Source organism: Lithobates pipiens, unplaced genomic scaffold (assembly GCF_037356315.1).
Source record: "Lithobates pipiens isolate NorthernLeopardFrog02 unplaced genomic scaffold, aLitPip1_a1.2 Scaffold_27, whole genome shotgun sequence".
In the NCBI taxonomy this organism is placed as follows: Eukaryota; Metazoa; Chordata; class Amphibia; order Anura; family Ranidae; genus Lithobates; species Lithobates pipiens.
Genome location: NW_027507788.1, coordinates 57556435 through 57628523, shown reverse-complemented (window position 1 = coordinate 57628523; position 72089 = coordinate 57556435).

Below are 72089 nucleotides of genomic sequence, written 5' to 3'. Positions count from 1 at the left end.
CAAAAATGTTATACTAGTGAGGAGGCATTCCAGATCCTCTCCATGACTGATAAGAGCAGCGGGGAGTTCGCATCAGATTCCAATTCTGATTCCGAATCAAATTTGGCATTTGAACCGATTGAGAATAGTAAATCGGCAAATTCAGAGGAAGAATGGGTCCCTCCTAAAAGGGCATGGCACTCTGGAAACCAGGCAGCTGTCAGCATCCAGGATTATATTCTCAGGCCCAGCACCAGCACTGCCGCCAGCAATAAGCCCCAAGAACAAATTCCCAGGCCCAGTACCAGCCTTGCCACCAGCGATAGGCCCCAGGAACAAATGCCCAGTACCAGCGCTGCCGCCGGTGATAGGCCCCAGGAACAAATGCCCCGGCCCAGTACCAATGCTGCCACATCACGCCTGAGTACCAGCACAGGAAATTCAAATCCCCCAACTACTGGAGTGTCGCGTCCCCCAAGAGCCGGGGCCTCTACATACATGCCAGATGGTCTTGCCAACCCAACATGGCTGCTTTCCGACTCGGGATCACCAATCATTCCCCCTTTCACAGCACAGCCAGGTGTGTAGGCCAACACCTAATTTTAACACATAATTTCACGCCGATTGATTGTTTTTATCTGTTTTTGCCCAACATTTTGCTTCAATTCATTGTGGACCAGACAAATTTATATGCCCAGCAGTATATTGCCAACAACCCCCAATCATGATATGCCCATCCATTTGAGTAGAGAGATCTGAATTTGGAGGAGTTCAAATTGTTTATGGGCCTCACCATAAACATGAGGATTACCAAAAAAAATGAAGGACATGCCTATTGGTCCTCCAACTCCATCCACCACATGCCCATTTATGCTGGTGTAATGTCCAGGTCCCGATACGAGATGATAATGCGCTTTCTTCATTTTAGTGACAACACCCAGTGCCCTCCCCGCAATCATCCAAATTACGACAAGTTATATAAAATTCGCCCATTGATACATTTCTTTTTGCAACAATTTACAGAACTCTAAGTCCCCGATTAGAATATGTGTCGATGAGTCCCTGGTACCCTTTTCAGGCCAGCTAGGAATACAGCATATATTCCTAGAAAAAGGACTGTCAGGGCTGGCTTAGCCCTTCCTCCTCTGGGCTGGCCACTCAGCTGTCGGCTAATTGCCAGCTCTCTTCTCTTTCCACAGTTACCAGCTGTTCCAGATGATGCTCGTCTGACCTGCCTATTTAAAGTCTTCCTGCTCACTCTTTCATTTGCCTTTGCGTTGGTCACATCACTAGGAACCATCTCCTGCTGTTTATTTCAAGACTGGCTTGCTGACATCCCTCCTGGCTTCTATCCTGCTTGCAGTTGCTCTCCTTGGATCCCTGACGTCTGGACTGGCTGATTACCCGATCTGGTTTATGAACTTTGGACTGGCTGACTACCCGATCTGGCTACTGGACTCTGGCTATGCTTGACTACGCTTTTTTCTATTTACCTTTTTATTTTTATTAATAAACAAGTGTGATTTTATTGTACTTCTGTCTCTGTCTGTTTCATGGTTCCTGACAAGGACCAGATATGGAGTAAAATTTTACAAGCTCTGCGAGAGAGCCACGGGATATCTGTATGCGTTCCGCATATATGAAGGAAGAGATTCCCAGCTCCAGCCCCCTGAGTGCATGGGCACAACTGGAAAGATTGTATGGGACCTGGCATACCCACTTCTGAACAAAGGATATCACATATACCTTGACAACTTCTACACCAGCCTGCCCCTTTTCAAACACTTCTACATCTCAAAAACCCTGGCCTGCGGAACCTCCAGAAAGAATAGGAAGGGCTTCCCACAATCTCTAGCAAGCAAAAAGCTGCCAAGGGGGGAAAGAGTAACACTGAGATGCAACAAAGTGCTGGCCTTGAGGTGGAAGGATAAAAGGGATGTGCACATTATGTCCACCATCCATGGCGACACTACAATTGAGGTTCAAAGAAGACAAGGTCCCATTGAAAAGCCAACATGTGTCCAAGATTATAATCTCTTAATGGGGGGGGGGGGTGTAGATTTGTAGATTTATTTCAGTGATCAATTGATTCAGCCCTATTGGTCAATAAGGAGATCCCAATTCTGGTAAAAGAAGGTATCAATTTATCGTATCCATTTGGCCCCGCCCCCTTCCTAAAATTCATAAAAGAAGTTGTCACGTCCTTCATCTATCAACTATTCCTCCTCCACGAGACCTTCGTTCTGATGCTGTTAGCCGACTTCATGAGCGGCACTTCCCCTTCAACATTTCACCATCTGAAGCAGGCTGAAGACGATAAAAAAATGTGTGCAGCAAAAGAGGATTTTCAAAAAGATACCAGCTACCATTGTCCCCAGTGTCCCTTCCAACCTGGCCTTTGCATTGGTGAATGCTTCCAACTTTATTATACATCCCTAAAATATTAGCCCATATTTTTAACCATTTCCCCATTTTCATCATCTGCGCTGACCATTTTCCATGCTTCCCCAAATAACCATGCCACTGCCTTCCATGTGAACTGACCCTGGCCTGTTTTTTGACTATGCCTCTGCCTACCGTTTGTACTGCTTCCACATGAACTGACCCTGGCCTGTTTTATCAACTAAGCTACTGCCTACCGCTAGGACTGCTTGCACGTGAACTGACCCTGGCCTGTTTTATGGACTATGCTTTTGCCTACTGCTTGGACTGATCTGTTGCCCTGCTACGGTAGTACACAGGGGTCTCACATATGTGAGGGGCTCTGTAATGAAAATGTAAGCGTAGGATAGTTTTGCCTTAGCGAGATGTGATGTGATCTGTAGAAGTAGTGTAATTGTAGATGTAGTTTAATTCTGAATTATTAAAAATATATTATTCTATGTCAGCTACAGTCATGCACATAAGTTCTTTCATTAGCATTTGAAAAGGACAGAGACAGTTTTCTAGGATCACCTAGATGCCAATAAAAGTTCCCATTAGAGTAAACATAGATTGCCACCTTCCGGAGGTGTCAAAGAAAACTGCTAGTCATTTTGGCTACATGGATTCACAGGGGGCATTCGCAAGGTCACGGCCGGTCTGCAAACTTTGAGTAATATCAACAGATCTAAGGAACCTATTTTATCTCTCATAAAAGCCAAAATATTAGCAGCAGAGAGATGAAAATAATTCCTTTTGATCGTACACGTGATGGGATATGTGTACATGTAACTCTGTATTTTTAGCATGTGTGGAATCCTAGAGAACCACACAAAACCGTTATATGGCGCCTGACTGCGGCAGGCAGGTAGTGATTGGTACTGTTGCAATCGGACTGATGCACTTGTATCGGGAATCCTATCCATGACCCAGCAATCAGCGCCAATTCAACTCTTTCAGAACACAAAACATCCTGTAGGCTGAGACAGGAACACCCCCCAGGGTTGATTGTCCAAGGGCTAAAGTCCAGCCCACATCCATATTTCAATAAATTGGGTAGCCTGAGATATGGACATCATTCTTCCATGAAGCCAGTTTGAAACTGGGGAGTTCCCACATATTCCAGTATGCTTCTACTAATGGATAGACTTCGGTAAAGTTTATTTCTGTTTTATCCCCTTTTATTTTCATAGCAAATTGCCAACTTTCAGGGTATTAAATGATAAAATTAACAAGTGACTTCTGTGTACTTAGCTAGGACTCATCTCTGGAGGTTGTTGTATTTTAGTGCCTAAGTACTCAGTCTAAGTTATGTGCCAATCGATATGCAATTGCATTGCGTGTTGGCAGATTGTATGCAGATTGTATGCTAACAGATCTGCCAGATGGAGTTCTGTGTGTGTGGTGGCTCAGCAGACCAGTCTGCGGACAAACTGTTGGGTGGTGGCAGGCTATCGTTTATTGTGTGTCTGGTGTGTGGGTGTGGGGACAGTGGGAAGAGCGATTAACACTGGGGTTCAAGCTTGCAGGATAGCTGGAGGAACCCTAGACATGTTTAGTAATTGCTAGACTGCTACCCAACCCTTAACCCTTGTACACACGGTCGGACATTCTGACAACAAAATCCGTTGGATTTTGTCTGACACTGGTGTTGCATACACATGGTCGGACAAAGTTTTTGGAAAATCCGATCGTTCGCAACATGATGACGTTATTTCATTACGACGGGACTACGTTCAGGCTAGTAGCCAATAGCTTTGGTCTCGTAATTTGATCTGAGCATGCGTGGCACTTTGTCCAATCGGAATTCTCTACTTTGTCCGATCGGATCATATTGTCAGAAAATTTTATAGCCCAGCTCTAAAACTTTGTCGGTCGGATATTCCGACGGAAACAGTCTGATGGAGCCCACACACGGTCGGATTATCCGACAACCCAGTCCGATCTGACATTTTCCGTCGGAATGTCCGACCGTGTGTACAAGGGCTTAGAGTACACCAGATTGTATGTAAGATTCGTATCTGCCTGTGTGTGGTCAGCTAACTGGATTGCAGTGGAGTCTCCCTATAGTGGTGGCCAAAGGTAGTGTGGGCTGTAAAAGTACCACAGCCAGTCTTACATGCTCAGTATAAGTTCCCCCTTATTCCCTTAGTTCCTCATATACCCCGGTCACGTAACGCACATTGCAGTTAGCTAGTCGCCGCGGGCGTGCATAATCTGTGACAGGCTCCAGAATTGTTTTTCCAGATGGCGAAACAATTTTGTTTTGTTTTCTCCGGGTTTCAGAATTTCCGAATTTAGGGTCTGGAGTCCCGGAGGCTTCATAGAGATTTCGGTGTATCGAAGCCTCTACCCCTGTGCCCCTGTGAAAAGGTCTTACCTGATTGGGGCCCTCAGCCTGCTGCTGACTTACTGCCATCATGCCTCTGCCTGCCGCATGACCACACCGCTACCTGGACTATGCAAATAATTTGCTGTAGCAAGAGGCAGTATGTTTATGAAGGGCTGGAGAGCTGTACAATAATGAGTATCTGCAGGTGACAGTGTACTATTATGGCTGTGCTGGCTGTCTCTGCCTGGACAAGTTTGTATGGATTGTGCTGTGCTGACAATATCCTTGTGCTGACTATAGATAATATGCCTGCCTGCCTGCTGCCTGGATAATTACTATCGCTGTCGCTAAGCACATCCCTGCCTGCTGCCTGGACCAGTGATCTACTCTGTGGATTCTACTAAAAGCACAGGTAATGCTTTTTTTTTTTTTATAGCCTTTCCGTAATAGAATTTATTTTGGATTGTAATTCTTGGTATGTACATTCTATGTGTTAGAAATATGAAGGACCTTCAAAAATGAAAGTTTGCCAGGAAATTATATGTCATTTATGCTCCTAGAACGCCTGATGGTGCTACTTGGATGTTGGGTCTCTGTATGTGGCCAGGCTGTGTAAAAGGCTCACACATGTGGTATCTCTACACTGAGGAGGAGTAGAGAATGTATTTTAGGGTGTCATTTTTGCTATGTATTTTCTATGTGTTGGAAGTATCTTATAAATGGACAGCTTTGTGTAAAAAAAAAAAAAAATGCATTTTCATTTTTTTTCCCACATTTTCCACAAACTTATGGAAAAAAATGAACCGTTCAAAAAACTCATTATGCCTCAGATTATACGTTGGGGTGTTTGCTTTCCAAAATGGGGTAATTTTGTGGGCAATTCCATTGTCCTGGTGCTCCAGGGCCTTTAAAATTTTAATAGGTGTTTAAGAAATGAGATGTGTCATTTATGCTTGTAGAATGCCTGAAGATGATACTTCAATGTTGGGTCTCTGTATGTGGCCAGGCTGTGTAAAAGCTTCACACATGTGGTATCGCCATACTCAGGAGGAGTAGCAGAATGTGCCTGTCCAAGCCCATCTGAGTACCCGAGTACCTGAGTACCTGTCCCAGGCCATCTGAGTACCCGAGGACCTGAGTACCTGTCACAGCCCATCTGAGTACCCGAGTACCTGTCAGCCCATCTGAGTATCCGAGTACCTGAGCACCTGTCAGCCCATCTGAGTATCCGAGTACCTGAGCACCTGTCAGCCCATCTGAGTACATGAGCACCTGTCAGCCCATCTGAGTACCTGTCACAGTTCATCTGAGTACCTGAGTACCTGTCACAGTTCATCTGAGTACCCGAATACCTGTCACCAGCCCGTCGGAGTACCCGAGTACCTGTCACCAGCCCGTCGGAGTACCCAAGTACCTGTCACCAGCCCGTCGGAGTAACGGAGTACCTGTCACCAGACCATTGGAGTAACGGAGTACCTGTCACCAGCCCGTCAGAGTACCCAAGTACCTATTTGCAGACCATGCCTCATGGAATACACTTTGAGGTGTTTTCTTTCCAAAATTGAGTCATTTTGGGAGTAATTCCATTGTCATGGTGCTCCAGGACCTTCACGAGTGTGATAGGTAGGAACAAAATGAGATGTGTAATTTATGCTCCTAGAATGCCTGAAGGTACTACTTCCATGTTGGACCTCTGTATATGGCCAGGCTGTGTAAAAGTCTCCCACATGTGGTATCACAATACTCAGGAGGAGTAGCAGAATGTGTTTTGGGGAGTAATTTTTGCTATATATATGCCATGTGTTAGAAATATCTTATAAATGGACAACTTTGTGTAAAAAAAGATTTTCATTTTCTTTCCACATTTTCTGAAGACTTGTGTAAAAAATTAACCGTTCAAAAGACTCATAATGCTTTATAGAATATACTTTGGGGTGTTAGTTTTCCAAAATGGGGTCATTTGGTGGGTAATTCCATTTTCCTGGTGCTCTAGGGCCTTCACAAATGTAATAGGTCGTTAGGAAATTAGAGGTGTCATTTATGCTCCTAGAACACCTGACGGCGCTCCCGCTCCCTGCATGTTGGGTCTTTGTATGTGGCCAGGCTGTGTAAAAGTCACACACATGTGGTATTGCCATGCTCAGGATGAGTAGCAGAATGTATTTTGGGGTGTAATTTTTGCTATGTACATGCTTTGAGTTAGAAATATCTTATAAACTGACCACTTTGTGTAAAAAAAAAAAAAAAATAATGTTTTCATTTTCTTTCCACGTTTTCCGAAGACTTGTGGAAAAAAATGAACTGTTCAAAAGACTCATTATGCCTCATAGAATATACGTTGGGGTGTTTTCTTTCCAAAATTGGGTAATGTCTACTACTAGTGGGTAATCTACTGTCCTAGTGCTCCGGGGCCTTCACAAATGTAATAGGTCGTTAGGAAATTAGAGGTGTCAGTTATGCTTCTATAACCCCTGATGGTTCTCCCTGCATGTTGGACCTCTCTGTATGGCCAGCCTGTGTAAAAGTCCCACACATGTGGTATCGCCATACTCGGGAAGAGTTTCAGAATGTATTTTGGGGTGTAATTGGAAGTATGCATATTAGAGGTCGACCGATATGGGTTTTTCTCTGGCCGATGCCGATGCCGATATTTAGAAATCATGGCGGCCGATAGCCGATATATGATGCCGATTTTTTTGGGCCGATATGTTAGGCCGATTTTATTTTATTTATTCATTTTTTTTCCTTTTTTATTTATTATTATTTATTTTTTTTGATCCCCCTTGATCTAACACACCTTTCCCACTGGGGCGTTTTTCAGGCGCTTTTGGGCTAAAAATAGCGCCTGTAAAGTGCCTGCAAAATGGCTCCCCTGCAGTCTGTGTGAAAGACAGAGTGCTTTCACACTGAGGCAATGTGCTGGCAGGATCTTAAAAAAAAAGTCCTGCAAGCAGCACGTTTGGAGTGGTGTATACCGCTCCTCCACCACTCCTGCCCATTGATATGAATGGGCACCACTGCCGAAGCGCATGCAATGCGATTTGGCAGCAGTGCTTCATGGGCGCATTTAACCTCTTCCTTGGCCACTAGCTGGGTTATATGTGCCCCACTAGCAGCCAAATAGTACTGCTAAAATGATGGTAAAGAGCCGCTAAAACTTGCGTTTTACCATCAACGCCTGCCCACTCCAGTGTGAAAGCAGTCTTCATAAGTGATACAGAAAATTTCTTACATTTAAACATTTATTAATCAAAACAAACCTCCAAATCAGTTTACTTGTATGTATGATTTAGATAAAAAAAAAAATATATATATATATATTAAATAAAAACAGGAAGTCAAAACTTTTGGACGAAAAAAAAAAATGGGCTAACTTTACTGTTTTTATTTTATTTTTATTTTTTAAATAGTGTATTTTTTTCCCCAAAAAAATGCATTTGAAAGACCTCTGTGGAAATGCCGTGTGACATAAAATATTGCAACAACCGCTATTTTATTCCCTAGGATCTCTGCTAAAAATATATATATAATTTTTGGGGGGTCTAAGTGATTTTCTGGCAGAAAATACAGGATTTTTACTTGTAAGCAACAAGTGTCAGAAAAGATTTAGTCTTTAAATGGTTAAACTGAGAACTTCTACACACAGAGATGATTTCATTCATTCAAGTGTAAACATTGTATCTTTCTGTTCTTTTCTTGGCAGCCTGCCCAGAGAGGAGGAAAGAGTTTCTATGGCAACTTACACTGAACTTCTATTACAGAAGTCATTTCAAAGTCCCGCTGTAGTTCTAAATCGGCTTTTTATTATCACAATCGGCCGATGCCGATTATTTAAAAAACGGCAAATATTGGCCGATATATCGGTCGACCTCTAATGCATATGCTGTGTATGAGAAATAACGTGTTATGACAATTTAGTAAAAAAAAAACATTCTTCTTTTTCCCAAGAATTGTGGGAAAAAATTACAACTTCAAAAAACTCACCATGCCTCTTACTAAATACCTTGGACTATCTACTTTTCAAAAAGGGGGCATTTTGGGGTTATTTGTACTTTCCTAACATTTCAGAGCCTCAAGAAATGAGATAGGCTGTCAGTGCATCAGGTGTGATCAGATGTGATCAATTTTCAATGATTTGCACCATAGCTTGTAGACTCTATAACTTTCAAAGAGACTAAATAATATTCACTAATTTGGGTTATTTTTACCAAAGAGATGTAGCAGTATAAATGTTGGCCCAAATTTATGAACAAACATGACTTATTTGCAAAATGTTATCATAGAAACTAAAAAAAAAGTGTTTTATTTTCAAAATTTTCGCTCTTTTTTCACTTGTGTCGCAAAAAATAAAAAACCCAGTGGTGATTAAATACCACCAAAAGAAAGCTCTATTTGTATGAAAAAAATGATAAAAATTTTGTTTGGGTACAGTGTTGCATGACTGAGTAATTGGCATTCAAAGTGTGAGAGTGCTGAAAGCTGAAAATTGGTCTGGGCAAGAAGGGGGTGGAAATGCACTGTGTTGAGGTGGTTAACTAAACAAGCTGAAGTTAGAAGCTGATTGGTTACTATACACAGCTGCACTATTCTGTGTGCGCAGTTTTAGTAAATCCCCCCCCCCCCAGTACCTCTTGTTGCTCATTTACTTAAAGCGGGAGTCCACCGGGACTCCGCGTTTTTTTTTTTTTTTTAAAAGCCAGCAGCTACAAATACTGCAGCTGCTGACTTTTAAATAGTGACACTTACCTGTCCAGCGCGCCCGCGATGTCGGCACCCGAAGCCGATCGCTCGCTCGGCTGCTGGGTCCCGCCGCCATCTTGGGTATGGGAATCAGGAAATGGAGCCTTTCGGCTTCATTTCCCGGTTCCCTACTGCGCATGCGCGAGCCGCGCGGCGCAATCCGGACGGTCCCCACTGCCTCTGGGAGCTGTGTGTTTCCCAGCAGGCAGCGGGGCACTTGCTGAAGGGGGCGGGCGCTTGCGGAACGGGGGCGTAACCTACGCTCGTTCCGCAGAGAGCTAGCCCGGAAGTGGGTGCAGTTACCTGGATTATCCAGGTAACTGCACCCCCCTCCCCCCTGAAAGGTGCCGATTGTGGCGCCGGAGGGGGGGGGGGATTCCGATGAGCGGAGGTCCATTTTAGGGTGGACCTCCGCTTTAAAAAGAAAAAAAAGTAAATTGGAAATATTAACACCCGCACCACAGAAAAAGTTATTTATTTACACATAAAACAGCAATAAGGATCCATTGTCAGTCATGATGAGCGACCTGCTGATCTGCAGACACGCAGCACAGACACATTGCCCCGCACCACAGCGATCCTCTCTAGTTGCTACTCCCTTCACAGATGACAGTCCCTGGATGGCTGCTGAATGTTAACAAACTGGGCGTGGATGCTTACTGACATCATTGAACAAATATATTCATGACAATTTTTGGGCAATGACTTCATCTGGGATGCCCATCCGCTTGTTTACAGTTTGAAGTAATCATATTGTCATTAAGGCTCGGTTCACACAGTAGGCGGCACGACTTGCAGTGCCGCGACCTGCCGCGACCTCAGCGGCGACTTGCAAAACGACTTCTGTATAGAAGTCAATGCAAGTCGCCCAAAGTCACCGCAAAAGTAGTACAGGAACCTTTTTTCTAAGTCGGAGCGACTTGAGTCGCTCCTATTAGAACGGTTCCGTAGTACAGAACGGGGCGCGACTTGTCAGGCGGCGAATTCGCCTGGACAAGTCGCCCCTGTGTGAACCGAGCCTTAGGCTGGGTTCACACAAGCTGTTGCCGTGGCTCGCAGCAGGAGGTCCAGAGCGCCCCTCTGTTTCAGGTGTAAATCAGGTCCAAATTTCTGTCTGAATTCAGACCTGAAACTGAGCCAAAGATGCACAGGACCCTTTTCCACTGCCCCGGAGCTGTATGAACCGGCTCCATTGAGAGCAGGTCACAGTCACCTGTCATGCGAATTGAATGTGGGGAAAGCCACATCCAATTTGCATCTGTGTGAACCCAGCCTCATGCAAATTGGATGCGGGTTCCCCCTGCATCCAATTTGTATGACAGGTGACTGGCTCCCAACAGAGCCAATTCACATAGCTTCAGGGTGGCCGCGGTCTGCACTGCAAAAGGGCCCTGTGCATCTTTGGTTCCGTTTCAGCTTCAAAATCAGGAAAAAGTTGCCTGATTTGCACTTGAAACGGAGATTAGGGGGATGCACCGGACCCCTGCTGTGAGCCTTGGCCGCAGCTTGTGTAAACCCGGCCTAAATGAATGACACCTTTTTCCAATAGCTAGAGGTTTGGTTGAGCAAAGTGGCCTAATCCTTCCATTTAATCTGCATGTTCAGTGAAATGAGAACATCTTGGTTCAGGTTCAACTCATGGTCGACCCAAAACCCAAAGCTTATCACTATTCAACACTTTCAGGTGGTTACATGCCTATGTTTCCTTGCTGCTTGCTGTTGCCCTCCCCCTTCCACTCATCGCTACATTTAGTTCAGCTAATCTTTCCTCATAGCTGAGCTCCTCCATACATCAAGTTTGATTACTCTTCACTGCACTTTCTCCAATTTTCTGATATCCTTTTCTAAACTTGTGCCAAAAATGAAACTGCATATTCCAGATGAGGAAAAATATTGTTTCTCACTCTCTACAGTTCATACCTCTTTTAATAGAAGAAAGGACTTTGCTAGCTTTGAAAACTGCAGCTTGGCATTACATGCTATTAAGTCTATGATCTATTCAAACACCCAGATCCTTCTCCACCACTGACTCCCCAGCTGTTCTCCTAGAACAGTGATGGCAAGCCTTGGCACCCCAGATGTTTTGGAACTACATTTCCCATGATGCTCAACTACACTGCAGAGTAGTAGTAGCATCAAAACATCTAGGGTGCCAAGGTTCACTATCACTGTCCTAGAATATATGATGCATGCATGTTTTTAGCCCCCAAGTGCGTTTCTTTACATTTATCATTAAACCTCATTTGCCACATAGTTGCCCAATTAAACAATACATTGAGGTCGGCTTGTAAGTTGGAGACATTCTGTAAAGATCTTATTCCACTGCATAGCTTGTTGTCCTCTGAAAACAGTGAAAAGGTACATTTTCTCCAAAACTCAATATCGTTTATAAAAAAGTAGGGTTCCCAACACTGAACCTTGGGGTACACCACTAATAACCTTAGACCATTCAGAGTATGAATCAATCACTACTCTTCAAGTAGGTCAAAGGATACCTATCATGAGAAAGATATCTACTGTAGGCTGCCACTGCTCACTTTTAATTTTTGTTAGACAGGTCAATTTGGTTGGTCATTAGCTGGTTGGTAAGTTTGAGCTTTCGAAATCCCTTTATATTTGTTTGACATATGTTGCCATTCCAGTGCTCCTTGCTACAAAAAACAGTCATAGGTGGGGGCAGTAGCCACTTTACACCTGAATATTTTGGTCAGGCAAAGCACTGATGCCCTTGCTGCCATAGTGCTCTGTGCTGGCTGTTCAGTGTGAACTTGTACCTTTTTAAGAAGGGATGGCTCCTTCCCGGCTCACCTGTCCCCTACCTATCCATTATAAATGCATGTGCTTCCAAGATGGAGAGTTTCAGTAGTTGGGGACTGCAGGAAACAGGGTGCCTTGGCGGGGCCTGCAGCTTACGCATGTATTTGCAAATGTGTGCAACTCAACCCCTGTTCTTAACGTATATTGTTAGACAGGTCAATTCAGTTGGTTGCTGGCTGGTTGGTAAGTTTGAGCTTGGAAATCCCTTTATATTTGTTTGTCACTTTTCATTTTGTTAACCACTTCAGCCCCAGACCATTTTGCTGGTCAAAGACCAGACCACTTTTTGCGATTCGGCACTGCGTCGCTTTAACTGACAAATGCGCGGCCATGCGACGTGGCTCCCAAACAAAATTGACGTCATTTTTTTCCCACAGATAGAGCTTTCTTTTGCTGGTATTTGATTCCCCCTGCGATTTTTATTTTTTGCGCTATAAACAAAAATAGAGCGACAATTTTGAAAAAACGCATTTTTTTTACTTTTTGTTATAATAAATATCCCCAAAAATATATAAAAAACATTTTTTTCCCTCAGTTTAGGCCGATACGTATTCTTTTACATATTTTTGGTAAAAAAATTACAATAAGCGATTATTGATTGGTTTGCGCAAAAGTTATAGCGTTTACAAAATAGGGGATCGTTTTATGGCATTTTTATTAATATTTTTTTTTTACTAGTAATGGCGGCGATTAGCCATTTTTTATTGTGACTGCGACATTATGGCAGACACATCGGACATTTTTGACACATTTTTGGGACCATTGTCATTTATACAGCAATCACTGCTATATAAATGACACTGGCAGTGTAGGGGTTAACCAGTGGGTGGCAGTGTAGGGGTTAAGTGTTCCTAGGGGTGTGTTACTAACTGTTGGGCTTTAATTTAGTGAACACTGATCTCTGCTCCAATCCCATGGAGCAGAGATCAGCGTCACTAGTTGCTAGGCAGAATGGGGAGATGCTGTTTACAAAGGCATTTCTTCGTTCAGCCGCTCCGTGAGACAATCGCGGGTATGCCCGCGGCGATCGAGTCTGCGGGACCCGCGACCGGACTCAGGGGGGTCCCGATCAGCACGCAAGCATGCTGCCGGCGCCGCGCTCGTGATGGCAGGGCGGCAAATTTAAAGGGACGTACAGGTACGCCCATTTGCCTGCCCGTACCATTCTGCCGACGTACATCTGCGTGCGCTGTTCGGGAATCGGTTAATGATCACTGCCCTTCTGTCAGGGCAAAATATGGCTTCAGTACTTTTTGAGTTCCTGTCCTGGAATAAATAAAGATATGGCCCCATAGTATGAATTGTACACTAGGCTAGACATTCTTGCTGAATGTAAATGTATTTTCTTCTGCAATCTAAAAACATGCTTAAAAAATTATTTGACTGCTGATGTATGGAAAGGACTATAGATTGTATACTGGTTCAGTAAAAGGGAATGGTAGAGCTTTGCTTTAAAGTGGCTGTAAAGGCACAAGGTTTTTTTACCTTCATGCATGAAGGTAAAAAAAAGCTTCTGCGTACAGCAGCCCTCTCTCAATCCAGCGATGTCCACGAGAGCCTTGCCTCTCCGGGGACTTGCACTCCTGATTGGCTTTTGGCAGCAGCCATTGGCTCCCGCTATTGTCAGTCACAGCCAGTGAACCAATCAGGATATGGAGGGGCAGAGCTGAGCCACGGCTTTGTGTGTGAATGGACACACAGGGGCACTGGTTGCTGGTTGCAAGTGCACCTGCTTGCTGTGGAGGCACCTGGCAGGAGGGAGGAGCCAGGAGCGCCAGTGTACAACCCAAGAAGAGGAGGCTCTGTGCAAAATCAGTGCACAGAGCAGGTAAGTATAATGTTTGTTATTTATAAAACAAAAACAAGGCTTTAATATTGATTTAAATTATTGACCTGAGACAAGTATGCAGCAAGTAAGTGCCTATTCTGTCTTCTTGTTTTTGTTGTTGTAAGAAGAGGTCAGCATTAGCAACCCTCATATTTCTCTCTGTATGAGTTTCCTTTGAGCCTGAGGAACAGCACCAGGTACACCACTTACTAAGAATGAGGAGTGTCCTTTGTGTTGGTGGCTGCTGCGTTCAGTTGAAGTCTGAAGTCCTCTCACAGCAGTAATCTTCTGGTGTTGCAGGGGTTAATACAAGCAGCTGCAACTGCGACAGGTCCTCATCAAGTGCCTATTATGCCTGCCTTTTCTGCCCCCTTCCTCCATTCAAAGAAGGCAACTTATCAGTTCCCACATTAAAAAGTGTTCTGTGATTGGAGGAGGTCGTACTTTTGATTCCTCTCACCCCTTCCATTTATAGATTGCGCTCTAAGATACCCACATCTACTGCAGTATCTGCAGTACTATCCTAGCCATAGCCTTTATGTATATTGCATTCGCTAAAATGCATCAGAAGAACTGGGAACTCCCTTGTTATAGTAAGAGAAGTGAGACTCCAATGTGACCAAGAACAGATCTAAGACCTTTTAGGGAGATATGTGGCTGCTGGGGTCCTTAAGCCCACTAGACTCCACCTATAACTCGAATATCATTTCTGGGTGGATTGTCTTCTCTTCTAAAGTATGGTCCTTGACAATCATATACTTACAATCCTGTATGCTGATTTGTTAAGATAGCAGCCTTTATTTTCATTTCTGTTAACTCTTCCTTATACAGTCTCATATTCACCTCACCAGTCACCGACTCAGACCTGTGAATCCCATGTAACGATTAGAAAGCTGCTTGTCCCTGTTTGCTTGTTAATTGCATCCCATTATTTTCCTCTCTTCATCCGTTTCCGTTTTGTGCTTTTGACAGCGGCACGATTACTGCAATAATAGGCTTACATAGGGTAATAGGCTTATGGCAGACATTATTTATGTCAAGGACAAGCAATTAAGCCCGGCCTGGCACATAATAATTAGATTTGAGCTGATGAGCTCATCTGTAATGTGTTTAGTTCAGATTAGCAGCCTATTTCAGGACCCTCCCTTCACTAAGATCCAGTTAAGGGTGATACTCAGTCATTACTCATGTATCATGCAGCTGTCTTGGTCAAACTCCCTGGTACAATTTGGGCATTTTAACTCTTTAGAGAGACAAGAAGCAAAGATGAAGCCGGATAGTAGTGACTTTCCTGCCCATAGGGTAGAATTACAATAGTCCCTTCTCTTGGGTGAAACTTTTCTGGTTTGTTGTGGTGGTTGTGTGCTGGTAGTTGGTCATCCACATTCAATGATGATCAGTGGTGTAGTGGCAATCTGAGTGTGCAAGATCATTTCTAGAGAGGAAGAAGGGAAAGCAACTAGAAACCAGCATCCAAGACCTAATCCAAAGTAAAACATTTGCCAGGCAAAAAAAAGGCAACTAGTTTAAAGCTTAAAGTGGAGTTCCACCCAAAAATGGAACTTACGCTTTAAGGGAAGGTGACCCCCTGGCATGCCAATGCCACATTTGGCATGTCATTTTTTTTTGGGGGGTAGCGGAAACCCTCCCACTTCCTCCTGCGGGGGACCACAGCGCTGGAAGCAAGTTCACCTCTCCCCCCTCCCTCTCAGCAATTATATGGGACACGCACAGGTCCCAGATGATTGCCTGGCCAGTCGCAGTGAGGCTTGTGCATGCACAGTACATGCCTGGCTATTAAGCCACAGCCGGGCACCCACAGTGACAATGCTGGCGCCACAGAGAGGAGGGGGGCACAAGCAGGGTTTCGTACCCCCGCATCTCTGGACCCTGGGACAGGTAAGTTTATTAAAAGTCAGCAGCTGCAGTATTTGTAGCTGCTGACTTTTAATTTTTTTTTTTTTTTGTCAGAAATCCACTTTAATTCCAGTTTTATATTTTTTATATTTTTTTAAAAAGAAAGCAATTATCACTGCAATAATCAACTCTTTTTTCTTTTACTGCCCACACTTGCACTGCTCCAAGGTCTTATTGCAGGAATAACACCCAGTCAGTGATTTTAGTGACTGGGTTTAGATATATGTGTTCTGTAGGCTGTCCGGTAGGATAGAATGTTACGGGAATCCAATGGTTTATAGTGATGGCGCAACTGTCAGCCTACATACTTGCTATGCTTGCCAGCCTCTCTGAACCTGTGGTGGCTTTGTCTTTTGCTCCCACTAAAATCCATCTTCATAATTATCAATCATCATGGTCAATAATGGCAGGCTGGACAGAGGGTCAGTTGAATATCCTTCATTTATACATTGTTTGCCTTAGATCTGTATACAATGTATGTGATCTTTAGGATATTTCTGAAACAGGCTTGCAGTTAAATTTTTCTATATTCTGTACCATCGGAATGTTGATGATATCAATCACCATCTTGGTTTATCAGTAAGAAATATTATGTTCACTCAGTTTTGGGCAAGGGTTGCCATCATCATGTTTTGTAATCCAGAAAACAAACATTCCTCTTTTTCTTAGGACTTTGTTTATGGCAACAAGACTACTACATTGATTGTATGACAGTATACATTTTATTTTAGTAGACAATCTAAAAAGAAGAAAAGGAAAACCTCCACAAGGCTCCGATATGTTAAAAACAACAATTGATCATACAAAATTATGGTACAACATTATTTTTCAAGGTGGTGATACCTGATACCATATACTGTGATTTATATGGTTAATAAACAGTTTGACATGGAAAGGGACATCCAACGCATTTCAAACGTATTTTAACGCCACCCTGAAATGTACAATGAATGTCCCTAGTTGAAATTTAGTGCTGCTGGGTTGTAGCCAGGTTGAGCATAGTTTGATAGTTCTGCTTTCCTCGGCTAAGGCCGCGTACACACGCGGGGACTGTTCGCCCAACTTTGTCCGCTGAACAGTGTTTCGGCGGACAGTCCGCTCGTGTGTGGGCTTTCAGCGGACAGTTTCAGCGAACAGTCCGCTGAACAAGGTTTTTCGGAATTTCCGAAAAACTGTCCGCTGAAACTTTGTTTCAGCGAACAGTCCCCTCGTGTGTAGGCTTGTTCGTCAAACTAAGTTCCGCGCATGCTCAGAAAGGATTTACACGCCGAAAGTTATAATGCAGTGTATAGGACGTCGTATTTTTCGTCCCGTCGTACGTGCCGTTCACGTCATCGCGCACGGTTTCAGCAAACTGTTCGTTCGTCGTGTGTGGCCATGTCCGTCCATGCTAATTTTGAGCGGACTGTTTGCTGAAACTGTTTGACGGACAAAGTTGGGCGAACAGTCCCCGCGTGTGTACGCGGCCTAAGTGTTATTGTTTGCTTCTGCCTTCTGTTGGGGAGTGTCCCTGGCAATAGTGTAAGAAGATACAGTAACCTAACTTATGAATATTTATGTCTTCCCAGAGCCAGGATAAGAGGGAGGGCAGTGGGGAGCTGCACATGATCGTTAAATACAGAGAGAAACTGTTTAGAAAAATTATTGTACGTTGCCCACTCCTGACCCCTGCACTCTGTACATTACCGATCCTTATCCCCGCTCTTTGTACATTGCCCACTCTTGCCTCACCACTCTGTACCTTACCAACTCCTGACCTCTGTGTACCTTACCCACTCCTGACCTCTGAACTCGGGTATAATCCTTAGTTAACGCAATTTGGGTGTGGATAAGACAATTGGGCGTGCAAAGGGGGCACAGTTTGGCATTTTCACCCTGGGCACTGGATTACCTTGCCTAGCATGCTTTCTCCCAGGCCAACCACTAGGAGATTTATTGCCAGTGCTTCCGAAGTGGTGATGTGGTGCTTCGGAAATGCTACATCACGGGCGTTTTTAACCCCTTCTTTGGGGTAAAAAGCTCCCTGCTATCGGCTGAAAAAAGCACCGCCAAAGCGCCACTAAAATGAGCGGCGCTTTAGTGCTGCTGCGGCCATGGCCCCAGTGTGAAAGGAGTCTTAGTGTCTCAAGAAATTAGATAGTGTTCAGTGCTAAAAATATGCACTGTTACTGTACTAATGACACTGGAAGGGGTTAACATCAGGGGTGATCAAGGGGTTAAATATGTTCCCTGTTTGTGATTACTAACTGTATGGGGGACTTTGTGACTGGAGAAACACACAGATGTGTCTTCCTGCTTAGCAGAAAGACAGATCTCAGTGTCATCCTCTGACAGAACGGAGATCTGCCTTGTTTACTTCGGCAGATCCCTGTTCTGTCACTGCAGGGAACGATCATGGGCAGCCCGCGCCATATTCTGCCGGACCTGCTGATTGGCTCCCCCACTGGCCAATCATAGCATGTGCATGCCCAGGAATGCTAGTGCACGAATCGCCATACCGGTATGGTGATTTGCACAGCCGAGCCACCATGCTACAATACATCTGCGGCGGGTGGTTGGCAAGTCGTTAATATTTGAAATACCTTCTGTCTCAATTCAAGATGACCCTGTACAGTACCTTTTTATGCCACTTTAAGCTCCCTTGGGGCATATAAGAGTGTAATCCCTTACCTGTTGGACGCAGTTAAGGTGCTAATCCTATTTTTTTTTTAAAGTCACAGACGCTCACTACAGCACACTGGGAGAAGTGGGCGCGTACTTATAGCAATAGACTGGAAGAGTTCCATGTTAAGTGGGAACCCTGGATTCATTATATGAAAAAATAGTATAAAGAACTAGAGGGGAATATTTTCTTATCTCGTGAAAGGGGAGCAACTTTAAATTCTATATTTCTTAGACTTTGAACCATGCTTATTATGTAAATCAGGAATCCTTATTTTATCCTGTTAGAAAATCTGTGGACCACCCTTTGTCCCGTCCTTTGATGAAGTCATGTGTTCAGTGACGCAACACGGCAGGGAGGAGCCGGGTGCCGTCACTTCCGGTCATGGCCGAGATCGGAAGTCTCCTCGTTTGTGAAGTTGTACTGAGCTATTTTTATCTGTAAGTTACTACTTGAAATTTAAATAAATTGCTCTGGATTACTACACCATGGAGCCCCCCTCTTTTATTGCATGTAATCTGCATTTAATGAGCCTGGAAACTGATCCTTATACTGGTGTCGTCTTGTCTTGGATACCTCCTGGAAATCAATCGATTGCTGTGGAATCAGTACTCCATCCACATAGAGGCTTGTTTATTATACTTAGTATTATATATTAGCACTGAGCAAGCACCAAATTATTCTTCTTCTACATTTTATTTAGCGTGGGAACACCTTATATGTTGGCAGCTACTCATTAGTTTTACCCTTTTTTTCATTTTTTTTCATTGTTGGCTTGCACATTTTTTTTTTTGTCTGTCTTGTTTTGTGTTTTTTTTCCTTTCATTTCTTAGGTTGTATCAGTTATATGTGATGGGAATTTGTAACTGTATAAGGGATTTCTAGTTTGTATATTGTTTAAAGATAAATAAGGAAAAAATATAGACTGTGCAGCAACAAGTACTGTATAAGTATTGAAGTATAAGCCAAGTTTTTTAGCAAATTTTTTTGGCTGAAAAAAACCCACATTGGCTTATACTCGAGTGAATGAAAAAAAAGTCCAAAATGGGGCGGGGCCGTGCCGCTGGGTGACACCCGTGAATCGGCCTGGCGCCGCTGTGAATTTCCCCTCCCTCTCATGCTGTGTTAGTTTGCCGCACAGCCAGCCGCATAACGATGTCCCGCCTCCTATTGTGACAGATGGCACAGTGATCCAATGCTAGGAATCACTGTGCCGTGTGTCATATCTTTTGCACCATGCTTCCGAATGCTCCCCACCACCAACTGATGCCAGCAGATCTCTTCCCTACTGTAAAAAGGGCACAGCAAGTGGCCAATATAGGATGTCAAAGCAGATGATCCCTTTTTTACAATCCCTAAAACATGCAATGCATACAGAACTGTCCACCATTGCAGCATCCACTGGATATTTGGGGTAACTTGTCAAATGTGCCCCAAATAAGGAGGGGGGTTGATAAATTTAAAGGGATTTTTAAATTTCTTTAAAATAACAAACATGTTATACTTACCTCCCCTGTGCAGCTCGTTTTGCACAGAGTGGCCCCAAACCTGGTCTTCTGGGGTCCCTTGGCGGCTGTCTTGGCTTCCCTCTGCAAGTACTTCTCACCTTCATACGAGCTCCCTCGCATGGTGAGAAGCACTTGTGGGCACGCTTCCGTGATACAGCTGGTGGCTATAGCTGCTCGCTGTATCACTTGGGCCCGCCCCCGGCGCGCCGCATCATTGAATGTGATTGACAGCAGCGCGAGCCAATGGCTGCGCTGCTTTCAATCCATCCACTCTAGCCAATCAGCGGCCAGGCTGAGCGGCGAAGAGGACATCGAGGGTGAGCGCGGGACTTTCGAGGGGTCAGGCAAGTAAAGGGTTACCTTTACAACCCCTTTAAGTGATTCTGTGTAGATGCTGCCCCGGGGAACATTTAGAGCCACAAAACAGGCAGAGGGAGCCTAGCGAATAACATGAAAGTGTGATCTTTCTATTTATTTTCCCTTGCACATAACTGGGCATTTTAAATGAGCATGGCTTCACTATATTTACTATACCTCTTTTGACATTTACTGTGTACAATGGAAAAAAAAATAGAAAAAGCTTTTCATTTCCCATAATCTTTATGAAGCATAATATTTACCTGTAGCTACTGCATTTCCCACCCTAGGCTTATACTTGAGTCAATACATTTTTCCAGTTTTTTGGGGTAAAATTAGGAGCCTCTGCTTATATTCGGGTCGGCCTATACTCGAGTATATATACGGTCATTTTTTTTTTATTCCTTTATTATGTAAGGCAAAGTTCCATGACATACAGCAGGTCACATCATTTTCTTGTACACGTATAAATTAATCAACATATTCCATGAGGTAAGAGATATGAACAGATTTGGAGACAACGTTGTTGACAAATGAAGAATTACTTTGCCTATATGGTAACAGTTATATACATAGAAACCAGGAGGCCTACAGTGCCTCCCTGAAAATTGACCATACTGACCAAAACATAGAGGGTTAATCGATCAAATAAGTGAATCATACACCTTAATAACAGAAATTGCATAATCTTTATGCTTCTTATGATCACTATAATTATAATACAGCCATAACAGCGGCCGAGGTGTCGAAGTGTAGTTTGGAGAAAAGGTAGAAAAGGAAGAGAAAAGAACAGGAGGGTGAAGAGAAAGGGGGGAATATGCAGAATCTTACTCCCATGCAGTTTGCAAATATTTGTCACAGTATAAAGCTCAAAGTGGTGGTTACTTAATTCTCCCAATGATACTGAAGTTAAGCTTTTAATGGTGGTTGTTACCTCGTAAATACGGTAGTTTATATTGTATCTGTTTACTCATATATGTTTGTATGAGAACAATATTAGCTTACTTTCTCATAGTTACATACTGTATTTGTTTGTATATATCATGTCAATATGACACTTGGAAGAAGATATGATAGTGATAATATACAAATATCTTAACAGTGATCCTAGCTTAGGTCGGAAACTATTCAGTCTCAGGGAGTTTAGGAAAACACGGGACCACGCAATGAGATTGGAGGAGAAGCGGTTTAACCTTAGGCTGCGCAGGGGATTTTTCACTGTCAGGACAATAGGATGTGGAACTCTCTTTCACAATTGGTGTTGATAGCGCGGAGAATTGATAGTTTTAAAAGACTCTTGGACTTGCATTTTAGTGAACACAACATACAAGGATATGGGAAATGATTATCAACATTGACAGACATATGAGGTGTGTCTATTAAATAACGAGACTGATTAAGTAACTCCCCTTTATTTATATGTATTACAAATATAATGCTTGTCCCCTTCAATATATTCCCCATCTGCACTAATAGATAGCTGCAGTCTTGTTTTCCACTGGTCAAAAGACATGGAGAAAATCAATTTCTGTCGGCTGTATCAACACATCCGTTGTTTTCTTCTTTACAGCATCAACTGACTCAAAATGTGTCCCTTTAAGCACTGATTTAACTTTTGGAAATTCATTCTCAAGTCCCTCGTAGAATCTTTTGTGCCACTGAAACACGCACACGAGACAGGCCATCCTTCCCATAAGCTGTAGTACGCACTTGAAAATATTCTGTTGGTGTTTTGTGCAATTTTACAAACAATTTCAAATGTACACGTTGTTCAACTTTTAAACTAAACTTGGAATTTTTTCTGCATACTGCAGAAAACACAACCAAACTAAATGGCGACTCATAATCAACTGAACGTCATAGAGTGTTGCTGCTTGTCATGCAGGTTCAAACATGTGCAAGGTCACCACGCATGCAGTTATAACCATTTCTGACTTTGTTTACTAGACGGGATCACAGTCTCGTTATTTAATATACACACCTCGTACATCTACACAGATTGAACTAGATGGATTTTATTCTTTCTTCAACTTTACCAACTATGAAAGATATACAGTATCTTACAATAGATGTATTTTTGCAGCTTTTTCATACCCTCATGTATTTCTTTCTGTATTCAATTATTTAAAAATACATTTTGTATTCATTTTTATTCTCTGCTCATTTGTGGACCTAAGTATATTCTGATAATGATGCTGATGCCTACCCAAAAGTGCAACTTCCGCTTTAAGCACTCCTCGCCCCCTTACATGCCACATTTGGCATGTCATTTTTTTGAGGGGGGGGGGAGTGGGTGCTTAGTTTTCAAGGGGACTTCCTGTCCCACTTCCTGGTTCCCCCTACGGGCCGCCTAGGCGACTCCTCCTCTCTCCCTAGGTGGCCCCTCCCTCTCTGCAATCTTCTGGGACATGTGACAGGTCCCAAAAGATTGCCTGTCCACTGAGAGAGTGCAGTGGAACTCGCACATGTGCAGTGTGCGCCCAGCCGTGAAGCCGCAAGTTGTGCCGGGTGCCCACAATATCAATGGAGATGGCAAGAAGAGGAGGGGGAGAGGAGAAGGGCTTTGTGCGGCCGCATCGCTGGACCGCAGAACAGGTAAGTGTCTGTTTATTAAAAGTCAGCAGCTAAACTTTTTGTAGCTGCTGACTTTTAACAAACAAAAAAAGCCTGGAACTCTGCTTTAAAGCAGAACTCCAGGATTGGCAAAAAAATAAAAAATATTAGTACACCCCCCCCATGCACACACACACAAAACAATAAACTGTTATTACAATTGTGAAATTCCTTACCAATTAAGAGAAACGTCAAATTTAATTTTCAGGAAGTCAGCTCTGTAGTTCAAAAATGCAGCCTGTTTTCTGCTGGAGAGGATCTGTTAGAACAGTGATTGCATCATATCCTGTCCCTTCTCTTTACACTGTCATTAAACTACATTTCCCTTCATGCTTTGCATATTGCAGTGAATGCGTGAGGTACACTAGGCCTGTGTACACTAAATGTCAACAAGCCCACTTCAGCATAAATTACACCTCTCATTCTGCAGCCACACTGCTGAGCACAACACAGACAGTGAGGGGGAATTCTTATAACTGTAAAGCATGTCTGTTCTCACTCCTCCAGCCACAGCAACTGATAAACAGATTTCCCTTACAGGCCATAATTCTATATTATACACACTGTACTCTGCTGTAACTCAGTATTAGAAATATTCTTCCTCCTCATGCAGCTCTTGAGATCTTTCTAATAGTAATCCGTACTTGTATGGTGTATACGAGAACATCCCTAGCCGCACCACAGAGAGATCCGGGACATTCAGCTTTACATCATCACACAAGTGACACAAGTAAATGTTGGCATGAGAAAAAAACAAAAGTGCAGTGCTAACTTACTAATCAGTAACACAATAATGGTGGAACCCTCTAATGTATGACAATCTTAGTAAACTTCAATATCACCACAATACTGGTCTCTGTGATATGTAATGTCACATACAATACACATCACACTGAAAATAAGAAAAAAATAAGAAAAATTACTGCAAACTTTGCAGGGATGGTGGAAACCTCTCCTACGTTTATTTGGCAGTGGATGGTGTCAGTAAAGCAATGGATGATGTCCACTCTGCTTATCAGTGCTACCTCATCAGTGCCCATATGTGTAGCCTCATCAGTACAGTTTTTCAGTGCCCATAGGTGCAGCCTTAGTGCCGTTTATAAGTGCAGCCCCATCAGGGCAGCCTCATCAGTGCCACCTCAGTGCAGTTTATCAGTTCCCATCAGTGCAGTTTATCAGTTCCCATCAGTGCAGTTTCATCAGTGCAGCTTATCAGTGCCTACCAGTGCAGCTTATCAGTTCCATCTCAGTGCCCATCAGTGCGCTCATCAGTGCAGCTTATCAGTGCCCATCAATGTGGTATCACCAGTGCAGCTTATCAATGCCCATCAGTGCAGCTTATCAGTACGCTATAACCAGTGCAGTGTCACCAGTGCAGCTTATCAGTACCCATCAGTGTGGTGTCACCAGTGCAGCTTACCAGTGCTCATCAGTGCGTTGTGACCAGTACAGCTTATCAGTGCTCATCAGTGTGGTGTCACCAGTGCAGCTTACCAGTGCTCATCAGTGCGTTGTGACCAGTACAGCTTATCAGTGCTCATCAGTGCAGAGCAGGGATAGTTACGGATCATCCAGAGACAGAGCGGATCTCAGACTGACAGGTTTGTATGTGAAAACACGGCTCGCCGTACAGCCACGCCTCCCTGCATCGGAACTGTAATAGACAGAGCAGAGTGCACTGTTCCAATGTACAGGGAGGTTGGGCTGTATGGCGAGCTGTGTTTTATCATACAGACCTGTCAGCCGAGATCTGCTCTGTCATCCCGATGATCTGTAACTCTCCCTGCGCTGCACTAGAAAGATGGCGGGCAGCGGGGGCGGTGCTGGCAGGGAGGAGAAGGGAGCAGAGGAGGGGGACACCATTTCTATGGGTGGCACAGACCAGGGGCTGTGAGACCCCCTCCCCCCACTACAGCGAGCAGGGTGAAAGTACAAGTCCCTGCTCATTTTTAGAGAAATACAACTGGGGGTGTCAGATCGCTGGCTGGGGATACAAAGAAAATAGCAGCCAGCGATCTTGGAAACAGGAAATCACTAGGCAATAATGTTTTTTCAGCAGGTTTAGCAGGCTATTGCAGAGGAACTACAGAGCTCAGAAGAACATGGGTGACGTAGTTGGTGAAAGTAGATCAGCAATGAGAACATGGAAAAAAGTTTTTTCCCGGAGTTCTGCTTTAAACTTATCTCCTCTCTAACAGTCTGGGTACGTTGCCAGCATCTTGGGTGTTGGTTTTCGGGTATCTCCATTGACTAGCACAGAATGACGTAACTCCTCTGCATGCACTGGAGTCAGTCCTTTTGGTACACAGGGACCGTGCCAGCAATGTAAACTGAGCTGCGCATGTGCAGCTCAATTTACATGCTGCAGAAGACTGGAAGCAGACAGGTAGGTGTATTTTTCCATGGTGGTGCACAAAAAAAAATACCTAAGTGAACCAAAAATGTGCATGTGAAAAACACACACACACAAAAGTGCACTTAAGGGTGTGTTTCATGTCTACCCTCCAAAGTAGTAGGACCTTATCCTGACCCCCTGGGGTGCAAAGCAACTTAGTCCACCTAGCTAAAAGGCTTGGCACACACCTCTCCTCCTGGTTGGCTGAAGACTAGGTGAGGGGCTACTTTGAAGAGAGACTACCCCCCCCCCCAGTTCAGGGGAGGTAGGAACCTGATGGCCACACATCCTTCCCCTAGACTGCAGAGTAGGCCCAAGGACTCACACCCTCCATCCTAGTGAAAGACGGAATGCAGATAAAAGTGTAGTGAAAAACGTGAAGAAAAAAATGAATAAAGTGCCTGTGCATAGGCTAGGCCCTGAGACCTGGTAACGAAAATTGCCCGAGACTTAGTGCCAGGCCTTTTTGCTAAGAGACACAGTGCAGAATAAGCTTTAGTGCTATGACCATGTGCTTAATTCTCACAGTGGGTTTCCCATGCCTAAGTGATACTACATGCACCCCTGGGTTGACCAACTCCCAGGGGGCACAGCGCATGGTCAAGCAGAGTAGAACCATTCATATCTGCAGGCATTAGGCCCCTCCAGTCTTCCCAGGGGTAATTACGGTACTCTTGTGTCCTACATCCCCTGGGCATACCGATTTCTATTCCAGCCAGTACTAGTCTTCAGAGCCCCCATCATACCAGCAGGGATACCATACAACCAGCTATTTCTACCAACAGGGCTGAATGATGGTGGATCACCCCTACTGGACACTGATAATAACTACACTTGATATTAGCCAAAAGGCTGATGTTGTGCTATAATAGCCTGCCTGCTCCCAGTGTTTTGGTAAATGCCTTCAACTCTTCACTTTAATCCAATCTACTCAGTTGTCTAAATCTGGTTCCCTCTTTCTTTTGGAGAGACATTTGGATACCATCATCGCCATATCCAGCCTTGATGAGGTGGCAGAGTAGCCACATTATGGTTTGGGTTGTATTTCCTTATCTAGGTGCCTGGGCTCCATTCCACTCCTGGCTATACACACGGATAAATATCTTCTCACAAGTATCATTCAAATCCCCTTAGTGCCTTTTTTAGGTGTCGCTTATGACATTTTTATTTATTTACACAATTTAGTTATTTTTACTTTTTATTCTCATGTAGTGTCTGAAGCTGACTGTCATTATTTTTTTTTTTTAATCTTTTTATGTAACTGTTATTTTACAGATTTACTAGTGATAAATTATTCTTTATGCAATATAATATTTTACACCTTTTCTTTCCTATTTATACCATTAACTGAATTAAGCTGCAGTATTCTCATGGATATTTACAGTGCCTTGCAAAAGTATTCACGCCCCTTGGAATTTTTTGTGTTTTATTGCCTCACGACCTGGAATTAACATGGATTGTTTTGAGAATTTGCATCATTTAGTTTACAGAACATGCCCACAGCTTTGAAGATGTTTTTTCTTTTTCTTTTTTTATTGTGAAGCAAACAACAAATAGGACAAAATAACAGAAAAAGTCAATGTGCATAACTATTCACACCCCTAAAGTCAATACTTTGTAGAGCCACATTTTGCGGCTATCACAGCTCCAAGTTTCTTTGGATAAGTCTCTATGAGCTTGCCACATCTTACCACTGGGATTTTTGCCCATTCCTCCTGGCAAAACTGCTCCAGCTCCTTCATGTTGGATGGTTTGCGCTTGTGAACAGCAATCTTTAATTCTGACCACAGATTTTCTATTAGATTGAGGTCTGGGCTTTGACTAGGTCATTCCAACACATTTACATGTTTCCCCTTAAACCACTCAAGTGTTGCTTTAGCAGTGTGTTTGGGGTCATTGTCCTGCTGGAAGGTGAACCTCCGTCCTAGTTTCAAATCACACACAGATTGGTACAGGTTTTGCTCAAGAATATCCCTGTATTTAGCACCATCCATCGTTCCCTCAACTCTGACCAGTTTCCCAGTTCCAACTGCTGAAAAACATCCCCACAGCATGATGCTGCCACCACCATGTTTCACTGTGGGGATGGTGTTCTTTGGGTGATGTGATGTGTTGGGTTTGCGCCAGACATAGCGTTTTCTTTGATGGCCAAAAAGTTAAATTTTAGTCTCATCAGACCAGAGCACCTTCCTCCATACATTTTGGGAGTCTCCCACATGCCTTTTTGCAAACTCAAAACGTGTCATTTTGTTTTTTGCTGAAAGTAAGGGATTTCATCTGGCCACTCTGCCATAAAGCCCAACTGTATGGAGCATACAGCTTATTGTCGTCCTATGTACAGTTACTCCAGTCTCTGCTGTGAAACTCTGCAGCTCCTCCAGGGTTACCTTAAGTCTCTGTACTGCCTCTCTGATTAATGCTCTCCTTGCCCGGTCTGTGAGTTTTGGTGTGTGGCCGTCTCTTGGCAGGTTTTCTGTTGTGCCATGTTCTTTCCATTTGGTTATGATAGATTTGATGGTACTCCTAGGGATCATCAAAGATTTGGATATTTTTTTTATAACCTAACCCTGACTTGTGCTTCTCAACAACATTGTCCCTTACTTGTTTGGAGAGTTCCTTGGTCTTCATGGCAGTGTTTGGTTAGTGGTGCCTCTTGCTTAGGTGTTGCAGCCTCTGGGGCCTTTCAAAAAGGTGTATATATGTAATGACAGATTATGTGACACTTAGATTGCACACAGGTGGACATCATTTCACCAATTATGTGACTTCTGAAGGTAATTGGTTGCAGCAGAGCTTTTTATGGGCTTCATAACAAAAGGGGTGAATACATACGCACATGCCAATTATCATTTTTTTATTTCTGAAAAATAGTTTTATGTATATATTTTTCTAATTTTACTTCACCAGCTTAGACTATTGTGTTCTGATCCATCACATATAATTCAGACTAAAAAAAATGAACGGTGTAATGTAACAAAATAAGTAACAAGCCAATGGGGTGAATACTTTGGTAAGGCACTGTAATATTTCACTATATTATTTCATATCCAGGATAAAGTATGAATTGACCTTTTGGACCAGCAGATATGTGTATGTGTTTTGTTTCAGGGATTGCTACTGCTGACCCCAAGATGGTTAAAAGGCACAAGGGTAACATCACCTCAAAAATAAAATAAAAATTAAAAAAAAGATACACTATTCAGTTTTTGTTACCCTTGTTCTAAGCTTTTGTAAAAGAGCACTTTCACTTTCAAATCTCTTTAGAAAAATATGAGAACACTGTAACATCAAAAGATTATCCTTGAATGTTAGAAAACATACAGAAAAAGCATATGTAGTTGTTCCTGGAATTGGTCTGTGGGTGGGCACCCAGTGAAAAACTGCAAACTGGTCTCCTTCAGCACCCCCTGGTAACCCAGTGACACATACAGTACATTGTTGTGTCAGTGTACTCTGCTATTGACCTCAGCTGATTTTTCATATGTTGCCTCTGCAAATCATCAATAGCACTTACATGCCTTTTTTTCCAACATCTTACATTTCAGAGATACAGTTTTCAGAGGCTGTTGATTTCCATTATTATTAGAATCAAGTCTGCCAGACTGAGGAGGAGTAGAAGGAAGTGGATAGCTTGCTGTTTATTGCTGTGTTTTGCTAAAATAAATAATGTAATGTTCTTTGAAATGCTGCATGAAATTTCAAAGGTGCACTTCAGCCAAAATTAAAAACCAGCCTAAAACAACTGGGACCTAGTTTAAATTAAATGCTTAAAGTGGACATATACCCAGGCTTTGCACACTAAAATATTTACTTTTTGTTCTGCAGAATCAATAACTTTTAGACAAGCTCTCATTCAGCTCTGCAGGCATTGTGGAGAAATTAATCTTCAAAATTCTCAGCATAGGCACTGAAATCATGGCTCTTTTCTATTACTTCTTACAGCCTTTTAAAGTACATACACTTCAGGTATTTCTAAGCTGTTAGAAATGGACCGAAATCTGATGTTGAAGTCTTTGTTGTCCTTTTAGAAATAATTACTTCACATTAAAATTAGCTAGAGAGGTTAGGGATGGTTTGTTTACAGCTCCTTTACTGCTGGTATGTATATATAAATAATTTATTTACCTGGTAACAGGCACATTCTAAGCTAGGCCAAAAAAAACAAAACAGTTTGACATGCTTAAAGTGGAAGTAAACTCCCCTAATCGTTTTCAGCCAAGGAAGCTGCCATCTTTGCCTCTGTTTAATCTTCAACTGCTATGGTGCTGCACATGTGATTCGTTATGACACCAGCCATTGGATGTTTTGATAGTTTGGCTGAGAGCACATCCAATGTGCAGTTAGCATTCCCGGCATGCCTTTTTTATTAACTGTTTAAATCGATGGGGTTACTTCCACTTTAAGTTAAAGAGAACATTTACTGAAAGAAAAATGGAGGCTTTCTTTGATACTCCCCCAACCTTAAAAATGCTAGATGATTGTCTGTCTCTCAACTTCAATATTTTCTGTATCACTCTCCAGGGACAGATATTGAAGTCAGAGTTAGGCCATTATCAGATCCCTGCCTTCCTCACCAACTTGTGACACAGGACTGGTCAATCTCGCTCCGCTTTCACTTGCGTAACAATGCCACTGTCAGCTGCACCCTGCACACAGATTTTCCAGCAGTGTTAATTTCGAAAAAAATCTTATCAAAATTTTCGTTAGTGGCCTTTTTACAGTGATGATAATGAAATGAAAAGTACACCACATTTTTGTCCACTGAAGAAAACTATATAGAAATCAATTCAGTTTTCGTTAACAAACGAAAACAGAAAAAAATTGTAAGGCAGGATCGTTTACCCTCATGAACTTTCGGTTTCCATGGAGCTCTGCCTGATATAAATATTCTTGTAACAAAACTTGATTTTACTTAACCACTTGCTTACTGGGCACTTAAACCCCCCTCAGTCCCAGACCAATTTTCAGCTTTCAGCGCTGATGCACTTTGAATGACAATTGCGCGGGCATACAACACTGTACCCAAATGAAATTTTTATCATTTTTTTCCCACAAATAGAGCTTTCTTTTGGTGGTATTTAGTTACAGCTCAGAGTTTTATTTTTTGCTAAACAAACAAAAAAAGATGCAAAAAAAAATAAAAAATAAATCATGTTTTAATAGTTTGTTATAAAATTTTGCAAACGGGTCATTTTTCTCCTTCATTGAAGTGCGCTGATTAGGCGGCACTGATGGCTGCATTGGTGGGCATTGATGGGCTGCATTGGTGGGCACTGATGGGCTGCATTGGTGGGCACTGATAGGCTGCACTGGTGGGCACTGATAGGCATAGTTAAGGCGGCACTAATAGGCACAGATAAGGCGGCACCGATGGGCACAGATAAGGCGGCACTGATGGGCAAAGATGGGCACAGATAAGATGGCACGGATGGGTGGCACGGATAAGTGGCACGGATGGGTGGCACGGATGGGCACTGATAGGTACCACAGATAGATGGGACTGATGGGCACTGATAGGTGGCACTGATAGGTGGCTCTGATAGGTGGCACTGCTGGGCACTGATGGGCGGCACTGCTGGGCACTGATGGGCGGCACTGCTGGGCACTGATGGGCGGCACTGGGGTGCAGCACCTTTGAGGCAGATTTTGGGTGGCACTGTGGGTGGCACGGTGGGTGGCACTGTGGGCACTGCTGGGTGGCACTGTGGGCACTGCTGGGTGGCACTGTGGGCACTATGGGCACTGCTGGGTGGCACTGACAGGGGGGCACTTACTTTATTTCAGGATGGCACTGCGGGTGGCAGGTGGGCACTGGCAGGGGGCAGGTGTCCGCTTGAATTGTTGGCCGTGATCGGGACTGATGTCCCGAACACGGCCGCCGGCGATCGGCTTTTTTTTTTCTCCTCGCGCTGTCAGCGCGAGGAGGAATACTAGCCGATTACCGGCTCCGTTTTATCACATGATCAGCTGTCATTGGCTGACAGCTGATCACGTGATAAGGGGTCGGGATCGACCCCTTACACGGATCGGTGATCAGGCGAGTCTCACGGACTCGCCGATCACAGAGCGCGCCGCGCGCGCCCCTCAGGGGGCGTGCAGGCCGCTCGTAACCGGGACGACGTCAATAGACGTAGTCCCGGCAATCTAGGTCCGCGCTAATGCCGTCATTCGGCAATAGCGCGGTACCCAAGTGGTTAAAGACATTATATAACAACTAAATCTGTACCTGTAGTGCATGTTCAAACCTTAATACCATAAATAATAACATATTTGATTTTTAACTTCAGGAGTAGGGATGGCCTTGCGGTTTGCCCGGCGGTCGGTTCGCGGCAAATTTTGCGTGTTCGCGATTTGCCAAACCGGCGGACTTCTGGCACTGTTCGCGCGGCGGACATATGCGTTTACATTGTGAAAGAACTTTGACCCATGATGACACATCTATCATGGGGTACAGGACAGCCAATTGAGACATTTCAGCACATGGACAATTGGACATTCCCCCTACCTTATAAATGGACCTGATCTGGCGGCCATTTTACATTCCATCTTTTTTCAGCATAGGGACAGGACGCTGTGTGGAGCAGGGACACTGTAGTGACACAAATCACTAGCTATTAGGTCCTCAAAAGTCATTTTAAGGACTGGTATAGGTGTACAGTATATAGGGTTCTGGTGCACTGCTGCTGACTGCTGTGCTACTGATTGCTGAGTGACTGCTGACCGATTCTGCAGCTGTCTTTTGTCAGTGTAGGGACAGGACGCTGTGTGGAGCAGGGACAGTCAGTTTAATCACTAGCTATTACTATTAGGTCCACAAAGGTCCTTTTAAGGACTGGTATAGGTGTACAGTATATAGGCTTCTGGTGCACTGCTACTGACTGCTGTGCTGCTGATTGCTGAGTGCACTGCTAACCGATTCTGCAGCTGTCTTTTGTCAGTGTAGAGACAGGATGCTGTGTGGAGCAGGGACAATAGCTATTACTATTAGGTCCACAAAGGTCCTTTTAAGGACTGGTATAGGTGTACAGTATATAGGGCTGTACACGTATAATATACTTTCTTTCAAATATAGAAAGCCTATTATACTTGACTGCTGAGCTGAGTGCTGACCGATTCTGCAGCTGCCTTTTATCAGTGTAGGGACTGAGGAACAGTTTGCAAATCACTAGCTACTAGGTCCACAAAGGTCCTTTTAAGGACTGGCATAGGTGTACTATTTGGTGTGCAGTATATAGGGGTGTAATACATGTATAAAATACTTGCACATATAGAAAGCATAGTATAGTGCATTTCCACTGTACAGCATTGTGACTGCTAAGCGGTTCTTCAGCGATACTTCAAAAAGTGACAAACGCAATAAAAAAAAGTATTATAACTGGTGTGATAGACCAGTGGCCCCCAAAAACGACAGATTGAAGCGGGGTGTTATATACCTTCTTCCACATACATACTGTACTTCTCTAGAGACTTTTGTCACAGGGTCATTTAAAAAATGACAGGCAGAGGAATAGGTAGGCCCTTCCGCAGGGGTGGTAGGGGTAGGGCAGGAGCAACAGACTTGAGCCAAAGTGGCAAATTGCAGAAGGTGCGTGCGATTATGTCAAAGTTCGCACCAGACTTGGTTGAGTGGCTCACTCAGCCTTAGTCTTCTGCACCCTCCTCATCCTCTCGATCTGCACCCTCTTCTTCACTCTCTGCTGGGTGCACCCCCAAAGACACTACAACCACCACCATATACTTTCCGCTTGAGTCGCAGGAATTATTTTCTGATCCATCACAAGACCTTTCTGATGCGCAGCCACTCTTGGCATTGGATCAGGAAGAGGAGGTAGCAACAACCGCCACTCAGCAGTCTGACGACAGTACCCAGATCAGCCCAAGGAGGTTGGTCCCCGCTGTTTCTGCCTACTCCGAGATCTCTAATTATAGCGGTGGGGAAGGTGACGTTGATGATGACGTGTCTAGTGATGTCACGTGGGTGCCCACAAGAGAGGAAGAGGAGGGGAGTTCAGAGGGAGATATGGACCAGCAGATAGGGAGGAGAAGCAGGCGGAACTTAGATTGCACAGGAGGGACAAAGCAGACTGCTAATGTATCAGGAGAGAGGCATCAACCATGTACGGTCACATCTGGCGCTCCCAGGACCCCGGCACATGGCTCCGCAGTGTGGGCTTTTTTAACGTATCCGCTGCTGACAATAGTGTTGTCATCTGAAATCTTTGCAGTCAACGCATAAGTCACGGTAAGCCCAACACTCACCTAGGGACGACGGCCTTAAGAAGGCACATGAGCTGCCATCACCGAGCCCAGCGGGAGCAACGGAACCCACAAAGCCACACTCCAGGCTCTCACTGTCCAGCCTCGTCTTCTACTTCTCCTTCTCCTCTCTCCTCACAATTGTCCTCCACTCCACCTTCCATCATGCCGTCCTCACATTTCTCTGCATAAAGGCAGGCTTCCGTGGGCCTAATGTTCGAGCGTAAAAAAATGATGACGCCGGATAACCCTCTTGCCCAACGGTTGACGGCTGGCTTGTCAGAACTGATAGCCCCCCAACTACTGCCATATAAACTGGTGGACTCGGAGGCCTTTCGTGACCAAAATTTGTGGACATTGGAACACCACAATGGAAGGTCCCGGGAAGGAAGTATTTCTTACAGAAGGGCATCCCAGAGCTATATGGCCATGTTCAGCGGCAAATGAATGTATCTCTGGCCCACAGTGTCGGTGCCAAGATACATCTTACCACAGACACGTGGTCTAGCAAACAGGGGCAGGGAAGGTATATAACTTTTACTGCCCACTAGGTGAACCTTCTGACGGCCGTCAAGCATGTAACCCGTGGCACCCGTGTAGATTTGGTTTTACCGCCACGGATTGCATGCAGGCCTGCCTCTTCTTCTCCTCCTCCTACTCCATCCTCCCCCTCTCCTCCCCGGCTGACTCCTCCTTTTCCGCTGCTAGCGTCTCTTCCGCTGCGCCGCCCAAGCTCCCCAGAGCCGATCGGCCGCTCTCCCTGTCAGTGGGGGGTCTGCGCTGCTATCAGCACATTTATTATCAGTGCAGCCACCATCAGAGGTGCCCATCAGCTGCCAAACTGTGCCCCATAAAGAACGCCTGTCAGTGCCCATCAAAATGCCAATTAGTGCCCATAAATGTGTCAATCAGTCCCCATAAAAGTGCCAATCAGTGCCCCATCAGTAATGCCTGTCAATAACTCCTAATCAGTGCTGCCTATCCAGTGCCACCTATCAGTGCCACCTATTAAAGTGTTTGTGAATCCTTTACAACCACTTTTACCTACAGGTAAGCCTAGATTAAGGCTTACCTGTAGGTGCTCAAAATATCGTCTAAACCTCCACGGTTTAGGAAATATTTGCAAAAGATATGGGCACCGATGTCTCTGGCACATGCGCCATAGGCAACAGGGCAGGCGCACTGTAGAAACCTTTAGAAACGGCGATCATGACGTTTTGTAAATGAGATCATGCCATGACTGGTGGCTCCCACGCGCATGAGTGGGAGTGACGTCATAGAGGCCCCGGAGACTAAGAAATTGGGGACATCGCAGGCTTTGGTTTCAGGTAAGTGACACCATTATGCTTTACCTTTTGCAGGGAAACAAAGAGGAAGTCAAACCCATCAGGGTTTACTTTCTCTTTAATGCCCATCAGTATCGCCTATCGGTGACCATCAGATTTTTTTTTCAAAAATGTTGGTCTTTTTTAGTTTGTTTAGCAAAAGATAAAAACCCCAGTGGTGATTAAATATAAAGAAAGCTCTATTTGTGGGAAGAAAATTATAAAATTTGTATACAGTGTTGCATGATCACGCAATTATCCTTCAAAGTCCGACAACGCTGAAAGATGAAAATTGTCCTGGGCAGGAAGGGGGGAAAGTGCACGGTGTTGAAGTGATTAATTAAACAATTAACCCTTTAGCTGGCACCGCCTGCTTTTGACAGAGGCAGAAATTCATAATCTTAGCAATACCAATTATGATTTTAGTATAAATGTCTGTAACACACACTGGGGGTCATTTACTATAGTGCCACGGTGCAAATGTGCGTGATTTTGCGCAAATTAGCACCACAGACAGATATGTTTTGCAGTTTATTGTATATGCTCTTCAAGAGACAGGGATTAGTTTAGTTTGCATTAAAAGCTTAGGGGCAAGGTTAACACTTTTCAAAATAAGATTTAATACTGAAAAGGTCAAACTGGTGCAAATAAAATATTTACAGAAAAAAGGGTGTTACAAAGAAATAAAGAAAAAATACAGCAACAGAGGAATAAAACCAATTTGAGAGAGAAAAATAGTTAGTGTCCTTGGTTTTATCAATGTTCAGTCCATGAGCCAGGTATTATCGGTTCTTAAACTTGACAGATGTTTCTCGTTTGACGTTGCATGAGAATTGTCAACTGTCTTGGCATCCCCTTTTTGGTGTTGACAGGGGACATCTGACCAACTAAATGTCTGAGGAGGAATTATGGGATGTCCTAGGTTTATGACAGTACCATGGCCATCCCTTACACAGTTTTGAACTACTATTAATATCTTCCAATATGTACTTGTTGCATTCTTGAAACTGATTTCGTGCCCAGGGATACTAAATGCAGGGTATTGTTATGGCTATTTTTATATCTCACTTAAATGATTAATGATACAAGAAATAAGTGATTAAACCTTTGTCTATATAAGAATAAAAACGAACGATTACAGTGCGAAAAAATAAACAATTACATTTATTTATACAGAAAAGAAACTTTAGAATAATTAGAACTTATCATATATCTCAAGTGATGTTACAGGTACAGTGTAGCTTATGCTGCAAAGATAATTTAGGCCATATGGTTACAATACACATACACTTTCAATAGGTTTATCAATATATCGAGACAAGTCCTAGGGAAGAAATAGGATAGAGATAGAAATAAGTTAGAGATACAAGTATACGTTACATGGACATCCTGTCGCCCCGATGGTCTGGAACTGAACAGGCCATCAGCTAACTCTCGCCCTATTTTATATGCATTCTCGGCCAATCAGAAGATGGAATGCACCCATTGACTCTGAGGTTGCATCAACCTCTGGCTGATTCTGAAGTCTAAATGCCGATTGGTTCTAGTTGGCTCACACTCTGGCTAATTCTGGAGCTCCCTGAAATGTCCATATTTCAGGTCTGAACTTCTGGTGCCACTCAGTCTATTAATTAATGAATCACCCCTTTGATCCTTCAGCCCAAACAGTTCCGACATTAGCATGTTAATGTCCCCTAGGGAGATGGAGCCTCAATGTCTGCAAAGATGATTGGTAACACAAAAGGGGAATTCACCTAACACCTGGGGACATTCAATGGTTCCCACGAGATAGGAGACATTTCTGTATTTCTAAAAGGTATTCTTATCCTGATATCTTCCAGTAAAAACCTCTGCCCACATACACACATAAACATGAAAATATTAAGTCATACATTCATATATATATATATATATATATATATATATATATATATATATATATATATATATATATATATACACACACACACATAAGACGGGGCATTTAAATTTAATTAGAAAGTCTTCGGAATGGTTTCCTTTAAGCTCAGTTCCCCCTGAAGTTCATTCTTGAACTTATATCATCTTTCAGTGATTTTGTACCCACCCATAACAGCCCAAAAGTCCCAACCCTTCCCCCACGGCCTCTTCTTCCTTTCTTGAACACGCTGGAACTCCTCCATGTAGGTTTGAGACAGCAAAGAAATCTTGGTGCCCTTGAGACTGCACATCCAAACCATGAGTGTTTGTACTGCAATGTTTCATCACCCCTCTGCCTTGGAAGAGCGGAACTCCAACATTGATGGCGGGATCCTGGCATAACTGGTCCTGTAACTTGGTAAGACCGTGTAATGGTTGCTCCGATTGGATAGGACCTCGAGACAGCACTTTTCAGCATGGTGAAGGACAGTTCAGGAGAGTCTTATGTGTTGCTCTTGTCTCAAGAGATGACTTGGTTGTCTTCCGGTGGTGGTTGGGCGGGCCTCTGGACAGTCATGCATGAATACAAAAAAAGAACAAAAAAAGGGAGGAATGCCAGACAGGAGCAGTGGGTTGGCCATTAAGACTTAATACTTATTAGCCCACGTACACACGGTCGGAGATTTTGCCAACCAAATCCGTCGGATTTTGCCCGTCAGATTTAGTCCGACCGATTGTGTCCGAAACTGTTGCATACACACGGTCGGGCCAAGTTGTCGAAAAATCCGATCTTTCAGAACGTGATGACGTAATTTCGTTACGATGGGACTACATTCAGGCTAGTAGCCAATAGCTTTGATGTAGGAATTTGATCTGAGCATGCGTGGCACTTGGTCCGATCAAAATGCTCTACACATGATCGGATTAGGTCCATCCGGCCCAGTTGGTCGGGAAATATTTCCAACATGTTGGAAAATTGGGTCGGACGGAGATTCGGACGGAATCAGTCCGATGCATACCACACACAGTCGGATTATCTGACGACACGGTCCGATAAGGCTCATTCCGACAGATTCTCCGACCGTGTGTACAAGGGCTAAGGGGTGTAATGTGGATGAGTAAAGTGGGCTCCCCACAGGCAACAGCCAGTATCATCCATGGCCCTTGATGGTAGGTATAGTCAACACTGTCTGCTATTGCCAGGTCCCTGGGTTCCCCACACCTGCTTGCGGGGCTCAGGTTAAAGCAGGAGGTAGAATTACATTAAGTCAGGCAGAAATGGTAAAGCCTTCCAATTCACAGCTCATCTCTGCTATTCAAACAAGAGTTCCAGAAGACTAATACATTTACTTTTAAAGATATAGAAGAACATTATCAGCTAATGGACTGGTACCATCACTTAAAGTAATTAAAGATAAGAATATGAAATAAAGAAAGTAGGAACAAGAAAGAAGAGGAAATAATTTAAATAAGCAAAAAAAAAAAAAAAGAATACATACAGGTTTAATGCTACTTCAACCCAGATGTCAAAGAACATTGAATCTGCATTCATAAAAACAAACGAACAATATATAACTGTCCTGAAAAATTATTACAAAGTGCCTTGAAAAATAATACATTACCGCTGTTACTGCAGCAACTTAGCAAAAAATTTAAAATAAAGAGGAACAAAAGAATAAAAATAGGTAACTCCTCTCCCATATTAGTGATCAACAGGTGAACCGGATCACTGTCACTAAAAATGTACAAGTCGGGTAGGAATTTTGTAGGAAGTTGATCTGAGCATGCGTGGCACTTGGTCCGATCAAAATGCTCTACACATGATCGGATTAGGTCCGTCCGGCCCAGTTGGTCGGGAAATATTTCCAACATGTTGGAAAATTGGGTCGGACGGAGATTCGGACGGAATCAGTCCGATGCATACCACACACAGTCGGATTATCTGACGACACGGTCCGATAAGACTCATTCCGACAGATTCTCCGACCGTGTGTACAAGGGCTAAGACATCCTGATTTCCAGCTCTCTTGTTACCTCCTCCCATGCTCAATATCAGGACCGCTCCAGAACCTCTGGAACTCCCCCATCCCCATATGTCCAGCCAGCTCCTACCCTGACCACCACTAGGTGATCCCTCAAAAAAAGTTTTTATTACGGAAGCCTGCCCCGCCTCCACCTAAAATGTTGCCTCAGCCAGCTCCATATTCCCAGCCGCTATTATTTTTGTACCACCCTCCTCTCCTTAGATCATAAACACCTTGAGCAGAGCCCTTCTATTTACAACCTGCACAGACAGTTGGCACTATCTAAATTCTGTTGCCCAACTACCCAACTTTTAATTCCTCCTGAATCCCAATGGAAGTTTCAATAGGGGATGTCAGGTTTTTTTTATAAAACCTTTTCTCTGGGGTAATAGGGGTCCGCCCTTGTGTCCCTGCTATATCTATTACCAGGACAGAGGAAGATGTGCAATAGACTCCCTGAGGTAGTGTACCACGCTGAGAACAGTTCAACCCGTATGCAGAATATAGGGCATCACTGGACATTCGATACCAGCACCAATATCCTTGTCTCGATTATTTTTAACTTTGTTTAGGACCAGTTGGGACACTACCCCGCCATCCATTGGACATGACCCCCTCCTGTGCCAGTATTGTTGTCTTTTCCCATAGCACAACACCAGACTCCACAACACACCACAACACCAGACTCAAACCATCAGAACAAGATGGACTCCAGGGTGTAACACAGTAGAGTCTGATAGGATAGCACCCAGATTGACCACAATATCTGCACAACATTCCATCCCTGCCATTAGCGATGCGAACAGTGCAAGTTAGATTTTTTGGATGATCCTGGAGTCATCAACCAATCTTTTACTACTCATAGGCAACCTGGATACGACCCCCTGCCTGCCTATCCTTGCAAAGTAATGCTGGACAGAGCAAGTTGGTTTTCCTAACCCCTTCCCTGATATGTAGCACAAGACCTCCCAATGTGGTCCTGAGTATATCCAGCTCCATAGTGTTATAAGGTACCCAGTGCCCCTCTTTATCCTAAGTATGGGAAATGGTCTGAGTACCCGAATTGAAAACACCTGCCAACAGGTACACTCGTTTCTTTATAGAGGCTACACACCTTCTCCCTCCTTTATCAATTTGGTAATCAGACCATGTTATCCTTCACCCATACAAAATAAACTGTCTACACTCTTTAGACCGGACTCCCATGAATGACAGGGGCATATTGCAACATTGGGGCACTGGTCTTGCTAGCATGCAGGACACACCCAGGAGGTAGGAGACTGCTATCTTCCATTCTGTATGTGCTAGCTTATTGACGTGTTACCTCAATTTGTTCAGTATGATAGTCCCCATTCAAATAAATACTTAATATTAATGTGTCATGTTCCTGTGTGATTTTATGAGTCATGGGTGAACTTTGTTAAGTTGTCAACTGGCAGAGTCTCTGAGTGGTCACATAGATCTTGACTACTTTTTACGATCCCCATTAGTTCTGGGAAGGCATTTTATGGCATGCTCTATATTCTTAATGGATTTGGTCATAGTTTTACGATAGGTCTGTTCAGCAAAAATTAACAGACATCTTGCCAGAACTCAATTAACTGTTTAGAGCCCTGCAAAGGCCTAAGTAAAGATAAGTTAATTTGAAGCCCCAAGCCCTTGTGTACTCAAGGCCCCTTTGAACTATAGCTATGTTCTGGGAGGGCGTGGGGTGTGAAATAGAGCTGCTGGATCTCTGGTTTCAAAACAGAGAACAGAATGACAAAATAAAATGCAATGTCTGAACGTGGACAAAATGGTTGCCACCCACACAGCCATTTATGAGCCCAGTACACATGACCATTACAGGTGGGCCTTTGATGTACTCCTGTAGAGGGTGGGCATAAAATCTGCATGACTGAGGAATAGGGTAAGTAACTACTCTATGTCTACTACATGTCCCCCCAGCCAAAACCAGCATTAGAGCCTTATATGCGCGAGTTACTAAATTTTGATTTTTATCCGATCTGTAATAATAGCATTTCCAGAAGGAGAAAATCTAAGGCTGACATTTGCTGAACCTTTCTGTCAGGAACCATGAAACAGACAGAGACAGAAGTACAATCAAATCACACTTGTTTATTAATAAAAATAAAAAGGTAAATAGGAAAAAGCATAGTCAAGCAAGCCAGAGTCCAGTAGCCAGATCGGGTGATCAGCCAGTGCAAAGTTCATAAACCAGATCGGGTAATCAGCCAGTCCAGACGTCAAGGATCCAAGGAGAGCAACTGCAAGCAGGATATAAGCCAGGAGGGATTTCAGCAAGCCAGTCTTGAAACAAACAGCATGAGATGGTTCCTAGTGATGTGACTAACGTGAAGGCAAAGAAGAAATGAGCTGGAAGGCTTTAAATAGGCAGGTCAGACGAGCATCATCGGTAACAGCTGGTAACTATGGAAAGAGAAGAGAGTTGGAAATTAGCCGAAAGCTGAGCGGCCAGCCCAGAGGAGGAAGGGCTAAGCCAGCCCTGACAGTACCCCCCCTCAGTGACCCCCCTCCCTCGGAGGGCCACCGGGCTTGAGGGGAAACTGTCTATGGAACTCGCGGAGGAGGACAGGGGCATGTACGTCAGAGGATGAAACCCAGGAGCATTCCTCCGGACCATACCCCTTCCAATGCACCAGGTACTGTATGCGCCCACGTAACCTACGCGAGTCAACAATGGATTGTACCTCATACTCCTCATGGTTCTTAACATGAATAGGGTGAGGACATGGCACTGAGGTGGTAAATCGGTTACAGACCAACGGTTTCAATAAGGAGACATGAAACACATTTGAGATGCGCATACTAGGAGGAAGGTCCAACGCATAAGCTACTGTGTTAATCCTGCGAAGGATACGGAAAGACCCAATAAACCGAGGTGCAAACTTCAGCGAGGAAACACGAAGCTGGAGGTTGCGAGATGACAGCCAGACCCTGTCCCCAACCTGGCAGGCAGGCGTCTGTGGTCAGCATGGAGTCTGTACCTATCATTAGCATGACGCAAAGCCTCCTGGACTTGTGGAACGAAGACCATGGAGATGCTCCTCTAACGCAGGAATACTCTGCGGAACAAACGAGTCAGGCAACATGGAAGGTTGGAAACCATAATTCGCCATAAATGGAGACAATCGGGACGCAGAATTCAAGGCACTGTTGTGAGCAAACTCTGCCCAAGGTAATAGGTCAGACCAGTTGTTATGATGGTCAGAAATATAGCAATGTAGGAATTGCTCCAAGGACTGATTGGCTCGTTCTGCGGCCCCATTAGATTGCGGGTGATACGCAGAAGAGAACGCAAGCTGGATTCCCAACTGTGCACAAAAGGTTCGCCAGAACCGGGAGACAAACTGACTGCCCCTATCTGAGACAATCACCTTGGGTAGCCCATGTAAGCGAAAGATCTCCCGAGCAAAAATGGAAGCCAGTACCTTAGAGGTGGGCAACTTCTTAAGTGGAATACAATGACACATCTTTGAGAACCGGTCAACCATCATAAGGATAACAGTGTTTCCTTGGGAGTTGGGCAATTCCACAATGAAATCCATACACAGGTGAGTCCAGGGCCTCTCTCCATTGGGTATGGGTTGTAGGAGGCCCACAGGAAGGTGTCGTGGAGTCTTACTCTGAGCACACACGGGACAGGTAGCTACGAAGGCAGTAACATCAGCCCGTAGACTAGGCCACCAAAATTGTTGGGAAATGGCCCAAATGAGTTGATTCTTCCCAGGATGTCCAGCTGCCTTGGGAGAATGGTAAGTCTGGAGCACTGCAGTACGGAGACTTTCTGGGACAAAGCAGCAGTCACAAGGTTTATCAGGAGGAGCATGGACCTGAGCAGCAAGAATTTTGTCACCCAAAAGAGAAGTAAGACTGGTGCGAACTGTAACCAAGATACGATCAGGAGGAATCATAGGAACCGGAACCGACCCTGACTTGGAAGTGGAGGAAAATTGTCGTGACACGGCATCAGCCCTTACATTCTTAGTACCGGGTAAGAATGAGACAATGTAATTAAAGCTCGACAAGAAAAGAGCCCATCGCGCCCTTCTGGGAGAGAGTCGCTTAGCCTCAGACAAGAATGTAAGATTCTTATGGTCAGTAAGAATAAGAACGGGCACAGTGGTACCTTCAAGGAGATGTCTCCATTCTTTTAGGGCTAAAATGATCGCCAACAGCTCTCTGTCACCAATCTTATAATTGCATTCAGCAGGTGACAATTTCTTGGAAAAGTAACCACACGGATACATCTCAGAGTTAGGACGTTGAAACAGAAGGGCGCCAACTCCAGTCTCAGAAGCATCAACTTCTAGGATAAAAGGCAACGTAGGATCAGGATGTGCCAACACAGGAGCAGAAACAAAGGCAGCCTTAAGAGTCTCAAAGGCCTTAATGGACTCCGGAGACCAACTCTGTGGGTAACCGTCCTTTCTGATCATTTCAGTCAGAGGCTTGACCAGAGACGAGAAGTTACGAATAAACTTCCGATAGTAGTTGGCAAAGCCCAGGAAACGCTGCAGAGGACGTAAACCCACGGGTCGAGGCCACTGTAGGACTTCCGACAGTTTCTCTAGGTCCATCGAAAAACCAGCAGTGGAAATGAGACCGACAAAGGGTAAACCCGGCCATGAGGAGTGATGGCACCAGGTTGAAGGTCAATTGTGCAATCATAAATCACGGTACTCCTCCGGCAGGGAAGGGAGTGAAGCGGTGCACAGGACCTTGGATACCTTCAGGAAGCATGTCTCCCTGCATTGTGGTGACCAGGAGAGAACCTCAGCATGGAGCCAATCAAAAGAGGGGTTGTGCCTCTGTAACCAAGGATAACAAATAATCAGCAGAAATCTGGGTGAGGAAATAACTTGGAATTGGATTATCTCATGGTGAAGAGCCCCTACGGCCATGGACAACGGAACCGTCTCATGAGTCACATGGGCAGGCTGTAAAGGTCTCCCGTCAAGAGCCTCAATGGCAAGTGGAGTGTCACACAGCTGTAGCGGAATCAAGTGCTGCAAAACAAAAGCAGCATTAATGAACAGGCCTGCAGCCCCAGAGTCGATTAGTGCCTGTATCTCGATGGACGACTCAGCCCAAGAAAGGGTGACCAAAACCAGGGGCTTATCCTTCTGGATAACTGGGGACGAAACAACGCCACCTAAGGTCTGTCCATGACAGGACCTCAAGGTTAGGGCGTTCCCTGGACGGGCAGGACAAGACTTCAAAAAGTGACCTGCCTGACCACAATAAAGGCACAATCTCTCCCTCCTCCTAAAGGCTCTCTCATCTGCAGAGAGACGCTTGAAGCCCAGGTGCATGGGTTCATCTTCACTGACCAACTCGGTACCAGGAGGCATGGGAGGTGAGGGAGGCATGGGTGGGACTACAAAGCTTGGAGGCAAACATACAGGAGGCTGCCGCAAGCGCTCCTTAAGTGGAAGTCTTTCTCTGAGTCTGGAGTCAATGAGGACGGCAAATGAGATCAAGCTCTCCAACTCAGTGGGTATATCTCGGGCTGCTATCTCATCCTTGATGGAATCCGAGAGACCATGAGAAAAAGCAGCCATGAGGGCCTCATTGTTCCAAGCAACCTCTGCTGCCAGAGTACGGAATTCAATGGCATAGTCGGCAACAGTTCTAGTACTCTGTTTGATGGACATGAGGCACTTGGCAGCAGAAGCGGAGCATGCGGGAACATCAAAAACCCTTTTAAGGAGGCCACAAACTGAGGGTAACTCAAGACAACAGGTTTTTGCGTCTCCCATAGAGGGTTAGCCCAGGCCAAGGCTCTCTCAGAAAGCAAAGATATCACAAAACCTACTTTGCTTCTGTCCGTGGGAAACGCCTGGGGCAGTATTTCGAAGTATATCTTAACCTGATTGAGAAACCTTCTGCATTGAACTGGATCACCAGTTCAGCGGAGCAGAACCAGACATACCTCTTATAGAGGTAATACTCGAGGTGGGTGCATGCACAGAGACTGGCGCAGCAGCAGGGACGGCCTGCGACTCAGGTTGTACCGAGAGCAGCCACCGCGGGGGATTTCAGGTGAGCCATGCAATTCAGGAGCGTTTGTAACGCCAAGGCAAACTGATCCATGCGGTGATCTTGCTCATCAAATCTGGAAAAAATATTACCAACAAGTGGATTGACTGTATCTTCTGAATTCAGGGCCTTCACGTACTGACAGGAACCATGAAACGGACAGAGACAGAAGTACAATCAAATCACACTTGTTTATTAATAAAAATAAAAAGGTAAATAGGAAAAAGCGTAGTCAAGCAAGCCAGAGTCCAGTAGTCAGATCGGGTAGTCAGCCAGTCCAAAGTTCATAAACCAGATCGGGTAATCAGCCAGTCCAGACGTCAGGGATCCCAGGAGAGCAACTGCAAGCAGGATAGAAGCCAGAAGGGATGTCAGCAAGCCAGTCTTGAAACAAACAGCAGGAGATGGTTCCTAGTGATGTGACTAACGTGAAGGCAAAGAAGAAATGAGCTGGAAGGCTTTAAAGAGGCAGGTCAGACGAGCATCATCGGGGACAGCTGGTAACTGTGGAAAGAGAAGAGAGTTGGCAATTAGCCGACAGCTGAGCGGCAAGCCCAGAGGAGGAAGGGCTAAGCCAGCCCTGACACTTTCATAATGAGTAACCTATATAATTGAGCAAAAACCCACCGACAAAGGGAAGGTATGCAGATCTTACAAAATGGACCAATAAATTGGAATGGTAGGAACATTTCAGCACTTTGAAGAAAGTGTCAAAATCCATATAGAATACCAATTTGTGCCAGGTTGTTCATCCCATAAAATATAGAGAAAATTCACCTATTAACAGATCTGAATTAGCATTTTTTTTTCATTTCAGTCTTCTTTAACAAATATAATAGCAACTGACAACCTGCTGTTATAGTATACCAAAGGCTGTGGCCTTCATTTCTACATTAAAATACACTGCACCTTTCCCAACAATCGATCGCTCAAGTTTACAAGCTAATGCCTGGGAGACATGACCACAAAAGTCGGTCTACATCTTTCTTCTGACAGTGACTTTTTGTAGGGCTATATTCTGTCTCCGAGTAACAGTGTTTCACAATGTGTAAATGTCTGTAAAGTGTTGTAATTACTCTTTGCATTTGCAGGATAAATGTTTCCTCTGGAAGTATTTATGCAAGTTATAATAAATAATTCACAGTTCTGATACAGCAGATTTCATGTCCGGATTTTAAAACTTGTTTCTTAGGAGTCATGTAAAGAATAAAATCTCAGACTGGACTTTTCAATTAGCAATGCAGAGAACTATTTCATCACGAATGACTTTCCTGTAGCCTAAACTTGCTAAAGGACACTGCTCACCATAGATAAATAAAATGGTAGGGTCTAGTATATAGTTATTTACTAAATAACATCCTATAAGGAAATTGATTTAGTGAGTCTGTGTTTAAAAACTACCCATGTAATAGTTTTATTAGAGAGCAGCCCCATTCACATACATGAGAGTTTCACAGGTGGTGCCACCTCTCAAACGTTGCACATAGCATAAAATTTCCACACTGCAATGCAAAGCATCATGGTGACAGTAATGTGTACTGCTCCAAGAGGCACCATGTTTGCTTGTAGGCGAGTGGTCGGGGGATGGTGAAAATGCAGATCAAACTTTAGTCCCCACTGGCCGTCCATGTGAAGAGTCTAAGCGAATTTAAACATTTGTTTCAACATTTGTTTTCAAAGAGATAACTTCTAATAATGATGAGTGAATCTGTCAAAATTTGGTGGATTAAAAAAAATCATAAACTTTTATGTTGAGAGAGAGACCATTTACCATGATCACCTTTTACTTTCTGGAGAGATGCTAGGTAGGCCATTGACAATCAGCCTCTCATGCAGCCGACAGGGATCGGTGAATCTGGCCCATCTCTAGACTACACGCCTTTGACCCATATATGGTTCTACATACTTTGCAAGGCTGCTGTTTTCAACGACAAGGGAGAAACTTATCCCGGGATCCTGGACTTGTGATCTTGATCACAAGTTGATAAGTATCAATATATTCACCTTTCCTTGGAAAGGACTATTCTTTTCTGGAAAGGATTACCTCTTAATTTTGCTGTTTCATTTGAGGTTTGAGAGCGAGTCTTCATAGGGACTCTGGTACAGTGAGAGGGAGGTCAAGGAGGACCATGTTCTTATGGTTCCAGTGAGCCATACATAATTTTATTGAACACTTATATTCACTATTACACCACTTGCACACCTTCTCTTGACCACTGTTACCTAGCAATGCTCCCTCATTTCTTTACAGCTACCTCCTACCATTAATACAATCATCGGCTTGTCCACAGTTTTCTAATGCAGATCGGAAGAACCATTGATATCATCTCATAGCTTCCACTTTGTGGTGTGACTTCATTCTCCCTTTCTGAATATCAGTTTAACCTTGATTTAACACTTGGGTCACTCTTCATAGGTCGTTTAGACCTGGGGACATTATCCCAGCTGTATTACAGTATTTTTACAACTCCTGCAACTTGGGTGGATATGCACCACCTGACCAGAGATGGTCCTTATGTTTTTATAGCTTCAATGCTAATGTATGTATGATGTTTTTTTAAAGTCTTTTTCTTATCTTTGACACTAGGGATGAGCCGAACACCCCCCGGTTCGGTTCGCACCAGAACTTGCGAACGACCCCCGCGTTCGGCACGAACGTTAGAACCCCATTGAAGTCTATGGGACTCGAACGTTCGAATTGGAAAGTGCTAATTTTAACGGCTAATATGCAAGATAGTATGCTAAAAAGGGTTTGGCGATCTGCCTCCTGCCTCAGGGGACATGGGTCACTGCAAAAAAAAGTTTTAAAAACTACCGTTTTGGCGGGAGCACTGATTTTAATGACGATTAAAGTGAAAAGAAAAAGTGAAATATTCCTTTAAATATGGTGCCTGGGGGGTGTCTATATAGTATGCCTGTGAAGTGCCACGTGTTTCCCGTGTTTAGAACAGTCCCTGCACAAAATGACATTAAACGGAAATAACACCATTTAAAACTGCTTGCGGTTTTAATGTTATATCTGGTTCCTGCAATATGGTTGAAAATCATTCAGAAAAATGGCATGGGTAGCCCTCCCTGCCCATTACCAGCCTATTTGGGTCTTGTACGCACATTAAGGGGAACCCTGTACCCATATTAAAAAAAAGGAAATGCGTGTGGCCCCCAGGCCCTATATACTCAGAACAGCAGTATACAGGCGGTGCAAACAAGACAGGGACTGTGTAGGTTTGTTGTGTTAAGTTGAATCTGTTTGTCATTTTCAACCGGTACATTTTTAAAGTGTAGCTCCAGTCAAAAAAAATATCTTTAAGCTTTTTGGAAAACATAGGGAAGGGTTATCACCCCTGTATAATTTGTTTTGTCGTCCATCTTTTTTCATCTCACTTGCTGTTGTCTCCTTCCGTTTGCAAGTAGGAGATGTTTGTAAATTGGATGTTTGAAAGTAGGGGCCTGCCCTATATGCTCTGCAGAAATGGCGGAACAAGGTGTTGGTTTTGCAACAACATTGTAAGCCCTCAAAGTGACTCTTGGTGGCCGCTGGAGCGCCCTGCTGTGAACGATTATATCAAGAATTGTAATTACATGCCATTGTTGAACAGTGGTAGAAAAATTGACCTTTGGTGGTTGTGGTGCTGGTGCCACAACACTATAAGTCCTCACAGTTACTCTGGGTGGGCACAGGAAGGGGCCCTCCTGTGAAATATTATATCAAGAATTGTAATTACATGTCCCTGTTAAACAGGGGCAGAAAAATTGGGCCTTAGGCACTGGTGCCATCACACTGCAACCTCTGCCATACACTCTAGTTTTTTTGCAGGAATTAGCCCTGCTGCAAAGCATTGCATCAAAAATTTTACTTAAACGCCCCTGTTAAACAGGGGCAGAAAAATTGGGCCTTAGGCACTGGTGCCATCACACTGCAACCTCTGCCATACACTCTAGTTTTTTTGCAGGAATTAGCCCTGCTGCAAAGCATTGCATCAAAAATTTTACTTAAACGCCCCTGTTAAACAGGGGCAGAAAAATTGGGCCTTAGGCACTGGTGCCATCACACTGCAACCTCTGCCATACACTCTAGTTTTATTGCAGGAATTAGCCCTGCTGCAAAGCATTGCATCAAAAATTGTACTTAAACGCCCCTGTTAAACAGGGGCAGAAAAATTGGGCCTTAGGCACTGGTGCCATCACACTGCAACCTCTGCCATACACTCTAGTTTTATTTCAGGAATTAGCCCTGCTGCAAAGCATTGCATCAAAAATTTTACTTAAACGCCCCTGTTAAACAGGGGCAGAAAAATTGGGCCTTAGGCACTGGTGCCATCACACTGCAACCTCTGCCATATACTCTAGTTTTTTTGCAGGAATTAGCCCTGCTGCAAAGCATTGCATCAAAAATTGTACTTAAACGCCCCTGTTAAACAGGGGCAGAAAAATTGGGCTGCTGGCATCACCCAGAACCAAAAATGTTCTTCCAACATATCAGCGGAGGAGGAAGAGGATAGACAATCAACATAACAGGACAGTCACTCAGCATCAGCATAGGCAGTCTTGAAGGGATGTGGTATTTCAAAAAAAATTATTCGGTTACATCAGCTTCAGGTGCTTGGTAGCTGTGGGTGATCCAAGACTGATTCATCTTGATGAAGGTCAGTCGATCAACTGATTCGGTGGACAGGCGCACCCTGTGATCGGTAACGAAGCCACCAGCAGCACTGAAGGTGCGTTCCGAAAGAACGCTGGATGCAGGACAGGCCAGTAGCTCAATTGCATACTGTGCAAGCTCTGGCCAGTGATCCATCCTCAAGACCCAGTAAGCCAGAGGATTTTCAGTGGGAAAGGTGTCCAAGTCTGACCTTGCCCCTAGGTATTCCTGCACCATGTAAATTAGACGCTGGCGATGGGTGCTGGAACTAATCATACCTTGGGGCTGCGGACTAAAAAATTGTCTGAAAGCATCAGTCAGACGGCCACCTTCTCCACCGCTCCTTCTGACTGATGCCTCAGCAACACGTTGTCCAGGACCAGGAGTTTGTGACCTCCCAGTCTCTGGGAACGCGTTGCACAGAGCTTTCTGCAAGGCCTCCCGGAGATGTCTCATCCTCTGCTCCCTCTGCGATGGCAAGATAAGGTCGGCAACCTTACCCTTGTACCGTGGATCAAGGAGAGTGGCCAGCCAGAAATGGTCCCTCTCCTTGATCCGAAGAATACGAGGATCCTTCCGCAGGCTTTGCAGGATCAGGGAGGCCATGCAGCGTAGGTTAGCTGAGGCATTCGGTCCGGAGTCCTCTGGGTCACTAAGGATAACATGATCCGCAGCTACCTCCTCCCAGCCACGTACAAGTCCACGTGTTTCTTGGGACTGTAAATCATCCCTATAAGACTGCTGCTGCTGATGCTGAGTGCCAGCCTCCACCTCCATGCTGACACAATCATCCTCCTCCTCCTCTTCCTCCTCCTCACCCTCTTCCTGTGTGATGGGTGGCACAGCAAGAACACTGTCTGGATAAAGGGGGCCTTGAGAGGCAAGGAAGTCCTCCTCTTCCTGCCTCTGTTCTGCCTCAAGTGCCCTGTCCATTATTCCACGCAGCGTATGCTCCAAGAGGTGGACAAGAGGTATAGTGTCACTGATGCATGCACTGTCACTGCTCACCATCCTTGTGGCCTCCTCAAACGGTGACAGGACAGTGCATGCATCCCTGATCATGCCCCACTGGCGTGGTGAGAAAAAACCAAGCTCTCCTGACCCTGTCCTGGTGCCGTAGTCGCACAGGTACTCATTGATGGCCCTCTGCTGCGTGTGCAGCCGCTGCAGCATGGCCAATGTTGAGTTCCATCTGGTGGGCATGTCACATATAAGGCGGTTCTTGGGCAGGTTCAACTCCTTTTGGAGCTCAGCCAGCCGAGCACAGGCATTAAATGATCGGCGGAAATGCACACAGACTCTCCTGGCCTGTTTCAGGACATCCTGTAAGCCGGGGTACCTGCCCAAGAACCGCTGCACCACCAGGTTAAGGACGTGAGCTACACAGGGCACATGGGTCAGTTGTCCCTGTCGGAGGGCGGAGAGGAGGTTGGTGCCATTGTCGCAAACCACCATTCCTGGCTTAAGCTGGCGTGGCGTCAACCACCTCTCGGCCTGCCCCTGCAGAGCTGACAAAACATCCGCCCCAGTGTGGCTCCTGTCCCCCAAACAAACCAGCGCAAGCACGGCATGGCATCGTTTTGCCTGCGTACTTGCGTAGCCCCTGCAACGCCTACGGAGCACCGCTGGTTCTGAGGACAGAGCACTGGAAGAGGCCATGGAGGAAGAAGAAGAGGAGGGGGTGGAGGAGAGAGGTGTGTCACAACCAATAGTAGCATTTTGGAGGCGTGGTGGCGGAACAACCTCCAATACTACTGCACCTTGTCCTGCATCCTTCCCAGCAGCCAGAAGAGTGACCCAATGGGCCGTGAAAGACAGGTAACGTCCCTGTCCATGCCTGCTGGACCATGAGTCAGCGGTAATATGCACCTTACCGCTGACCGCCCTGTCCAGCGAGGCAAGGACATTGCCTTCCACATGCCGGTAGAGAGCCGGAATTGCCTTCCGTGAGAAAAAGTGGCGTTTGGGGACCTGCCACTGAGGAACCGCACATTGTACAAACTCACGGAAGGGGGCCGAGTCTACCAACTGAAAAGGCAGCAGTTGAAGTGCTAGCAATTTAGCCAAGCTAGCATTCAACCGCTGGGCATGTGGATGGCTGGGAGTAAATTTCTTCCGCCGGTCCAGCAGCTGGGGCAGGGACATTTGTCTGCTATAATCGGACGTGGATGTACCACTAGCAGAGTTCCCGGAAGCACTTGGCTGTGACACACCTAATTCTACACCTTCATTCCTCTCAGAGCAGGTTTCAGAGAGGACTGAAGGTCTAGTGGGGTTGGAGATGCCAGCTGATGAGGAGCAAGGAGAGGTCCGCTTTGTTCTTTGGTGTGGGTCTTTGAGGTATGCTTGCCAACGAGCTGCATGGCAGGTCAACATATGTCTGGTCAAGCATGTGGTGCCCAAGCGGCTGATGTTTTGGCCACGTGAGATACGCTTGAGACATATGTTGCAAATAGCAGCGGTGCGATCTGATGCACTCGTCTCAAAAAAGGCCCACACCAAAGAACTTTTAGAATAACGCGCAGAGGAAGCGCTCTGCGCAGGCGGAGCTCTGCGGTGTGATTCAGTCGGTGTGCTGCCCCTAAGCTGGCCCCCGGAGGGCATCCTGCCTCGTTGGACATGTGCCTCCTCCTCCTCCTCCCTCCTTCCAGGCACCCACGTGGAGTCAGTGCCCTCATCATCCCCTCCCTCTTCATCGCTGTAGCAAACCTGGCAGTATGCTGCAGCTTGTGGAACATGACTGCCAGATTGCTGTCCTTCTTGAGCATCCCCTCTCTCTGTGCTCACGCTACTGCCTTCCTCTAGCTGAGTGTCATCATCAGAGCCCACCAAACACTGGGCATCCTCCTGGAGCATGTACCCAACACTGTGCTCAAAGAGTTCAGGAGACTCCTCAGGAGGACGTGGTGGGTCTAGGGAAGGAGTCACTGATGATGACATTGAGAGGAGGGACGACGATGTGTTAGCAGCTGCTTTTCTACTACCCTGAGACTGGGTGAGAGAGGATGAGGAGGATGAAGAGGGCTTGGTCATCCACTCTACCAAGTCGTTGGCATGTTGCGGTTCAACATGTCCAGCTGCAGAAAAAAAGGACAAGCATGTCCCATGGCCACGTGCTGATGACAATGCACCGCGTCCCCGACCAGCACTGTTGTCTCTAGACACAGAGCCTGCTTGCCCTCTTTTATCGGCTCGCGCCTGTCTGCCTCTCCTTGCTGGCCTTCCAGACATGGTAATGGCCTGAAGGGAGTTGGGTAAAACAGTAGTTGGGTAGTTTATATTGTGCTGGAGGCACACAACACCCACTAACTCCTGCAGATGCCTTTTTTATAGAACAGCAGAGTTAAAGGGGTATATACAGATGTATACTGTGCTGTGCTGGAAGCACACACAACTTCCAATAACTCCAGCAGATGTCAATCGGGCCCAAATAGAGAACAGCTATGTAGGTGGATAATAGCGGTATGTACTGGGTACAGAGCAGGCACACAGCACGCACTATCTCCTGAGTGACACTGCTGACTGCAAGCTCTATTGTTAAAGATGGACCACTAGCTATATAGGTGAGGTGAATATCACGGTGTATACTGCGGTCTGGGCACGCAGACAATAACCAGAAAACAGCAGAGTTAAAGGGGTATATACAGATGTATACTGTGCTGTGCTGGAAGCACACACAACTTCCAATAACTCCAGCAGATGCCAATCGGGCCCAAATAGAGAACAGCTATGTAGGTGGATAATAGCGGTATGTACTGGGTACAGAGCAGGCACACAGCACACACTATCTCCTGAGTGACACTGCTGACTGCAAGCTCTATTGTTAAAGATGTACCACTAGCTATATAGGTGAGGTGAATATTATGGTGTATACTGCGGTCAGGGCACGCAGACAATAACAAGAAAACAGCAGAGTTAAAGGGGTATATACAGATGTATACTGTGCTGTGCTGGAGGCACACACAACTTCCAATAACTCCAGCAAATGACAATCGGGCTCAAATAGAGAACAGCTATGTAGGTGTATATAGTGGTATGTACTGGGTACAGAGCACGCAGACAGCACGCACTAACACTACTGACTGCAAGCTCTATTATTAAAGCTAGATCACTAGCTATATAGGTGAGGTGAATATAGTGGTGTATACTGCGGTCAGGGCACAGACAGTAACCACTACACAAGAGCAAAATAGTAAATCAGCCAAAAACGATTGGTGTGTAACTGTGTTGAAGGTACACAGAACACCCACTGCTTCAGATGCTAACAAACACTACACGAGGCCGCCTGAAAGGCAGCTTTATATAGTGTGGGGCGTGCACTACACAGTCTGAGCTATGATTGGCCACAGGCAGGATGCCTGTGGCCAACCATTGCTCTTCCCGCTACTGGCGCTGCGATTGGCCAAGCATGCGGGGTCACAGTGCATGCTTGGCCAATCGTGAGACAGCAATGCATTGCGCCATCGCAGTGCATTGTGGGCAACACGAATTTTGCCGCGAACGGCCCAAACGTTCGGAATTCGGCGAACGCACGAACGACCGATGTTCGAGTCGAACATGCGTTCGACTCGAACACGAAGCTCATCCCTATTTGACACCAATAAATCTTTTTTGCTAATCGTATTTGTATGGTGAGTGAAGTTAGATATATGCTACCACAGGGTTGGTTGAGCTATTACAGGTTTTTATTTCAAGTTTGTCATTGAGCCATTTTCACCTGTATGACATGAAAAGCACCCACAGCCCTCAACTGAATGTTCTTATGTTTCTTTTAACACTTGAAAAATATAAACCCACAGTACGTTTAAGGTTTTTGGTGTAATTTACTGCTATTTGATGTTTCTTGTGGAGGTCCCTTTTTGTCAGTTTTTTGACTGTGCACTCGGATATTAGCAAACACCCAGTCAGTCACCATAATATTTTAATTATGGAATTTTTAGAATATTTGTAATCTATCTTTTTTTTTTTTTTCTCTCATTCATTTTCTCTGTTAATATTTTTAATGAAGTGAAGCCATATATCAATAGAAGTAAGCACATAAATCATAGAAAAACAATTTCCCTGCACGTTCAATGAGAGAGGAGTTATTAAAAAGGGGGAAAGGGAGCAGAAAGCAGCACCAAGAAGAGGAGACTTGGGTAGAAAACTGGCCATGTTGTACCGGGCCTGGCCTCCTCGGCTCAGCAGGGGGGCCCGGGCAATCTGAACAGAGCTCAGAATAAAAACAAAAATGGTTCTCCATTTTCTGGATTATGCATTATGGCATTGGCATGGATGGCACTGTCTCTGCAGCACATGCATTATGACATTGGCATGGGTGGCACTGTCTCTGTCTGCAGCACATTATGGCATTGGTATGGATGACGCTGTCTCTGTCTGCAGCACATTATGGAATTGGAATGTCCCGCTATAAGTCACTGATCACCACAATTACTAGTAAAAATAAATAAAAAATCCATAAATATATCCCATAGTTTGTAGACGCGATCAATTTTGCGCAAACCAATCAATATACGCTTTTTGGGATTTTTTTTACCAAAAATATGTAGCAGAATACATATTTGCCTAAAATGATGAAGAAATTTGATTTTGTACATTTATTTATTGCATGTTTTATTGTAGAAATTAAAAAATAGTATTTTTTAAATTTTTTTAATTGTTGTTCCTTTTTTTTGTTTAACCTTCCTGGTGGTACAATTATTTCGGATTTTAGGTGCTAAAAGCGGTACAATTATTTTGCATGAAAATTTGGCGTTTTATATTGTAGTCCTGTAATTCTTATGCCGCGTACACACGAGCGGACTGTATGGCGTACTTAGTCCGTCGAAACACATTTCAGCGGACAATCCGCTCGTGTGTGTGGGCTTCAGCGGACTTTTTCAGTGTGCAGTCCGGCGTACTAAGAATTTTGTTTTTTTCGAAATTCTGTCCGTCGTACTTTGGTTTCAGCGGACAATACGGTCGTCAGTATGCTAGTTCGACGGACTAAGAATGGCGCATGCCCAGAAAGGATTTACACGGCGGAAGGGTGCTTTGCTGTGTCTTGGACTTCCTATTTCTAGTCCCGTCGTACGTGCTGTACACGTCATCGCGCAAGCTTTCGACGGACTGTTTGTGCATCCGTGTGTGGTCAAGTCCGTTCAGTGGAAAGTACGACAGACTGTCCGTCGGATTGTATGACGAACTAAGTACGCCATACAGTCCGCTCGTGTGTACGTGGCATTAGGAATAACTCTCTTAAATCTGTCCGAACCAGAGTCTAGTAGACATCCCGGGTATAATAAAGTTTGAAAAATGAAATCATAAATTATAATATAATAAATAACTATAAATAATTTTACCAAATAATAATATAACAATAATAAAAATTATTCAATAATGTAATCAAATCAAAAACACTGAAATTTGCTCAGTGGCAGAATTGTCACTGTCATTACTTTTCAATATTTGATGACGGATCTCCCCACAAATCGCTGTCGCTCAATTCTGCGAGTGATTCCAATTTATTATCGCTATTTTCTAGCTGGTCTAAAATCATTTTTAATGTAAAGGGACAGTTTTGGTTGCTATGGACAATCTCCAGTTTCCAGGCATAAAGAACAGTTTTTATAATATAAAACTGCATGCAGGACACTGGACAGACCAATAGGGACAAAGAGGATGTGAAATATTTACATACAGCAATATAATCTGTAAGATTACATTATATTGTATGTATACTGTGTGTTTCACTTTTTGAATTTGGCGCCAATCTCCGTCCCCGTGTGTCGCAACGCTTGCAGGGAACGGAGATCGGCTCCGTGATAGATCGAGCGAGACACGGCTCGCTCGCACAGCGGGGAGACAATGATGGATCCGAGGGAGAAGGTAAGTAAGCATCCTCCTGGATCCAGCGATGCAGTCCCGAGTCTGGCTCGGGGTTACCGCTAATGGTACAAAAATTCCACCCCGAGCGTCAGGGGGGTTAAAGCACAAAAAGTAAAAACTACAGAGGTGATCAAATGCCACCAAAAGAAAGCTCTATTTGTGGGAAAAAAGGGCATCAATTTTATTTGGGTACAGAGTCACACGATCGTGCAATTGTCAGTTAAAGTAACGCAGTGCTGTATTGAAAAGAAGGCAAGTAGCCTGCCTGCATTGTTATCAAGGCTTCTTTCACCCCCACCCCCCACTGAGCAGAGCGGGCAGATGATAGGTCCATGTCCTCTCAGCTTATGCAGAGCGGACACGTACACAGCCTGCTCTGCTGTAAGGGCGGCTGGTGTAAACAAACCCGCTATCCGCTTACACCCGGCTTCCCTCCAATCCGATCCACTAGATGGAGGGGAACAGATCCCTTTCCATTTTGTTTAGTGGATGGGATTGAGGTAGACAGGTGTTAATGGACACAAGTCTGTTTAGATCCATCACTCTATAGTAGTATTCCTTTTGGATAATCAAAATGATAACTGGATGGAGAAAGATAAATATCACTTGAAGACAAACCTGCACTTTGTTTCAAAGTGGGGCCTGGGAAAGGGTCAGGAGTGGGGCCGAAGGAGGGTCCAGGGGTGAGGTCAGGGATGGGGCTATAGGAGGCCCCATCAGGTAGGCTGTACGGGGCCCTAAGATTTCTACCAGCTGCCCTGGTCAATAGCAAACTGCACCACCTGATACTATTTTGGTAATAGTGGTACTCCAGGACAATCCCTGAAACCTGGATTGATAGATTTTGTATCTGGGTACTAGTCTTACCTTTCTGTCATACAAATAGTAACATTTGATGCTGCAGAGACCTTAGCACATGGAAAGGGACTAGGATGGGCAGGACATGAAACAAATGCAAAAGCAATTTGGGCATTTTGATGGTGGCAATATGGCCCATCCTTAATAGAGGATAATTACTCCATGTCTCAGGAAATGCTTTAAGTTTATTAAAAAAGTGGAGTATAACTTGAGTTATAAAGAAAGTAATAAGAGTTAAATCGATCCCTAGGGGAGTTGATTAGCTTCCCAAAGTTAGGGGAAGGAGAGAGAGCTGCAGGGTCCAAATCAGATCAGCAGGCAGGAAAACATTTTGGCTTCTAAAAGTTTATAAATAAGCCAAATATTTTAACAAAGTGCTTGAGGGTGGTGGCTAGACCAGGCAAATACATCTTAGGGTTTGTTAAAAAATAACATAATATTATCACAAACAAGCCTAATTTGTGATAGTGATGATGATGTGTCCCCCCATTGGACTTCAGGACCTTGCAACTCTACTTTGACACTTTTTTCCTTGTTGGTTTCCTTTAAGAGAGCCCTTCATCAGAGGAAAAAGTTTACATTTTCATTTTTTTAATTTCTCCTCTGTTCTATAAAGAAAAAGTAGTGACATAGGGTCAGTGAGAAAAAAACACTGAGCACAGCAGGGGACATTGACACTCCCAGAAGTCTTTTTTTTTAGAAACTGTGACTGCAGATTTCCCATTATTCATTAGGTCATTTAACCTTACAGTGTCTCTAAACCCACATGTAAACAAAAAAAAAATTCCAAAAGTACTAAGTACTGCTAGACCTAGCACTCTAAAATGGAAAAAGATTTGATGAAATAAAATATATATATATTTTTTATGCACCAACAGCTGCTATCATAACCTTACTAACCAATAAAAACAAATATGCTCAGAATATGAATATTGCAAGCATTGACAGCGCTAATTATAGACATACTCCTATATAGCAAGTTAATGTCCCATAAGGTGCTGAGTTTGAAGAAAAAGTGAACAGGTAATGAAAATGTGCTCAAATTAATCCATTCAGACATCCAATGAAACACTAACAGTCAGTGTACATTGCAGTAAGTGATGCTATACACCCATCCACCCAAAGAAAGTTCCTTAGGGTAGGCTATCAATAAATGCTGTTCATATGCTGTTCACTCACTTACTATGATATTAATTTTCTGTATTCTGCAAAAAAACCTGGCTGATCCCACTGCACTCTATCGCTACCCTCTGTCCATGTCCCCAATTCAGCTAGGAATTTTGCAGCTGTAGTGGCAACTCTGCACATGCTCCATTTTCAGTGAGTTTCTATGCTGAGCATTTCCTCCCTATCACAAGTGAGCAGCCCATGTGACTATAGAGTCACACATGTGGGTGTATACACAGTGGTAAATGATAGCCCACTCCCTCCCTCCTCCTCCATGCCTACTAACCAACTAAACACAATAGGGGTGGGATATTACATGTATATGAATGGAGGCCTCATCTCCCTCTCCTTCTAAGACACAGTCTGGAGGGGCATGACACAGCCTGTGACTGTCAGAAATCCACCCACACCATGTTATTGCCAGAAAATAATAAAGATTTGATTTCAAATATATATTTTTTTGATAATTAATTATTTTTTTCTCTCTATTCCAAAGTCTGTTTGTTTATTTTTGACCAGCAGCAAAGGACTAGAAGCTCCTCCTGCTTATGTTTCCCTGCAGATAGGCTGGGAAAGAGCTGGGTCATGTGACATGTGTATATCGATTATGGAAAAGGTACTTATATTTCTGTTTTATTAAACTAATTACCGTGCCATTATCCACATGCAGAAATAGAAGGGACAATGTAAATGAAACAGTGTGTGTTTAGGGCTCACTAGCATCTATTCGCATATGTATTGTATGCTTTTAACTCTTTTCTATATATGACCTGTCTGTTGTAATCTTGTTAAAATATTTGTTTTATTATACTTTTGTCTATTGCCTGAAAATTCCGAATGAAGGCCTCTGCCCCTTTATTTCTCTCCTCTTCTGAGTCAAACATTATACAGATGTGGCCTTAGGAGTGTTGTTTCAATCATTTACAGTGTGTGCTTAGTATCACTTCAAGCTTTGGCATTTGGTAATGTTATTTCTATTGAAGAAAAGGGGATGAATCAATCTAAGTTTAAAACTATTCTTTTACCAGAGAGGACCTGACAAATGGCTAGACTTTTGGTTGCCTTATCTGATGAAGTGAATCATTGGTCCCTCAATGACTACAAGTCATCCAGAGTCTGGAACCACAAAGCTGCTCCATTACTTTCCTTCCACTGTGCTCTATATATGGGGTGAGGTTCTGCTCTCAGTATGCAGTATTTTTCTCGTATTTATGAAGTCTGTAGTTGTTGACATGCTTCTGAAAATGCAAGTTGCCTGAATGTTTCTGACTTCAGTATTTTCAAACAAGTCAAACAAACCCTTAGGCCTCTTTCACACGGGGCGGATCAGTAATTATCCGCCCCGTGATGATCCACTCGCTCAGTGGGGATCGCTCCGTTGTCCCCACTGAGCCGGCGGCGGACAGGGCGGTCTCCGCACACTGTGCAGGGACCGCCCTGTCAGCACTGCGCTTTCCTCTATGGGGATCGGATGAGCACGGACCGTCTGCCCGTGTTCATCCGATCCGCTCTGCAGACGGACAGAAAAATAGGATTTTCCTCCGTCTGCAGAATCGGACAGTTGCGGAGGCGGACAATAGCGGGTGTCTGCGGATGCTCATCCGCAGACACCCGCTATCCCATAGGGATGAATGTATGCCCGTATTTCATCCGCAAACGGATGGATGAAATATGGACATACCATCCGCATGTGTGAAAGGGGCCTTAGAAGACTGCTGCTGACATCCAAGCCTTTGCAAATGTCTAAACTATTCTAATGTAGCCGTGAAACACTGACCGTCTGACCACATATGAGTGAAATTATTAATGAATAGGAACTGTAAAATGTTTGAGCAATTACCTTCAATTCTTGTTGATAATGAAGAAATAATCCATACAGACCACTGTTTGTCAATGTCGCCCTCTGTTTCCTGAGCAACTATTGGCTTCTCAGCATTTATCACTAGTGTTGTTACAACCTGAGATTATCAGAATCCAGTAGAAGTATTTTGTATTTGTACATGTAGCGATGACACTTTGGACAAGGTCCCTGTCTTGTACAAATTTAGTTTTTGCCTCAGAACAGTAATGGGGTTCTAAGGGTTAATTATGTAGGTTTAACTTTGACATCAGTTTGGCTGGGCTGTGTTAGAGTTCTGCCTGGTCATGTGTACAGTTAAGTGCACATGACAGGCTCAGAACTGGGTCTGGTTGGACGCTTTGGGTATCAGTTCTCCCGCAGCCAATCAGTGGGTGAGCCGGGCCCCGCTGAGGAGTCTGGGGAAGGGTACTTAAGATGTTGAAGTCATGTGTTCAGGGTTCGTTCATGAGGCCATAGTGGTCTGTTCCTGAGTCTGGACCGGGGTAGCCCCGCGAGGGTTCCCAGTCACAGGAGCGTGTGTCGCTCAGCAACATGCTTCGGTTGTTTGGCCCCAATAGACCCACCTGGTCTGGGGGGAGGATCCGTCTGTGCCCAAGTCTCGGAACCGGCTGGTCTGAGGCACAGTAACTAAGGGAGGATTCAAGGCATCCAGGTGTGCTCTCGGCTTGGAGGGGCACCGCAGCTTGTGTAAACGACCGGGGAAGAACTCTTTGGAGGAGAGCCAACAAGCTGGCATCCTAAGAAGTGCCTGGTTGCTGGGTTGTGAAGGACACTAATGAATCCATGCTTTTTCCAGTACTGCCAAGGGGACAGAGAACATTCCAGGTACTGAGGAAAAAGGTTCCTGTTCACTTTCCGTTACAACTTGTTCAAGGTCAGGGATTTCACAAGTTCTGGATCAAAGTGCTGATTGCCATAATCTCTGCCTAGAGATTTGTTCAGCTTTGAAGCTTTGATGTTTTTTGTAAGTGTAGTAGGCTGTAGCATATTGTAATGCAATTTCTCCTTTTGGCCACAAGATGCTGACTGGTCCTTCCAGAAAACTGAGAGAGTTGGAGAACACTGGGAAAAAGGGTTTCAGGAAGTGCTGAGGAGTGAGAGATGGGAGTACTGAGGTAAAAGAAAGAGAGAGTGCTGACAGGAGACAGAGGAGAGGGATTGCTTAAAAAAGAGTGAGATACCAAAGCTCAAAAAGTCCTGGGATACAGTGACACTTAACAGTGAAGAGAGGGGAGTGTGTGAGGGAAAGGAACTGAGGTGCCAGAGTGAGGAGAGAGACACACGCTGACACCAGGGACTGTGTGCCTCAACAGAGGAGGAGGGATATCCTGAAACCCGGGAAAAGTGTCTGTGAGGAGAATAAGGAGAGTGGTCTGAGGAGAGAGAGGGGGAGAGAGAGAGTGTGGTGAGGTGAAAGGTGTGAGGAAAACCGCTGAGACTGAGGAGACTGAGAGAGGGATACTCTGGCAGCATCAGATGGAGAGAAAGTCAAGCTTTTCCAGAGACTGCCAGGAGAGTGTTGCCTGGAGACAGAGAAGTGAGGACGCCTGAGGGGAGCCAGGAGCAGAGACAGCCACATGGTCCACTACTATTTAGTCCAGGGACCCTACCCAGCAGTACTCAGCTCAGCAGAGATGACCCATGCCTTTCAGGGATCAAGATACCCATCCGGTACAGCGGGCGAACACTGCCAGGCAAGTCTCCAGGAGGAACAAGAAACAGCCAAGAGGGCTGGTGAGTGACACACAGTCAGGAGGACTTGGAGGCTTGGTTGAGCGGACTGGGATGGAGCAGTCTGGAATGGGTGCAGAGCCAGTCAGGAGGACTATGGTGGCACAGGCAGTGGAAAGAGGCAGCGGCAGCCAAGAGGGCTGGCAGGGCCTGAAATGGTGGTACTGGAAATAGTTGTTACATATGCTACACCATGGTTTGCTTTGGGCCTGACTGAGCCAGTGTCAGGCCTCAACTACAGTGCTAGCTGGTCTTGGGAGTAATAGTCTGCAAGCAAGTGTATGTGCTGGAGGTAAAGAGAACAGGCTGTATATACCCGTGGTGTATATTGTTTTAAGTCCCTAATTTCCTATCTTCAATCAAGTGGGCATCCCAAATGCACCCTATCCCCATCCCAGTTATAGCCCCTCAATAAAAAAAAACACAAAAACAAAGTATAAGGCTTGATTATTGACTGAAGCGTGTCTGGAAATTTGTGTACCTGGCCTTGCAGGGTGGGAGATGGACTAAAATCACCAGCAGCCCCTATGGGGGTACCGCTACATACAGTAGTTTTCTATTTGAAAATGGTGCCCGAGTGTATCAGTTGTACATTTTATGTTCATATATTAGTTGATTGTGTTCTAACATATTTAAGAAAAATTAATGTTTCTTCTGTCCACTTCCTCTTCTAACTGCCCACTGTAATTAAATTAAAAATACCCTTACACAACTCCCTAGAATGTATTTACTGTACTAAAGCTAATACATGATTAACAGAACACATATACAAAAAGATATTTTAAGAAAAATACAGACATAACAATATTAATAATGATAATATGTTTTCTGTGGAATTAGACAAATGTAATTAAAGAAAAAAACTTGCATACGTCGTAAATAGAAGGTCCCGTGTCTATTCTTTTAAGGCATCTGTCTGTCTGTATATCTCGCAATAAAGTGTTGCATGGTTCATGCTGCGGTTTAAACTTCACATCCTTTCCCTTGGCACGCAATAGATTAATAGACTTTTTGTCACTCTTTTCAAATACTCGGGAAATGCAATTACAGGCAATGCAGTGAAAAATTAGAGCTTGCTCTTCAATCTTATTAAAGAGAGGAATAAACGGATATAGGTGAGGGCAGAAAGAAATTACCTAACTCTGCAACTTGGTATAATTTGAAACTGTGCCCATGGATTCTAGATGCCAACCTATACTTGGAAGATGCGCAGATCAGCCATAACTTTATGACCTCTGAAAGGTTAAGTGAATAACATTGATTATCACGTTACAATAGAATCCAAAAGTCCATGGGATATATTAGGCAGCAATTAAACACATTGGGGTTGATTTACTAAAACCAGTGAGTGCAAAATCTGGTGCAGCTGTGCATGGTAGCCAATAAGCTTGTAACTTCAACTTGTTCAATTAAGTGTTTAAAATTCTTAAAAAATAAATAAAAATAATTGGGAAAAAAAAATATTTTTTACTCACCTCTAGATACCTGTTGCTAGGGGGTCCCTCATAGTCTGCCTTCTTCCTTTCCCGGGCTGGTGACATCACTTCCCCTCACGCCGCACAGTCATCTGGGACCTGTCACGTGTCCCAGATGACTGTGTGGCGTATCACGGTGCCCTGCGCAGCTCGCACGTGCGCAGTGGGTGCCCGGCTGTGAAGCCACAGCCAGGTGCCCACAGTACGAATGACGGCGCCGTGAGCGGAGCGGGGAATGAGGGGGGGCTTCGTTCCCCTGCATCGCTGGACCCTGGGACAGGTAAGTGTCCGATTATTAAAAGTCAGCAGCTGCAGTATTTGTATTTTTTTTGTAGGGGCACCTTTAAGCACTTGCCGTCTGCACATGTACATATACATCGGCAGGCTGGCAGCCCTGCACAAATCGATGTACAGGTATGTTGGCTCCTTTAAGAGCCTTAGCAGGCAAGCACGTGCCAGTCACCCGTGATCGTGGGCACAAGAGACAGAACAGGGATTTGTGTGTGTAAACACACAAATTCGGTTCCGTCACTAGAGGAGAGACAGATCGTGTGTTCCTATTAGTTAGGAACAGCGATATGTCTCCTCCTCTGGTCACTCCCATCCCCCCCACAGTTAGAACACACATGAGGGAACACATTTAACCCCTTGATCGCCCCCTAGTGTTAACCCCTTCCCTACCAGTGACATTTATACAGTAATCGGTGGCTATTTTTAGCTCTGATTGCTGTATAAATATCAATGGTGTCAAAAGTGTCTGATCTGTCTGCCTCAATGGTGCAGTCCCGATAAAGATCGCTGCTATTACTGGCAAAAAGAAAAAAAAAATGCCATAAATATATCCCCTATTTTGTAGATGCAATAACTTTCACACAAACTAATCAATATACGCTTATTGTGATTTTTTTTTAACCAAAAATATGTAGAAAAATATATATCGGCCTAAACTGTTGAAGATATTTTTTTTCTTACTTTTTTGGGATATTTATTATAGCAAAAACTAAAAAATATGGTTTTTATTTTTTAACTTGTTTTTTTTCTTTATAGCGCAAAAAATAAAAAATGCAGAGGTGATCAAATACCACCAAAGGAAAGCTCTCTTTGTGGAAAGAAAGAATGTTGTTTGGGTACAGCATCGCACGAGGGTGCACTTGTCAGTGGCACCAGGAAGCAGTATGGGAAGAAGGCAAGCCGGAGGAGGCAGTGTGGTGCTTTGAGCAATGTTCTGCTGGAAAACCTTGGGTCCTGTCATTCATGTAGATATCACTTGGCGTGTACCAAGTACCTAAACATTGTTGCTGAACAAGTGCATCTCCTCATGAAAATGGTATTCCCTGATGACAATGGCCTCTTTCGCCAGGATATTGCTCCATGCCACTCTACAAAAATAGTTCAGGAATGGCATGAGAAAATCAACAACGAGTTTGAGGTATTGACATGGCCCCCAAATTCTCCAGATTTCAATCCAATCCAGTATCTGTGGGATGTGCTGTAAAAACAAGTCAGATCCATGGAGGCTACACTTTGCACCCGAACAGGAATTAAAGTGTCATTAAACCCACATTATAAAAAAAAACTATCAATAAATGCTGTATTACATGATGTTCATACTCACTATGGGATTTGTTTTCTGTATTTTGCAAAAATCCTGATTGATCCTGCAATTCTCCCCCCTTTTGACCATGTCCCCAATGCAGTTGGGGATTCTGCAGAGCAGTGTTGGCAGTTTCTGCACATGTTCAGTTTTCAGTGAATGTCTATGCCGAGCATTTCCTCCCTATCACATCTGAACAGTCCATGTGACTATAGAGTCATACATGTGGTTGTATACACAGTGGTAAATGACAATCCACTCCATCCCTTCTCTTCTTCCTTGCCCTTTTACCAGCTAAACACAATGGTTGTGGGATTTTACATGTAGACTGATGGAGGGTTCACCTCCCTGTTGCTCTAAGACACAGGCTGGAGGGAGTTATTGTTAAAAAAAAAAAAAAATATATTTGATTTCAAATATATATTTGTATCACAATTTAAAACAGTTTATTGATATTAATTATTTATTTTACTCAATATTCCAAAGGCTGTTTTGTTTTATTTTAACATGTGACCAGCAGTAGAGGACTAGAAGCTCCTCCTGGTTATGTTTCCCTGCAGACAGGCTTGGAAAGAGCTGTGTCATGTGACAGCTGTGTATTAATTAGGAAAAGGGTACTTAGATATTCTTTTTTTATTAAAATAATTACAGTGCCATCATTCACATACAGAAAGAGAACAGACAATATAAACCTCTGGAAAATTTACTGCACCTCCTGAAAAGGCCACTTTTTGCAATACGGCACTGTATTAGTTTAATTGAGGATTGCGTGGTCATGCAATGCTGTACCCAAATAAAATGTATGGCAATTTTTGCCAAAAATAGAGCCTACTTTTGATCACCTCTGAGTTTTAAACTTTTGTGCTATAAACAGAAAAATGCTGACAATTTTGAAATAAAAACTATATTTTTTGCTTTCTGCTATAAAACATATCCAATAAAAAAATTTAAACAAATCAAATTTCTTCATAAATTTAGGGCAATATATATTTTGCTACGTGTTTTTTAGAAAGAAAATCCCAGTGTGTATATTGATTGGTTTACGTGAACGTTATAGCATCTACAAATTATGGGATATATTTAAAGAATTTTAATTTAATCATCTTTTGTTCACTAGTTATGGCAGTGATCAGCGACTTATAGCGGGACTGTGGTATTGCAACGGCAATTAGACTCTAACACTTTTGACACTTTGCGGGAACCAGTGACACTAATACAATGGTCAGTGCTAAAAATATGTCTATGACACTGGCTAGGAATGGGTTAGACATCTAGGGTGATCAAAGGGCTAACTGTGTGCCTAGCCAGCGTTTATGTGTACTGTATGTGCTGCTTTTAATAGGGGAAGAGATGGATTTGTCATAAACCATGAAATCAGACTGAGACAGAAGTACAGTTAAATCACACTTGTTTAATAATAAAAGTAAAAAAGAACAAACGTAATCAAAACAGAGCCAAAGTTCAATAACCAGGACAGACAGTCAGCCAAGCCCGATGTCAAGGATCAATGTAGTGGAACAGCAAGCAGGATCTGGAGTCAAAATGGATGTCAGCAAAGCAAGTCTTTAAACAGGAACGCAGGAGAGGCTCTGTGATGTTTACCAAGGCAAAGGCAGAGATCCTTAGGGCTGGATGGCTTAAGTAGGCAGGACTGACGAGCAGGATATCATAAACAACATAGTAACTGTGGAGAGATAGGAGCTTGCAGGTGAGCTGCCAGCTCTGAGAAGGAAGGGCTGAGCGCAGCCCTGACAGTATTCTAGTCCCACTGCTTATACCCTGCCTTCTGTCCTCTCCCTATTACTGCTCCTACCAACTCTTGCTCAGAGCGCAGCCCTGACAGGATTCTAGTTCCACTGCTTATAACCTGCCTTCTGTCCTCTCCCTATTACTGCTCCTACCAACTCTTGCTCATTCTGCATCCATATACTGATAAAACCTCCAGTACTCTGAGGCATGCCCTTCATATAAATCACACTCCCACATCATCTTCCTCACCCTCCTGCTTCTCCTAACCTCTGGTGATATATCCCCAAATCCTGGTCCTCCAACATCTGTCTTTGCCCGATGCTCCCCTCACCCTCTGGGAGCAGCTGCAACCCACAGAACTTAGTCTATATTCCTCTTCTTCCTAAAACCAGCCTCCCCTTCTCCTGTGCCCTGGATTGCATGCTCTGTCTGTAACAAACACTCTGCCCTCCGCGACCTCTTTTTTATCACAAATTCCTTTAAGCTACTTGCCATTACCGAAACCAGGCTTCATGAATAAGATACTACTTCTCCTGCTTCCCTCTCCCATGATGGCCTTCTCTGGACTCACTCCCCCAAACCAAGTGGAAGGAAGCGAGGTGGAGTGGGAATCCTTCTAGCCCCGTGCAGCACCTATCAGATACTTCACCCAACTCCCTCTCTGACACTCTCCTCTTTTGAGGCACATTGCATTTGTCTATTCTCTCCTATTTCTCTGAGAATTGCTGTCATCGTCTGGACCAGTATCAACCTTCCTTGATGAATTCTCTGCCTAGCTACCCTACTTTATCTCTTCTTAAATCCCCACAATTATGCTCGGTGACTTCTACATCCCAGTTAACATTAGCACGACTATTTCTTCTAAACTTTTCAGCCTAACCTCATCTCTTGACCTGGAGCAATGGATACGGGCTCCTACTCACTCCAACGTCAACACCCTTGACCTTGTGTTCTCTGTGCAAGCTCTCCAACAATCCTCTCCCTTTCTCTGATCACCACCTTATTCGTTTTGCTCACTTCCTGTCTTCCACCTCCTTTCCCTCCAACCACTTAACAGTTACACGTAGAAACCTTCGCCACCTTAACCCTTCTCTTCTCTACTATGCTACTGATCACCTCTATAAGACAATCTCATCCCTGTCCTGCTCCAACCTAGCCACTTTCATCTACAACAGCTCACTGTCTTCCTCCCTAGACAAGCTTGCCTCCCTCACTACATGCAGAATCAGGTCACGACTGCTTCAACCCTAGCAAACAGACAACACCTGAAGTCTCAGAAAACGTAGCCGCGCTCTTAAGCCCCTGCGGCATAAGACTAAGTTCCAGGAAGACTTCAAACAATATAAATCTGCCCTCCTAAAATACTATCCCTGCCTCCACACTGCCAAACAGACCTATTTTATCACACTAATTAACATCCTCTCATCCAGTCCACGTCAACTCTTCTCTACCTTGAACACTCTACTCTGTCCTCCTCTGCCTCCACCCTCTAATTCACTTACTGCCCAGGAGATTGACAATCACTTCAAAAATAAGATCGATACAATTTAATGCGCAGAAACCTCCCCCACTCAACACCCTATGTCCACAGATACAATCATTACTTCCTTCATCCAACCCTGCTAGCATGAATGAGGTTGCTAAACTTTTATCTCAGACTCGTCTAACCACCTGCCCCCTGGATCCTGCTCCCTCGCAAATGCTACACTCACCCTCTGACTCGATTATACACTCTAACTGACATTTTCAAACTCTCCCTCTCCTGTAGCATCTTCTCAAACTCTCTAAAACATACGCTAGTCACCCCCATACTTAAAAAGTCCTCACTGGACTCCACCAATCTTAAAAACCTATGCCCCATCTCCTTACTCGCCTTCTCCTCCAAACTTCTTGAAAGACTGGTCTACAACTGACTGAGTGACCATTTGACCCTGAACAAACTTCTTGATCTCCTTCAGTCCGGATTTCGCCCTCAACACTTCACGAAAACTGCTCTCCTTAAACTCACAAATGAATTACTAACAGCTAAAACCAATGGGCATTATTCTGTACTACTTCTCCTGGACCTATCTGCTGCCTTTGACACAGTGGACCACCCCCTCCTCCTCAAAAAACTCCACTCCTTTGGTCTCTGTGACTGTAGTCTTCGCTGGTTCTCATCCTACCTATCCCACCGCTCCTTCAGTGTCACTTACACCTCTACTTCCTCCTCTCCACTTCCTTTCTCTGTCGAGGTCCCCCAAGGTTCTGTTCTTGGACCTCTCCTTTTGTCAATCTACACCACCTTCCTAGGTCAGTTGATAACCTCCCATGGTTTTCAATATCATCTCTACGCTGATGACACCCAAATCTATCTCTCCACCCCCCCAGCTCTCTCCAACCGTCCCCTCACGCATCACCAACTTACTAGCAGACATATCAGCCTGGATGTCACATCACTTGCTCAAACTCAACCTATCCAAAACCAAGCTCATGATATTTCCTCCTCCAGGTGCCACTTTCCCTGATTTCTTTGTCAATATCAAAGACTCAACTATTAACTTGTCCCCCCATGCCAAGGTCCTAGGTGTAATCCTGGACTCTGAACTAACCTTTCGGCCCAATATCCAATCGCTATCCAAAATTTGCCACCTTAACCTGCATAACATATCCAAGATAAGCCCCTTCCTAACCAATGTCACCACAAAGCTTCTAATCCACTCCCTGATCATCTCCCGCTTTGACTACTGGAACTCCCTCCTCATTGGCTTACCTCTAAATAGGCTATCCCCACTTCAGTTCATCATGAATGTTTCTGTCAGGTTCATCCATCTCACAAACTGCTCAACGTCTTTTATATCCCTCTGTCAATCCCTCCATTGGCTGCCACTCCACCCACAAATTAAATTCAAGATACTAACAATAACTTACAAAGCCCTCCACAACCTGGCCCCCAGCTACATCACTAACCTTGTCTCAAAAAACAACCTAATCGTGCTCCTCCCAGGACCTCCTGCTCTCTAACTATCTTGTCACCTCATCCCATGCTCGTCTTCAGGACTACTCCAGAGCCTCTCCCATCCTCTGGAATGCTCTACCCCAATCTGTCCGACTTTCTCCTACTTTGTCCACTTTCAGATGATCAATGAAAACTCATCTCTTCAGAGAAGCCTATCTGGCCCCCACCTAACAACTGTACATTTAATTTCTCCATCAGAACATCCCCCACAGTTACAGAGCTTGCAGTCAGCGGTAGGAGCTTGTGCGTGCTCTGAACCCAGTATACACCGCTATATCCACCTACATAGCTCTTCTCTATTTGAGCCATCTGCCATCTGCAGGAGTTATTGGAAGTTGTGTGTGCCTCCAGCACAATATACACTACCCAATTGCTGTTTTTCCCAACTACATCTGTATATACCCCTTTATCTCTGGTGTTCTATAATAAAGGCATCTGCAGGAGTTAGTGGGTGTTTTGTGCCTCCAGCACAATATACACCTGTATCTACCCTTTATTGCTGTTCTCTAATAGAGCCATCTGCAGGGCTTAGTGGGTGTTGTGTGACTCCATTACAGTATACCCCTTTATCTCTGGTGTTCTATAATAAAGGCATCTGCAGGAGTTAGTGGGTGTTGTGTGTCTCCAGCACAATATACACCTGTATCTACCCTTTATTGCTGTTCTCTAATAGTGCCATCTGCAGGGCTTAGTGGGTGTTGTGTGACTCCATTACAGTATACCCCTTTATCTCTGGTGTTCTATAATAAAGGCATCTGCAGGAGTTAGTGGGTGTTGTGTGCCTCCAGCACAATATACACTACCCAACTGCTGTTTTACCCAACTCCCTTCAGACCATTACCATGTCTGGAAGGCCAGCAAGGAGAGGCAGACAGGCGCGAGCCGATAAAAGAGGGCAAGCAGGCTCTGTGTCTAGAGACAACAGTGCTGGTCGTGGACGCGGTGCATCGTCATCATCAGAACGTGGCCATGGGACACGCTTGTCCTTCTTTTCGGCAGCTGGACATGTTGAGCCGCAACATGCCAACGACTTGGTAGAGTGGATGACCAAGCCCTCTTCATCCTCCTCATCCTCTCTCACCCAGTCTCAGGGTACTAGCAAAGCAGCTGCCAACGCATCGTATTCCCTCGTCTCAATGTCATCGTCAGTGACTCCTTCCCTAGACCCACCACGTCCTCCTGAGGAGTCTCCTGAACTCTTTGAGCAAAGTGTTGGGTACATGCTCCAGGAGGATGCCCAGTGTTTTGTAGGCTCTGATGATGATACTCAGCTAGAGGAAGGCAGTAGCGTGAATGCAGAGAGAGGGGATGCTCAAGAAGGACAGCAATCTGGCAGTCATGTTCCACAAGCTGCAGCATACTGCCAGGTTTGCTCCAGCGATGAAGAGGGAGGGGATGATGAGGGCACTGACTCCACGTGGGTGCCTGGTAGGAGAGAGGAGGAGGAGGCACATGTCCAACGAGGCAGGATGCCCTCCGGGGGCCAGCTTAGGGGCAGCACACCGACTGAATTGCACCGCAGAGCTCCGCCTGTGCAGGGCGCTGCCTCTGTGTGTTATTCTAAAAGTTCTTTGGTGTGGGCCTTTTTTGAGACGAGTGCATCAGATCGCACCGCTGCTATTTGCAACATATGTCTCAAGCGTATCTCGCGTGGCCAAAACATCAGCCGCTTGGGCACCACATGCTTGACCAGACATATGTTGACCTGCCATGCAGCTCGTTGGCAAGCATACCTCAAAGACCCACACCAAAGAACAAAGCGGACCTCTCCTTGCTCCTCATCAGCTGGCATCTCCAACCCCACTAGACTTTCAGTCCTCTCTGAAACCTGCTCTGAGAGGAATGAAGGTGTAGAATTAGGTGTGTCACAGCCAAGTGCTTCCGGGCACTCTGCTAGCGGTACACCCACGTCCGATTATAGCAGGCAAATGTCCCTGCCCCAGCTGCTGGACCGGCGAAAGAAGTTCACTCCCAGCCATCCACATGCCCAGCGGTTGAATGCTAGCTTGGC